We start from the raw sequence: 72,089 nt of genomic DNA, 5'->3' as shown, positions 1-72,089 counted from the left end.
TTTTTGTATTATTGTGTAGCCCTATGGATGAAGCACCATCACAATGTACCGAAGACAAAATTCCAAAGGTTGGGATGTCGTTAGTGTCGAAAATTATGTCGTCATTTGTCCAATACTATGTTGTCCCGTGTCTTATACCATGTTGTACTTTATTTTGTAATATGTTGTCATGTGTTTATTATTATGTTGTCCTGAGTACATAAATATTGTATTTCTACAACAAGTAATTGTTAAGTACGATTTGTTGTTTCACATTAAAGCGTTAAGTACAAATTGTTGCTTCACAACAAGTAAATGTTTTAATTCTACTAACATGAAACCATTACATTAATGTTTCGGATAATTTGGTTTCATACAACTTTATGATCTTGTATGTTAAGTTCATCCGATAATTCTTAGGCTCAGGTTGTATTGTTTTTGATGGAGTTGTGGTATTGGATTTAGAAGCAGCCTTCGCAAGCACTAGTAGGGGGTCAGAGGGAGCAACATTCTTCTTGATAATCTTCCTGTTATATACCACCCCACTAAATTTTCTGCAAAATAAAAAAGAAGACACTATTATTGTAATCGACAGGACAACATAACTAAAAACACAGGACAACATAACTAAAAACACATGACAACATAGTCTAACACACAATACAACAAAATATTAACAGTTTAAGCTTAATATTTACCAACAATGGACAACATAGTATATGAAAACAGTACAACAACGATAAGTTCATATTACCTTTCATCTCTATCTGAAGATTTCCTTTTACCTAAAGTCTTACTGTTCTTCTCTGTCATTGTTGACATACTTACTGTAACAATAACCAAATGCTAATTAGTAACAAAACATTTTATAGATAGGAGAAGAAGAAGTTGAATAACGTTTTAAGAAGAAGAAGTTGATTAACGTTTGAAAAAGAAGTTGAATAAAAGAAGCAGATAAGCGGATACCGGTTGAAGAGCAGCAGATATTTAGGATTAGTGTTTGAGTAAATTTCGTTTGAAGATCAACAGATACTTAGGATTAGGGTTTGAGTGGATTTTGTTTGAATAGCAGTAGATACTTAGAGTTAGGGTTTGAGCGGAGATAGATTGAAGAGAGGGAGAGTTTTAGAGGAGATGAAAGACAGTTTGAGCTTTGAGCGGAGATGAGAGGTCGTTGCCGTTTGAACTTTGAGAGGAGATAGATTGAAGAGAGATAAAGTTTAAGAGGAAATGAGAGGGTTTAAAATGAGGGGGAATTATCCTACGTGGAAAAAAAACAAAAAAAAAATTATTTTTTAACCTACGTGTCCTACCACTGGGATTCGCTGAGGGATTCGTTCCTCCAGTTTAGTTTCCCGTATCATAAAATTCAATATAAATTCAACTTAACCCACTGTATTATCTAATATAATATTTAAATTTTAAATAATTTAAATAAATAAATAATTATACTAAAAAATAAAATTAATATATTTAACTAACAAATATTAATTAATTTATAAATATACCTTATCTCTTATATTTATTTGATTACAATCTAAAATTTATTTTCATTTAAATAAATTATTTAATTTAAAAAAATTATATTAAATAAAAATAAAATTATAACCTAATATATTATCTAATATAAATTTAAATTTTAAATAAATAATTATACTAGAAAATAAAGTTAAATATATTTAAATAAAAATATTAATTAATTTATAAATATATCTCATTTAAATAAAATATTTATAAAAAAAATTATTTAATTTTATTTTGGAATAAACTAACTTTAAACAATTATTCTAAATATATTTTCTTATCTTTTTTTGTTATTATCTTATCAAATTTATTTGATGTAAAATTTTATATTAATTATATTAAATAAAAATATATACACAATATAAATAAAATTATAATATATTATATTATCTTATATAATATTTAAATTATAATAGTAGTGATTTATAAAATTAGTATTTATTTAATTTTTTATTTATGTATTAATAAAAATTAATATTAATATATTTGTAATTTTTTTTATTATATTTTAAAATTTAATTTAATTTAATATAAATTAAATTATTTAATTTATAAAAATATTATTAATTATAAGAGAGAGAGAGAGGAGAGAGAGGGGTATAATTGAAAAAAAAAATAAAAATCTAATTTTTTACTAATTCCATCCAACAAAGTTTTTTTTTATAAAAACCCATCTTTATTTAAAAAAAAAAAAAAAACAAAAGATCAAACAAGCTCTTGAACGATCTTAATAGGGTTTATGGGACAAAACATGTTTTCTATTTTGTGTTTGTAAATAGAGGAAATAGTGAATTTAATCGAAACAATTAAGAATGACATGGTTGTGTGACTTTAAGTAGATTTGAAAAGTTTCTTTTATCCATATGAGATAATTTTATATTTTATTTATCGTATTCATCTATTAAATTCCTTATTCAGGTAGATTCATATTACACACAAAGTTTATATGAATATTCTATCAATTGGGTCAAAACTGCACGTGTAGTGAGTCAGACCTATTTTCAACGTATTTTTTATTTTTTTTCTTAGACACAAGACAGATAACTTTTTGAAAAATATTGTAGGCTACATTTTTGTTTAACAAATGTATTTTTTGTTGATTTTTTTTTTGTCATGACAAACAAAATTCAAAAGAATCACAAACAATTATAATCATTATAAACAAAAACAATTCACAACCACAATAGTATTGTAAGACACTCAGAAAAACGGCCTTAAAATACTCAATCAATCGTTTGTAATGACTTCCCTATTTATTTGTTTGTCTAGTCTTTTCTTATAAGAGTTAACACTGTTACAGAATACAGTGCCTAATGAATATATTGACCTGGGACATTAGAGGTCTCAATCATCCTCTTAGGTGCTCTTTAATTATATTAAGAAGATTATTCATAAGCAGAAAGTTTCAGCTATTGTTATTTTGGAAATGAAAGTCAAGCTTAATAATGTTGATAGGATTTGTTCACTTTGTTTTTATGATGATTGAGAGTTTATGCGCAACACTAATGCAAGAATTAAGCGGATTGGGTGGGTTGGAATTCTAAGTTAGTTGAAGTCAAGAAGATCCATGCTGATGAAGAAGTTATTATGGTGGAAATTAGGGTTAAGCCCAGCAAGTCCCCGGGCTAGGTCAGCCTACTCCACATAGCAGCCTACTAAATAAAATAAAAAATAAATTTTTATAATTTTTTAAACATAAATAAGTCTTGTCTAGTAGTTTGGAAAGAAAACATAAAATTAACATTTTGTTATGAGTTTAAACCTCACAAAAAAATATTTTTTATCATTTTTTTTAGCAATCAAAAATCACGTTTTTTTAGGTTGGGGCATCCTAAACATCGGGTCGGTTCTGGTGGAAATTAAATGCAAGCGTTCCATAGTCCATGGTGACAATTCAGACCGTAACAGAAGCATCTTTGGAGGTGCCTGAAAGATTGGGTTGATGATAGTCAGTTAGGGGTGATTATGGAGGATTTTAATGTATTAGATATGGTGATGAGAGGAGTCCGGTTTATGATGTTACACAAGGGTTGATAGAGGGTTGATTATTAAGAAATGGGTCGTAAAATTCCCAAAAAAATCGCATTCATATTCTTAGTCTTGAGATTTTTGATCATTGTTCAATCAAATTGTCTTGGGATAAGGAAGAAGGAGTGAAACGACTTTTCAAGTTTTTTAACTTCTGAATGAAAAATGTAAGTTTTAAGGTCAATTTTAACCAGATGTGATCTGAACGGATTAATTGTTCAAAGATGTATCAAGTGTGTATGAGAAATTGAGACTTCTCAAAGTTCAACTTCAAAAATTGGACAGGATAAAGTTTAGTAACATTTTTCAAAGGGTTTTTGAAGTTAAATCCAAACTTGAAGCCATTCAAAATCAGCAACTATGTGATCGGGATATGAGTTATGATCAGATTGATGATAAAGGAAGGAAGCTTTGGTGAATTTTAGAAAACTTTTCAAGTCAGAAATCATTGCAGAATTGGTTGTTCCTTGGTGATAAGAATACAACGTTCTTATTACATCGTCCTTGGTTGTTCCTTATGGGAGTGTTTGGCTAAAAATTTCCGAAATTGTGTGGTTCATGTTAACAGAGATGATGGAGGTGTTGCTCAAGGGTAAAACAAGCTCATCAAGAAGTCATTAGTTATTATTAGGGTCTTATTGGTACGAGGAAGGAGCCTTCATGTCATCTTAACTTCCTCTATCAGATTGTCATCAAGAGAATAACCAGGATGAGAGTCGAAAGTTAATTAAGGTCGTTTCCATTGATGAGATCAGATATGCTTGGTTCAGTATGAAAGGGGATAAAAGTTCGGGTCCAAATGGTTATAATGCTACATTTTTTAAGGATAATTGGGAGATTGTTAATTAAGCAGAATGTTATTGATGAAGTCATGGAATTCTTTTTAAATAGGAGGATGCTCAAACAATGGAATGCTACAGTGTTGAATCTTATCCCGAAGAATTTTACACATGAAAAGATTTAACTTTTTAGACCGATTTCATGTTGCAATATAATTTATAAATTATATCCAAATTATTTTTAAATTCATTAAAACTTTTATTTCAAAACTTATTAGTCTTGGGCAATCGACTTTCGACTTTTATTCCTGGTAGATCGATATCACATAACATCATGCTTATGCATGGATTGTTAAAACGTTATGAAAAAAAATCAATTTCACCTCTTGTAACTTTTAAGGTAGATATTCAAAAGGCTTTTGATTCCATTAAGTGGAATGTTATCCATGATTTTTTAATTGTATCTAGCTTTCCTTGCATCCTTATTGAGTGGATTATTCAGTGTATTTCGACTCCTAGTTTATTGTTAGCGTCAATGACATTCATGATGAATTTTTCAAATGTGAAAATGGGGTAGACAATGGAATCTAGACTCTCTTCCTATCTTTTTGTTCTCATAATGGAGATCTTTCATTGCATTATAAAAATGATTTTAAGGAATCGACCATTTACTCACCATCCATATTGTAGAGAAAGGACATCACTCTTATTTGTTTTGCGAACGATTTATTCATAGTAGCTCATTTGGATGTTGAATTCACTCAAACTATTAAGGAAGCATAAACAATTTTTTCTAGTGTTACAGGTCTCAATATCAATCAGAGTAAGAGTTTGACTTTTTATGGTGGTATAAATGAGGAAATAAAGGCAAGCATTTTCGGCATTATGGGAATCAAAGAAGGCATTTTACCGATTTGTTATATGGGCATTCCGTTATCAGCTAAGCGGCTAAATATTTCACATTGTAGGCCACTTATTAACAAAGTTAAGAATACAATTGGAGGATGAGAGACAAAAAGACTTTCGTATGCGGGCATGATTGAGCTTGTTCAAAGGGTAGTCATGGGCATAATTGGTTACTAGGTGCAACGCATCGTACTCTCAAAGAAGGTAATGAATGACCTTGATCAACTCATGTGTGATTTTATTTGGGATAGTCAAGGAAGAGGTGGGAAGAAAGTCAAATGGGAGTATGTGTGCAAGCAAAAGGAGGAAGGGGTCTTGGAATTAGAAATCGTATTGAATGAAATGTTGCTCTTACATATAGACACTTTTGGGCGATTCAAAAGAAACAATAATTAATCTCTTTGGGTTAACTGAGCTCATTCAAGGTTAATGAAAATATAAACTAGCATTTGGACTTGCAAGATAAAAAATGACATGGCTTGGTCGTTGAAAAAGATTTTCAAACTAAAACAAAGCGCGGAGAAAATGATGGAATTTCAGATTGGTGAGGGTAAGGCCCGTAAGGGTACTCTATTTTGGCATGAGCCTTGGCTTGATGGTAGTCATATTGTTTCTAAAGCTGGTTTTGAAAGGGTTTGAATTAGAAGAGACTGTTAAAGGGCTAAGGTGCGAGACATCATTGATGGCGATTGGAACACACTTCTGAGGCAAATTCCAGAAGGGGTTAGAATACTTGAAGTGGTGAATCAAATGAGTCTTCGTGATCGTGTTGTTTCACACTTGTGGAAAATTGAGAATAATGGTAAATTCAATTCTAGCTTGGTTTGGTACACTATTCGTGAGAAGGGGAATGTGGTAGATTGAGATCATTTGGTTTGGTCTTTCAAGATCATCCCTCATCATCAAGTTGTTCTTTGTCTTGCATTTAGTGGGAGGCTTATGACAATAGATAGAATAAGTACATAAAAATTCCTTGTTGAGTTATGGAGCCTACACTTATAATAAATTCTACATTGTTAATTAGAGTTTATTGAGTTTTCTTTTTTTGGTTTTGGGCTTGGGCCTGACCAAAGTTATTTAGGTTTATTACCTGAATGTTTACCCTATAAATATGTGATTATTAAGGGTTTACATTAGGGAGATAGAATTCTAGAGAGATAAAGTGTGAGGCAAAAACTCTGTATTCCTTCTTCTTCTTCATAGTAAATCTGGTGGTGGCTGAAGTGGATGTAGCTCAATTTGAGTGAACCACTATAAATTTGTGTGTTCTTATGTTCTTCTTTCTTGTGTTTTTACAGATTGTTTTCAAACAGGTCGGATTTGGGAGATACAAATCCTAACAACTGGTATTAGAGCAGCTGATCTAGATCTGAGCATTGTAAACAATGGCAAGTGAGAACAGTATAGGACATGGAATTGGAAGATTTGATGGGACAGATTATGCTTTCTAGAGAATGCAGATTGAAGATTATCTCTATGGAAAGAAGTTTCATGTTCCTTTGAGTGAGAAACCAGAGAAGATGGATGAAGCTGAATGGAAACTCCTTGATAGACAGGTTTTGGGAGTTGTCCGATTAACGCTAGCCAAGACAGTTGCTCACAATGTAGCAAAGGAGAAGACCACCATGGGTCTGATGAAAGCTCTTTCTGATATGTATGAGAAACCATCTGCTAACAACAAGGTACACTTAATGAAAAGACTCTTTTACTTAAGAATGGTTGATGGTACTTCTGTCACTACTCATTTGAATGAATTCAATACAATTGTGAATCAATTGCTATCTGTTGAGATTGATTTTGGGGATGAAGTTAGTGCCCTGATTTTGTTAGCATCTCTACCAAATAGTTGGGAACCTATGAGGGCAGCAATTAGTAATTCAGTTGGAAATGCTAAACTGAAATTTGTTGAAGTTAGAGATCGTATTCTTGCTGAAGAGGTTCGTAAAATTGATTCTAGTGAAACATTCAAAAGTTCTACTCTGAATGTGGAAAACAGGGGCAGAGGTAATGATAGAAATTTCAACTAAGGTAAGAGCAGATCTATGTCAAGGAGCAGGAGGAGTCAGTCCAAGTCTGGGAGGACACTTGAGTGTTGGAATTGTGGTAAACAGGGTCATTTAAAGAGGAACTACAAAGCACCGAAGAAAAATGGTGATGATAAAAATGATGCAGTCAACGTTGTTACAGAATCTGTCACTGATGCGTTACTTCTGTCTGTTGATAGCCCGATAGATTCATGGGTTTTGGACTCGGGAGCGTCTTTCCACCCCACTGCCCACAAAGAATTAATGGAGAATTATGTGGCTGGAAACTGTGGGAAAGTATATCTTGCAGATGGTGAGCCACTGAATATTGTTGGCATGGGGGACATCAAATTGAAGATGGAAAATGGTTCTGTTTGGAAGATTAATAAGGTGAGACACATTCCAGGTTTAATGCGCAATTTGATCTCTATTACACAACTTGATGAAGAAGGTCACAATTTCAGTTGTGGAAATGGTGCATGGAAGGTGACTAAAGGAGCAATTGTTGTTGCTCGAGGTCACAAAACTGGAACGTTATACACGACTTCAACTTGCAGAGAAACAGTTGCTGCTGTAGTTGATGACTCGAAGAACAGTGAATTGTGGCATTGCAGATTAGGCCATATGAGCGAAAAAGGGATGAAAATTCTTTTGAAGAACGGACAGATTCCAGAACTGAAGTCTGTTGAACATCAGTTATGTGAAAATTGCATTCTTGGAAAACAGAAACGAGTGAGTTTCTTAAAAACTTGGAAGGAGCCCAAGAAAGAAAGATTAGAGTTGGTACACACTGATATGTGGGGACCTGCACCTGTTTCTTCTATTGGCGGATCATACTACTATGTGACTTTTATAGATGATTCAACAAGAAAAGTATGGATTTACTTTATGAAGCACAAGTCTGAAGTATTTGCTATTTTCAATAAGTGGAAGGCTTTGGTTAAAAATGAAACAAATCAAAAAGTTAAGTGCTTGAGATCCGACAACGGAGGTGAATATATCAATTCAGATTTTAAAGAGTATTGTGCTGAGAATGGGATCAGTATGGTGAAGACTGTTCCCCGAACGCCTCAAGAGAATGGAGTAGCTGAAAGAATGAATCGAACATTGAACGAGCGTGCTAGAAACATGAGATTGTATGCAGGGCTGCCTAAAACCTTCTGGGCAGAAGCTATTAATACTGCTGCCTATTTGATAAACAGGGGACCCTCTGTTCCTCTTGAATTCAGAATCCTGAAGAAACTTGGAGCAATAAAAAGGTAAACCTTTCTTATTTGAAAGTGTTTGGATGTTTATCATATGTTCATATTAATGAATGTGATAGGAGCAAGCTTGATCCAAAGTCTAATAAATGTTTTTTCATTGGTTATGGTGATATCGAGTTTGGTTATCGTTTCTGGGATAATCAAAATCGGAAGATCACTCGTAGCAGAAATGTTATCTTTAATGAACAGGTTCTCTACAAAGATTGTGTTGGGAAGACATCAGGTGGTGATTCCAAGTTGGAAGAGACTGGTACAGTCGATTTGAGAGAATTTTCAGCTGAATATATACCGGTTGTCGAAGAAGAACAATGTGTTGTTGAAGATGAAATCGTTGAGAACGTGGCCCCAGAGGTAAATCAGCAAACACCGGTTATACAGTTGAGAAGATCATCAAGGAATCGAAAACCAGTTGAGAGGTGGTCTCCATCTCTAAACTATATCTTGTTGACAGATAGAGGTGAACCTGAATGCTATGAGGAAGCAATACAATCTGATGAATCGGTTAAGTGGGAGTCTGCGATGAAAGATGAGATGGACTCTTTGATGTTGAATCAGACTTGGGAGCTCACTAAGCTACCAAAGGGAAAGAAAGCACTTCACAACAAATGGATCTTCAGGATTAAAGAAGAATGATAAAACCATGAGGTACAAGGCAAGGTTGGTTGTGAAAGGATTTCAACAGAAAGAAGGTATTGACTACAATGAAATCTTCTCTCCAGTAGTTAAATTGATGACAATTAGAACTATTTTGAGTTTAGTTGTGAAAGAAGACCTTCATCTTCAACAAATGGATGTCAAAACTGCTTTTCTTCATGATGATCTAGATGAAGAAATTTATATGCGACAACTAGAAGGATTTGAAATCAAAGGAAAAGATGAGCTTGTGTGTAAGCTTCAGAAGAGTCTGTATGGTTTGAAACAGGCTCCAAGACAATGGTACAAGAAGTTTGATAGCTTAATGAAAAGTAACAATTTTTTGAGGTGTGAAGCTGATCATTGCTGCTATATCAAGAGGTTTGATAAATCGTACATTCTTCTTCTTCTCTACGTTGATGACATGTTGATTGCTGGAGCAAGCTTGTATGAGATTAACAAGCTTAAGAAAGAGTTGTCTGAAAAGTTTGCAATAAAAGATTTGGGTGCTGCAAAACAAATCATTGGGATGAGAATTTTCAGGGATGAAGAAGTTCTCAAGCTTTCACAAGAAGAATATGTGAAGAAAGTTTTAGCAGGTTCAACTTGTATGATGCAAAACCAGTTACTATCCCCTTAGCTAGTCACTTCAGACTATCTAAAGATCAGTCGCCTTCAAAAGAGGAGGAGAAAAATTACATGGCAACTGTTCCGTATGCCTCTGCCATTGGTTGTATTATGTATGCGATGGTTTGCACAAGACCAGACATAGCACATGCAGTGGGAGTTGTTAGCAGATTCATGAGCAATCCGGGTAGACAACATTGGGAAGCAGTAAAGTGGATACTACGATACTTAAGAGGAAGTACGGGTCTTGCTTTGTGTTTTCGAAAGTCTAATATGGGTTTGGAATGATATGTTGATGTTGACAATGGTGGTGATGTTGATAGTAGGAATAGCACAACAGGGTACATTTATACTCTGGGAGGTACTGTAATCAGTTGGGTTTCAAAATTGCAGAAGATTATTGCTCTTTCTAGTTGTGAGGAAGAGTATGTTGCTGTGACAGAAGCTGCTAAGGAGATGATGTGGTTACAACCTTTTTGCGAGAATTGGGTCAAAACTACGAGGGAAGTGTGTTACGATGCGACAGTCAGAGTGCCATTCATTTGGTAAAGAATCATGTTTATCATGGCAGGACGAAGCATATACAGGTTCGTTATCATTTCATCCGGTCAGCTTTAGAAGATGGAGTATTAGCTCTTGAGAAGATTCCCGGGAGTGAGAATCCAGCTGATATGTTGATAAAAGTTGTGACAAATGAGAAACTGAAGTTGTGTGCAACTTCAGTTGGTCTTCTTCGTTAAGACACCGAATGGAAAGCCACTACCGATCGAGAGATGATGAAGTTAGTCTCCAAGTGGAAGATTGTTGAGTTATGGAGCCTACACTTATAATAAATTTTACATTGTTAATTAGAGTTTATTGGGTTTTCTTTTTTTGGTTTTGGGCTTGGGCCTGACCAAAGTTATTTAGGTTTATTACCTGAATGTTTACCCTATAAATATGTGATTATTAAGGGTTTACATTGGGGAGATAGAATTCTAGAGAGATAAAGTGTGAGGCAAAAACTCTGTATTCCTTCTTCTTTTTCATAGTAAATCTGGTGGTGGCTGAAGTGGATGTAGCTCAATTTGAGTGAACCACTATAAATCTGTGTGTTCTTGTGTTCTTGTGTTCTTCTTTCTTGTGTTTTTACAGATTGTTTTCAAACTGGTAGGATTTGGGAGATACAAATCCTAACATTCATAGTACTTGTTGTATTCTATGTTTGGATGAGGAGGAGACTATTGCTCATATTCTTGGAGAATTCGTTTTACTAGTGCATTGTGGGTGAATTTTGCTAAGAACTTGAGATTGCAGAATTTTTCTATGGATTGGATTCACATCAAAGAAGTGGTGTTTGAAAAGGCCAAAAACAACTTGTTCCATGCTAATGTTATGAAATGTTACTTTGGTGTGATTGTGTATCAAGTGTGGACGAAAAGAAATGCAAGAATATTTTCAAAAACAAGAAGAAATAAAGATCAAATATGGAGGGAAATCGTCATTGTTGGACATGCTATTATTCACACATGCAGGAGAATACCCACGAATCTGGAAAATTAGAAGCTATATCAATGGTCAATTAACTTTGAAAAAGTCACACAAATTTCAATGTTTAAGACGCGATAGTTTACTTAAAGTTTTCTTATTTGTTTGTTTGTAAGTCTGTTTTGTGGTTTATTCATTATGTTTGTATGTTATTTTTCTTTAAAATTATAGTAAACGTTTGTCTTAACAAAATTCATGAACTCATGTGGGTTTTTTTTCTTTTGGAGATTTTAATAAAACGACGCTAAGTCGTATTTTATAAAAAAAAACTTACAAAATTGCGTGATTTGTTAATCTATTTTTTTATTGACATTTTTCATGCATTTGACTTGTTTATGACAATTTTGTTATAATTTTTTTTTAGAAAGTTAACACAACTACCATCAAGTTGGCTCTGAGATAACCCTAGCAAGCCCAAACATGACCACCCATTTAATAAAAAAATAAGATAATTAAATTTACTAGTACAGGTTTATGATGAAAATTGAAAAATAATATTAAAGATATTAAATAATAGTTATTATATTCCTTATAATTAGGATATAGTTAATATATTTCTTATAATTAGGAGATAGTTATTATATTCCTTATAATTAGGATTATCTTTCTTTTTCTAACCTATATAAGAGTCTGATATTGAATACAATGAATAAAGATTCTTCTTGTTCTTGAATACTCTCTCACTTTTTTATTAAATTCTTCATGGTATCAGAGCAAATAAAAAGGGAAAACTCTCTAAATCAATTCTATGGAGAATCCTCCAACCATTATCAACTTTCCGCAGATTGCATCATTAAAGTTGAATCAACAAAACTACATGATATGGCGATCTCAAATCATGCCAATAATCAAGGGTTATAAATTCAGCAAATTTATTCAAGAATCAAAGATTTCGATGAAGAAAATCTTTGACAGCAATGGTGAACAAATTGAGAATCCTGAATTTGAAGTTTGAGAAGAACATGATCAGAGAATACTCTCTTGGCTTCAATCAACACTATCAGATTCAATTCACACACAAATCGTCGGCCCCAATATAGACACAACGCACAAATTGTGGGTAATGTTAAAGAAAAGGTATGTTTCTCAATCTCAAGCGAGACTTGTGCAATTAAGAAAGCAATTATAGACAGGAAAGAAAGGAAACAGTGGGATGAACGATTATCTACAGATGAAGATGAATACTGCAAATTCTCTTGCACTAGCTGGTGAAACGATTCCAGATCATCATCTTGTAGCCCATATTCTCGGAGGATTAGGACCTGAATATGAAAACCTGATTGTCTCCCTAACCACTCGAATTGAACCAATATTGGTTGATGAACTCACTGGCCACCTATTGACTCACGAACAAAGATACATTGAGTCCTCATCGTTTGGTGCTCTAGTGGCTAACGTAGCACATGGTCGTCAAAATCACAGTAATAGGAATTGGAACAATAATCGAACACCTACTAGTTTCCATGCTCCACATCTTTCATCCACAACATCTTCTTTTGGAGGTAAGATTCATAATATCTCTTCCTCTTTTGAGACAGCTAAACCTAATGGCAGTGGGTCAAATATTGGTAATGGGTCATATGGTAACAGTTGGCCAAAGAATAATCAGAACTCATTTGGGTCACAGAATTTAACCCAAATAAATAACAAACAAAAAGCTGGTGAAAATTTTCGAAGAAACCGAAATGGTGGAAATCGATCAAAGTGTACGAATTGTGAAAAAAAAGGTCATGTAGCTGAAAATTGCAGATATCATCTTATTTGTCAAATTTGCAATCGCCATGGCTATCAAGCAAATGATTGTTATCATCGGTATGAACCAAAGCAATCTACTCCATCAGCAATGATGCCGTCGTCTGTCTCTGTATTAGACCCCTCATGGTATCCAGACTCTGGTGCATCGGAGCATTTTACAGCTGACTTAAACAATCTTCATACTCATTCTCCTTATCAAGATACGGAAAATATTACTTTTGGAAATGGTATGACCTTATATATTTCTAATATTGGAGAATCTTTCATTCCTAGTAATGTGAGAACACTAAAACTTCAGAATATTCTTCATGTACCTGGAACCACTAAGAACCTATTAAGTGTTTCTCGTTTTTGGCTGATAATAATGTATTTTTTGAGTTTCACCCAACTTATTGTGTTGTTAAGGACCGGGATACGAAGAATGAGTTAATTCGTGGAACACTAAGAGGAGGTCTATATTGTCTTGTACCACCATCATATTCTCATCATCAAATTCAAGCAACTTTCACAAGTGTTCGTTCACCGGCTACTATTTGGCACCAACGCTTGGGACATCCATCATCTATGACATCTTCTTACGTTATTTCTCGTTTTCATTTACCTTTAATTGGTAGTAGTACATTTACGTTTTGTGAAGCTTTTCATGTTGGAAAAGCTCACAAATTACCATTTTCTACATCAGTTTTCAAAACTACGTCTCCTCTTGAATTGATATATTCTGATGTTTGGGGACCTGCCCCGGTAACTACTTCATTGGGTTATCGATTTTTTGTTGATTTTGTGGATGATTATAGCAGATATACGTGGATTTATCCAATAGCTAGAAAATCTGATGTACTAAATATTTTTACTAAATTTAAAAATTTAGTTGAAAATCAGTTTAATCGGAAAATTAAAATTTTACAAACGGATGGAGGTGGTGAGTATCAGAGTCTCACTAATTTGACAGAACTTCACGGAATTCAAGTCCACACACAAGTGAACAAAATAGTATTGCTGGACGCAAAATTCGTCATATAACTAAAACAAGTCTTACCCTTTTAGCTCATGCGAGCGTACCTTGCACTTATTGAGATGATACATTTTTGACAGCAACTTTTCTTATTAATAGGATTCACACTCCTGTTTTAAATAAACAATCACCTTTTGAGGTTTTATTTAAAAAGCTATCGGATTATGCATCTCTTAAGACGTTTGGATGTGCGTGTTATTCACTCACACGTCCTTATAATCAACACAAGTTGAATTTCATATCTACATTATGCGTTTTCTTGGGTTATAGCCTTGTTCACAAAGGATACAACTGCTTACATATTCCTTCAGGTCGCGTATATATTTCTTGTCATGTTACATTCAATGAATTTGTATACCCATTCGCTTCATCAACTAGATCAACACCACCATCCACATTATTTACTCCAGTATTTGCTTCATCATTCTCTAATATAAAGGATCATTCACAAATACCACTTGAGGTGAATCATCCGGTAGTACCAAATCCTACTCCAATAATAATACTCTCTTCTCAAGTTATGACACCTCCTATTCCAATGGTACCACCCCCTACATCATCACCGGATAACACAACACACGCACCTTTATCGACAGGGATAGACATTGTATCGAATTCTCTACAAAGTGCTCCGACATGCTCAACACACCCTATGTTAACACGTTCTCGAGCACGATCTGAGGCACCAGTGGCCAACTCTATTATTGCTTTCGTTATTGAACCAACATGTTTTTCCTTAGCCCATAAACATTATAATTGGCGTCAGGCTATGTCTTCAGAATTTAATGCTCTCATACATAATCATACATGGTCACTTGTCCCGAGATCCTCTCAACGCAATATTGTTGGATGCAAATGGGTGTTTAAGATCAAACGAAAAATAGACGGTTCAGTTGAAATATATAAAGCTCGCCTTATTGCTAAAGGTTTTCATCAACAATCCGGCATTAATTATAGTGATACTTTTAGTCCAGTAGTCAAACCAACTACAATCTGCATCATTCTATCACTACTTATTACTTATAAATGGTCTATACATCAACTCGATGTTAACAATGCTTTCCTTCATGGACATCTTAATGAAGAAGTATACATGGAACAACCTCTTGGGTTCGTGCATTCTGAATTTCCAAATCATGTATGTCATCTTCATAAAGCAATTTATGGTCTTAAACAAGTCCCACGTGCATGGCATTCTACACTTCAAACATCACTCTACTCTCTAGGTTTTTTAAAATCTAAGTCTGATACTTCTCTATTATTATATCACTTGGAAAACGCCTATATTTTGGTCTATGTTGATGATATTATTTTTACTAGCAATTCTTCATCTTTTATATCTGAAACAATCACACGCCTCAAGGATATCTTTCCAGTCAAAGACTTGGGTCCACTACACTATTTTCTCGGCTTGGAAGCCACTCGTACATCAAGTGGTCTCTTTATTTCTCAAAACAAATATATAGAAGAAATACTCACACATGCTGACATGCATTAATCCAAACCCTTACACACTCCAGTAGCTTCAGGCTCTTCTTTATCTTGCCATGATGGTGACCCTCTAAGTGATCCCACTATTTATCGTAGTATTGTTGGTGCTCTCCAATTTCTTACACTCACATGTCCAGAACTAGCTTTTGCTGTCAATTGAGCCTGTCAATTTATGCAAACACCAACTACCACACATTGGGCAGTTGTCAAACGTATCTTACGCTATCTTCGTCACACTCCTCGTCATAGTCTACAAATATGTCCAATCACAAACTTTACATTAACTGCTTACTCTGATGTTGATTGAGCCGGATGTCCAGACGATCGTCGTTCCACTACCGGTTATTGTGTGTTCTTAGGCAACAACCTCATATCATGGAATTCTAAAAAACAGCACGTTGTTGCAAGATCAAACACCGAATCAGAATATAGAGCACTTTCTCATGCTACTACTGAACTAGGTTGGCTTCAATCACTTCTTGGTGAATTTTGGATTCCTCTTTCTACTCCACTTATCTTATGGTGCGATAACATTGGTGCAACATTTCTTGCTGCCAACTCAGTCTTTCATGCTCGTACAAAACATATTGAAATTGACTTTCATTTTGTTCAGGAACGAGTAGCTGAGAAATCTCTTGTCATACAGTACGTCGCAACTGAAGATCAAATTGCAGATATTCTTACTAAGGGTTTATCGTCATCAAGGTTTGCTTCCTTCGTGACAAGCTCACAGTGTGTGCCACCCCGTTTCGCTTGCAAGAAGATATTAAAGATATTAAATAATATCTACATCAATAATTAAAATAAATAAGATATAGTTATTATATTCCTTATAATTAGGATATAGTTAATATATTTCTTATAATTAGGAGATAGTTATTATATTCCTTATAATTAGGTCTTTTTTAACCATATGAGCCAAAATTGAAAACGATTCTTGTTCTTGAATACTCTCTCACTTCTTTATTAAATTCTTCAAATAAAACTCCTAACAAACAAATTTTTTTTTTTATAAATTTCTTAAACTAAAACTAGATAAGCCAAAATTAATTAACCTTTTATTACTTGGAATGTGGGACAATGGCGAGTTCTAAGAGCATATGCAGTGCATGACCTGACAGCGTGGGCATGTCTGCATGACCTGACAACGTGGGCATGTCAATGTTTTTTTTAATTTTATGCGTTGTATGTAAAAGCAAAAGGAGACAACACCCTCTGTGCCTATGTCGGATATGCTCTGACTTTTTAATTATTATATAATATAATATACTCTATAATATAGAAATATAAGTTATATATTTATTTATATTTTAAATAAATTAATATATTCCCTTATTTTTCTTATTTGTAAGTACCTCAATTACTCAAATTTTTCTATAATATAGAATATTAGTTATATATTTAATTATAAAAATATTTTTAATATTATAATATATTTTAAATTATAAAAATATTTTATATTTTATTATAATATAGAAATATAAGAAAATTAGTTATATATTCTCAACTTTATTCTTATAATGTTTTTAATATTAGCTATATATATATATATTTAATTAATAAATATATATTTTAAATAAATTAATTTTCTATTAATTATATTAACACGTTTTAAAGGTTTAAATTCTCAAATTTATTATTGTAATGTTTTTAATATTATAATATATTTTAAATTATAAAATATTTTATATTTTAATTTATTTAATATTAGTTATATATATATTTAATTAATAAATATATATTTTAAATAAATTAATATATTTTTCTATTAATTATATTAATTTAAATTCTCACATTTTCTTATAATATAGGAATATTAGTTATATATTTAATTAATAAATATATATTTTAAATAAATTAATATCTTTTTCTATTAATTATATTAACATGTTTTATTATTTTTAAAAATATAATTTTATAATAATTTAAAAAATGTAATTTTATAATACTTAAAATATTAAAATAATATAAAATAAAAATAATATTTTAATTATTTAGAAAACGGCAGGCATTGGAGTGTTTTGATCAAGTACAACATGTGCCCGCTTTTCAGCTGAGGTGGAAAATTGATTTGACAAAAAAAAATAGGCAGAGGTCTTGTGCGTTAGATATGCTCTGAGTCTCATCCTAACCTTCTTAAGGTACATCCGAAATAAAATATTTATGTATTAAAAAATGGTTGTATAAACCTAACTAAAATAATTAAAAAAAGAAAAGTTAGATAAAAAACAACATATTAAAATAAGATAAATAATCATTCAAATTAAATAAATTAAAACCAAACAAATTATAATCATCAAATACTAACAAGATCATTAATCCATTTATTAAAAATAGTAAGATTTTAATTAAATATATTGTAATTTTGAACATAAGATGTTGTAGTTTAGTGTTTCTAGATAAAAAAAAATTAAAATTTTTGTTTTAGTTATTGGTTCAAACCTCACAAAAATCCATTTTTTTATTAATTTTTTTAACTCGACCTAGGACAACAAAAAATATCGAGCTTTTTTCTAACGGGGGTTGGGGCAGCCCAAAACTCGGAACCGACTCTTTATATAATTCATACCAAAAATGAAAGAAACCATACACATATACAATTAAAGTGCTTAGAAAATTAAATGAGATGATAGAGAAGTCCTATAAAAAGATCCGTTCACCTACGTACATGTTTAATATATATGTTTGGTTGCAGCAAAATTAAATTAATGAAACAACCCTTAATTTGATATAAACTTTCTTTTATTAATATATAATTATGTGCTACCGACAGATCTCACATATTGCAGTGTTTTACGTGTGCATCCTAAAATTTTGGAACTTTTTCTTCTAACATAAGAAAATGTAGTAACCACATATCCTTTTAAAATAAAAATTATGAGATAAACTCAACTTATAAAAAGTCGGTATAACCAATAAATATTTTAGATGGACATTCTAGATTTAAAAAATAAAATCAATATTACTAAAGTCAGCTGTATATATTTTAAAATTTCATTGAATATATTAAAAAGTATTCCATATTTGTGCACCTCCAAAACCACGTAATACTACAAACCAATTCAAAAATTTTACTATGTCAAAATAATAATCAACTTTAAACTAAATGGGGACAACAAGGCAGACACGTAGCTTATAATTAGGTTAGAAAATAACAACTAATTTATGACAAATGTAATAACCATATTAATTGTGAATTATGTTTTTGTCCAATTTATAACAAAACTTGTTTCCAAAAGCAATTACCACTCAAAACGTGTAACACCATATATAATCTTACTTAAGTTACATTGACCACTTTCTAATTTCTTAAGTCATGTATTTAATTTCAATTATTCTTCTTTTTTTAAGTTTAAAATTATTTTATTTGTTCCACTTCTTTTACGAAAGATAGTAAAATTGTGGGAAAAAATATTAGAAATAAAATCCCGACATAAATTGTAACGAGTTCTCTAATACATCAAATTAAATATTAAAAAATGTTTGAAAAGAATTATAAAACATGTATATATGGTAGAATTGTGTATAAGTTTGTAATTGTATGGTACACCATAATAATTTATTAAATTATATTTATAAATCTCATATCTATATATAATGATATTTAATGAAAGGTTGGTCCATTCTCATATATTTGAACATTTTTGTATGATCACCAGATAGATTCATTAAAAAATATATATTTATGTTGTAATCAAACATTCACATGTACTTCTCACATGTGAAGATGAAAATCATGTGTATTCTATTAAAAAATTATTAATTATTTGGATTTTTTTTAAAATAGTGTAAAAGTAAATGTATCATGCTCATTTAGTATATAATATCAAAAAATGTGTTTACCATATACACAAGTATAGTTATTAATATGAATAAAGTGTAATTTAATAATAATAATAATAATAATAATAATATCGATCAACTAATACAGTAATTTTAAATAAAAATAAATAAATAATTAAAATAGAGAATCCTGTACCAAATTAGTGGTTAATAATATCTTTGACAGCTATATTCTCTGAAATGATCATATTAAATTATTAATCACGGTTGTAAAGAACAATTGAAATAAAAGAAATGACTTGTCAGGTGGTCTTAATCATAATATATTGGAATAGTTGTCTTTTACTTATTATATTTTTTAAATGAAAGTTTTGTTTTACTTTTATTCTTAAAAATATATAATTATTTACTTTTACTAAATATTTTATGCAGCAGCATAGTGACAAAATTATTTTTAAAATAAAATAAAAACATATTTATTAAAGCCAAAATGATCATCATTATTTTCACTATAAACATTTTGTTTTGATATGTGTGATTCAGTCGGTGTGATTTATTTTCATAACTCCAGTTTATTTAGTTGGAGAAAGGAAATAGAGAAAAAAATTATTTAAACGCAAAATATGTTATTTTATAAATTAGTTTAGTTTATAAGTTGAATCAAAGATAATTAAAATATTATATATATATATATATATAAGGTAATGTATTAAATTTGATTCTTAATAAAATATGTTAATTCGGGCAATAAATTATTATTAGATAAAAAAAAAATCATTTTATTAGTCTAAGCAATAATTAAACCGGGCCGAAAATAAGTTAATTTTACGGAGGAATGAACCGGGGAGAAAAATAACCGTGGTAACACGTCTTGAAAGGGGGAAGCCTCCATGTGCCCGTATTAGGCGCTGTCGAACTTTAATCAGTGGTCCCCACACTGCCCGTCTGCCCGTTTCTCTCTCTATAAAATGACAATATTCTCTTTTCTCTCTCTCCACTCAAAACCGTTTTGCATATTTCACGCGCAGATCAGATCGATAGGAGGAGAAGGAAAGAGGGGAGGGCTAATGGCTACAGGGGCTGCCGGAGACGGCCTGATTCGTGGCTTCTTCGACGCATGCATCTCCGGTGCCGATGCCGGAATCCAACGCCGTCCTTATCACAAGAATTGCAGTTGTGCACTTCACAAATCTCGCGGACAATGTTCTCATTCCACCTCGGGAAATAACGTTTCCTATCCGATTCGTCGTACTTGGAGCGAAGGTTCCTTCACGCTTATGGCTGCTTCTTCTTCTGCTGCTGCTGCCTACGTATCGCCTGGATCTTCGCCTGCGACGAATTCCGTCGCCGATATTGCCGGAAAGACGTATCTATTTCCTTATAACGAAGAATAATAGTATAACTAGTTGAGATCAGATCTGATTGCAGTTGCTTAGTCGTCGACTATTCTTTTTTGTTTTTGTTCGTTGGTTGAGTTTTGAATTGCGATCGGAATGTTGAAAGATCAGTCAGGCGATGATGATGATGATTGATTGATTAAGATGAAATCTGGTTGGTGAAGAGATTTAGTAGTTGTGGATCTGATTGTTCTAGCTTACTACTTCTTTCTTTATCTGTGTGTTCTAATTGCTACGAATTCTTTGTAGAGTGAAAATGTAAATGTACTACCAATTGATTTGAGACCTGACAGTTGTTCATCAATCTTTTCATTTCGTTTATACATATATATATATTTACTTCTTGTAAGAGGATTTCATGGAGATTTAGTCTTTTAGATCGATCGATGAATTTGATAGAAATACACACAAGGCTTATGCAATCGATCACTTTGGGTTTCTATTTTAGTTTTACTATCATTTTTGAATATCCATCAATTTTGCACAGATATTTTAAAAATTAATAGCCTCTCTCTTCCACTTAAGAGCATTCTAGAATCATGACCAAATAAAAACATAAATTAATTATATATTTCTACTAAGGCTATGTTCAATTTGTTTTTATTTTTAAATCTATTTTTAATTAAATATCATTTCATCCCCTCTAATTAATAATTGTCAATTAATTGTTTAACCAAAATAGTATATTTCTGATTAATGATATCAATTAATTGTTGATGTTAAGAGATTAGATATTTTTTCTTTATAAATTATTTTTAAAAATATTAATATATAATGATCAAATATTTCTTTTTCTTTCTATAAAAATAGTAAAAGATATCCTATTATTTGTCAAAATTTTAATTTTAAACGTAGTTAACTTATTATCATCTTATATTTAAAAATAAATAAAATATTAATGTCACTAATTTAACTATCAAATATCAGCGAATTAAGAGTTTTCACCACCGAATTTCAAAGAATAAATAGTTAAAATCCATAATTAGCTAAAATTCGATAATTAAATTAGTGATATTGATGTTTTATTTATAAATGTCACGTGAATAATAAGTTACCGACATTTAAAATCGTTAAGACAAAATTTCATTTTCTATACCTTTAACCATAGTTTTTAAGCATGTCCTACCGTTCGGACCAGCAAACCCGGTGAACCGGTCGTCAAACCAATTGGGTGATGAAAAAAGCAGAAATGCAATCAACCCAGTTAAACCCGGTTTGCCGGTTGGTCCGAAAATCCAGCAGCCAGGTTAACCCGTCGGGTTTATTCTCTTTAACAAAAACTATTTTTTCTCACTTATCACTCTCTCGGTTCTCATTTCCTTGTTTTTTAGTTTCCAATAAGTTTACCTATTTCTAGTTCCATGTGGGTAAATTACCGATTTTAGTTTAGACACTAAGAACAAATTCTTTCATTCACCTCAAACTCCACATCCTACCTGAACTAGTTGATTCTGCTTTTACCATACTAATTCATTTACTCTATTTTATTTTAACTTATTTTAAGTTTTTATCATCATTTCTCGTCAAATTTTAACTTATTTTGAGGTTATACTCATATATAGTTGATGACAATAGTTTGATATTATTTTGAGGTTCATAGTGATTATTATGTCCGATGCTGCAACACTAATTTTGATTATTACTTTGACTATTATTATAAATAATTTGATTAAATTTTACTATTTTTATATTATTTTATTATTATATGAAACTCACTAATTGAACCGGTTGACCATTTTTACTCGGTTAATTACCGAGCCAAGTTATGTCTTTAACCATAAGAACCCTTTGACTTACACAAAATATATATATATATATATATATATATATATATATATATATATATATATATATATATATATTTGATTTATTGGAACAATAATATAACAACCTTGTTACCTAATATCAATTTTCAAATGAATTCTCTGGCCTCAATCAATCTCATGTTAGAAGTTATAAGTATAAATAGTAAAACCTCATAAATAATTTCCTACACAACTTTTAATCTAATTATTTAAGATAAAATTAGTTATAATGGGATGATTTTCGGTTTATTTATATGTAATAAATATAAATATTAAAATTCTTTAAGTTTCTTTTTATGGGATGTTTCCTGGAAAATGGTATGAATTTGAGCAGCCATTTGAAAAGGAAGTTAATATAACTCTCAACTGCCAACTCACACACACATCTCCTTAATTAGCCGTCATATGACAGATAGAAATCCACCCATTAATTAATTAATTAATTAATTCGCTGGCCAACTGCAATCCTATTTCCTAATAAATAAATTAACAAATTTATTATCTATGTGTTATTTGAAATAAAAGTATATAAAATAAGGTCAAATTTAGGAGAGTGGGACATTAATACGGGTTGGAATCGGGTAAACTCTTCTTCATTATTATGGCCGACCATTTCTTACCAGCATTACTCACGTGACCGTCCTATTGGTTCGGCAAAATTAATTCTAATTTACATTTGTTATTTCTAAATTTAGAAAAAACATTATTTGCAGGGGATCTTAGATTAGATATGATATTAAATGGAAATTAATCATCAAAATTAGGTGAAAATAACGTGGTTGGCCGATAAAGTGAATTATTAGATTTATAATACTTTAATACTATACATATTTATTTTGATGATCCAACAATACAAAATTATACATTCTTCATTCTACTTTTATATAATGATATAATTTTTGTAAATCTAGGTTAAATTAAAAATAATTATTTCAAACTATTATTTATTTGATTTGGTAGTCAGTTTCTTACCTTTCTTTCCACGATTTTGATAAAATTATAGTTGTTTTAGCCTTAAAGTGTATTAATCATTCATGAGATGGACTCCAAAATAGTAGTAATTTCATATTGTGGAATCTACAAAGCTAACAATTTTGTTGTCTACCATCAATCCAAAACAAACAAACGTATGAATCCAAAACATTTATCACTACTTTGTCTCACATAGCCAAGAAAACAAAATTCCTAGGTTGCCTCGCCCAAACACCATTTACAAGAATTTTTTTAAAAAAAAAACTTGTAATTCAATGAAGAATGTTTCCCAATTAGCTATATAAACAAACTATTCTATATCGAGAAACAAACTTATCCACTCACCTTCTCGCGATCGCTCAAAGGAAGGGGAGTGGAGAAAATTAATGGCTGAAACGATGCTTCGATTCCTGTCTAGTAACGGGAGTTGCTTATCCATCTTTGATATTGAGATCGAAAGAAGACCTTATCATAGGAATTGTTGTTGCGCACTTCACAACTTAAAAGTTGCATCTTCATTCACATCCTCGCGCTTCTTATGTTTCAACCGTAATACCATTTCTTTCCCTAAGAAACAAATGTGTCGTCAACGGTGTTGTTGTAAGCTTGCTGTGGAAATTATATCCTCGGATTCTTTTCATCGATCTTCTATTTCGTGCAATGATTCTATCTTAATTAGGCAATCATGAACAGGGAGGAAAGGACTTCTTGTATAGATTACAAATGTTTAGCTATTTAGTTGGTATATTGCCTTGTTTGAAAAACTTGGAATACAAAAATGATGTATTTTAGAAATATATATGGATGAGATTATGATTGGAATTAAAACTTAGATTCAAATACTTTATGTTATTTCTCTTCTAAATCTATAATATCCAAATATAAAACAAAAATTAAAAATCAATTCAAATGCACATATATATATTTGTACATGTGCCGATTAGGACTAGACTGGTACCGAACAATGCGACCACCTAGGGTCACCCAACCTCATTTGAAATATGTAAAATAAAACAAAATAAATAATTATAGATTTGAACCTAAAATATGTTATAGTAAGTCTAGTACTCATGGTCACTTTTTGGAGCATTTTGTATTTAGTGGTTCTGGTTTATTTTGATTAATTATTACTACAAATCACATGAATTGTAATATTTTGATTTGGGTTCTAATAATCAAATGTGACTGTACACCATGATATTCTCTATTTTAAAAGATTATTGTTGGCTAAATTGATGTTTGAGATTCAAATTTTAGTTGTTTTCATAAAATGAGAATTAAACTATCAAATGTGTTATAAGGTTCAAATTATTTTAGTTGTTTGAGAATTTTCTTAAATGAATAAAAACGTCTATTATCTTATTTTAATATATCATTTTTGTTATTTAAAGGCGTTTTTGTTTTGTTTTAAATTGAAAAATATTTTTAAGGATTACTTGAGTGTCTAAAGAAATGTGTAATATTCGAGGGAAAATTTGAATAAATATAGATTTTGTATTTATTTTTCAAAAACTTTTTAAACGACGTAACTTTGTGAAAGGTTTATTAATTTGGACGTATTTATATTTTAAATTGAGTAATTTTATAGTTGTACACGTTCAAAATTATCGAATACGATTTGAATACCTTAAACGATGTGATCCCCTCTTCTAACCTAGTGACACAAAAATATGGATCAAGGAACCCTAGATGCTGTCGGAGGGAAGGATATATCCCTAACCTCCTTATGTCCTAGGTTTGAGCCCGTGAGGCGACAAATTTCGTTCGCCCAATTAAATTAATTTAGTATGTTTATGGACTTTTGTTTAATTCGTGAGAATTAACCAATTTTAAAAGAGAAATGAAACCCAAAATTAAAAAATGTAATAATGTGTGAAATAATTGAAAATGTAGAGAATTGTTATATGTTTTTACAAATATGATAAATTAAGAAAAATGATAAAGTGAAAAGATAAATAATTTGATTGTAAGAAAATCTTAAATTATTAAAATTGTGAATTAAATCCTATATAACATAATTCAAAATTCTAGTTTTATTTAATAAAAACAACACGATTAGAATTCCAAATAACAATTTGGCTAATTAATATTTATAATATGTTTTAAAAGTAATAAAATTCAAAACTTTCAACATTAATAAATTTAATTTAATTTAATTTAAAATAATTCATTAAAATCATAAAAGGGAGAGAGTCAAATATAAATGGGTGTCATGTGTATGTGAGGAGAGAGATCCTCAACGGCTAGTTTCAAGTGACCGTTTGTAGAAATTCAAAATCCGAAACTAAGCATATGATATCTTCCAATCAATAGAGTTTTGTCTCACATTTATTTGATAATTCCATTTCAACTCCAACAATTTATCAGCAACATCAGATCTTTCTTTCTCTCTCGATCTGATATCAAAATAATTGATTAGCCTGAAACAATCAGAGAAAGAAATATGTATTCATCATCGTACACTCCGACGTATTACAACTCTCTACACGAATCCATCGCCTCTATCTGCAAATCCATCCTTCCTTTCTCCTTCAAGAAGAAACGTCTTCCCGCGATCATGGCTGCCGAACAACTTCTGGAGAAACAGCAATCTGACAACCTAAAATGGCAGCAGGATTCATTCCATCAGATCCTCAAGCTAATGGGTCTCGCCAAAGAAGGAATCGTCCCTGAATCAGACGTATCCGCCTTCCGGACCCATCTCCTTGAGACCCTTATCGCATCTCCGACCGATTATGAAATTCCGGCCATCTTGAAAGACAAGCTTCTGTTCTTGCAGGTGGGTAATTAGCTCAAAATCAGTTTATTGTTTTAGAAACAAAAAAAAATCAAATCTTTGAACGGTTTTTCTTCTTTTGTTTCACTGCTTGCTTACAGGAGCTTCTTTACGCGAAATCCATAACTGAGGATGAGTATCATTCTTCAAAGACGCCATTGTTGCAGAGGCTTGCAGCACAGGGAGCAGAGATTGATTCAAGAAGCGTAATCATGGCTGCACCAAAAGAAATTAAGGATGAGAATTGTCTTCTGAATCGACAGAAATCGAACTCAAAGGCTAAGTTTTTCGGTTTCAAATCGCCACAGAAGAAGAATTCGAAAGATAAGGATGGTGCAGAAGTTGTTGTTGACCCATCAAATTCTACTTCCAAGAACGAATTGGGTCTTTCTAAAGAAAACCCTTTTTGGAATATAACTTTAAATGAGACTCCATCTATTCTTATGGAGCCTGTGAAGGAAGAAGACATGGTGATTGAAGAACAGAAGGGAAAACAGCTGAAATCAGGAACTGAGAAAAGGAGATGGGGAATTAATGGATTCAAGAAATGGAAGAACCAAGAAGATGACAATGGCAGCGGGGAAAACAGTAATCCTAATATTTTTCCTTCTGGAGATCATCAAATGAAGTTTGCTCCTCCTCCTCCTCCACCAAGTTTGAAGTCGAAGAAGAATAAGAACACCAACCCTTTCTTACTGGATTTTGATGATGAAGGTAATCTACATGGAAATCCTAAGAAGAAGCTTGAGGAGGAAGAGGTTGATTATAATAACCCCTTCTGGTCTCCATCTAATGGTTCTTCAATTACAGGCTAATTTAATTTACTGCTTTTGTTTATTAATGGGTTGGGGAAAGTTTACATTACAACCAGCTCTAAACTATTTAAATTTTCTATTAAATAAGACAAGAGACATATTTAATTTTCATTGTGTTTTTTCCCTTAGATTAAAAGAATCACTATTATAATTAAGAAGTGATAAAACTCAAGAAACCAGACAATATATTGATTTATATGTTCTTACTCAAAAATCAATGTTGATCCCACAAAATTAAACTATAAGATGAAAAAAAGAACATTATAAATTTATGATTTTGACAAAAAAAAAAAATGTCAAATAGGTTAATTATTTAAGTTTAATCATAAAATGGGGGATTCAAAAAACTAGTGTTAAAGATACATACAATGGAGTAATGAAACAATGGGCTTAATAGTAAATAACCTTTTTTTATTAAATGGATTTGTAATTATGATTGTATCCAATGATCATTATCTTGATTAATGAAGCATTTAGATCTATAACATACAAATTTAAAGTAAATATGTAAGCATTTCAAATTTTGAATCTTCATCAATATAAAAATAGACACCAGCGCACAAATTTTCATAGTCAAAGATTGTCATTGTTCAACTCAAAACACTAATGGATCTTGAAATACAATGAAAGTACTCAGAACAAAAAACAAAACAAATAAAACATAACAATGAATCCACTGAAATGTTGAAAACTAAACAAACAAAGGGATAAAAAATAACTTAAATGGCAGCAAATGCTTTCTTTCCACCAACTCCAGAAGATCCAGCTGGTATCACTTTCAACACATTAAACCTAACTGTCTTTGAAATAGGCCTGAAAATTTACACACCCACCATTCATTCAATCAATCCTAAGCATTCAATGCAAACATAAAACGAAAACAAATCAAGGAATTTCAGTTAAAACACAAACCTGCACTGGCCAATGGTAACATGATCCCCTTCCTTAACACGGAAACATGGGGAAATATGAGCAGGGATATTCGAGTGTCTTTTTTCATACCTAACAATATCAATTCATCAAGCTTATCAATAATTAAGGATCATATCAACCAACACAAGGATAAAAACCTTACAACTGTGAACAATCAATCAATCAATCATACCTTTGGTATTTCTTGACATAGTGAAGATAATTACGACGAACAATAATCGTCCTGTTCATCTTAGCACTGTGACATGTTCCAGCAAGAATACGTCCCCTGATAGAGACAGTTCCAGTGAACGGGCATTTCTTGTCAATGTATGTCCCTGAATACAATTCAGAATAAAGATCTCACTTTTAAAAACAGACTTAGCATTTGATGTTGCCTACAAGTAAATGCAATGTCCTATTGTACAAATTTGAAGCTATCCAAAAAATTCATCAAAGATTTGGAATTTAAGACAACCATAACAAGATATATGCAATTACTATATAGAAATCTTCATTATGTACCTTCAATGGCTTCTCTTGGAGTCTTGAATCCAAGACCAACGCTCTTAAAGTAGCGATTCCCACCCTTTCCAGGCCTGTTTCCTTTCCCTGTTTTCTTCGAGCTAAAGGGCAAATGAACAACATAGAGAAATCAACAATTGCGGAAAAATAAAAAACAAGAAAACCCAGAAGAATGGAATTCATCATAATTCATATAAGTACCATAGAAAGACCTTGGGTTGCTTCAGAAAAGCCTTCTCCGTCTATAACAGAATAGAAAAGGAAAAGTAAGATCGAAGCAGAGAAGATCCACGTAGATATCTAGAAATAAAATATAAAGATATCAAACCTGTTCTGCCATTGTTGGAAGATGCTGAATGAATCTTCAAGGATTGAGAGAATGACTGAGGAACCGCCGGAGTCGATCAAATAGCAGAAACCCTAGTGGAAATTAACGCTTCTCTCATATAAATATGGTCAAATAGATTTGCGCCATTAGGCCCACTACGTTTCTTTAATTGTTAAGATAGGCCCAATTTGTTTTGTTCACAAGGCCCAATCAATTTAATTAATCGCGCATGATGAGGAAGATAACTCAAAGCCTGTATTGTATATGTTTATAGCAAAAGCCTAAACAACCTATAAATATATTTTATAAAATAATATTGAAAACTAAATTATATTTTTATAACTACACATTCAAAATCTAGAGTTTATTTAGAATTCTTATAGACAGTTTATAAATAATAAAATATTAATTTAAAAAATATTAGTTATATATTATTATTATTTATATATATAATTAAACATTTTATACATTAACCATTTTCAAAAACATATATATTAAATATAAAATTAATTAAAAATAACAGTAAGTTAATGACCCTATAAAAAAATTAAATTTATAAAATTAATTATATTAATTTATTTATTTGAATAAATAAAAAAAAAATTATAAATATAAATTTATTATTTTTAATGTAAAATCGTAAAATCTTACTATCCTAAATATAAGATCGTAAGAGTTTAATTATTTAAAAATTTATTTAAAATCAAATTTGTTAACCTTCGATTTTAAAAGTTAAATATATTTTCCAAGACTTGTTCTAAAACCTAATGGACAAATAATTATTTTGTATTGATGATATTAATATTTTGATCTTGAAATGAGAGCTAAATATGGTGGTATTTGTTTTTTAGTTTAAAAAGTTAATATAAACTATTACATAATTTCATCTCAATTTTTAAAAGTGCGGAATCAACTGGTTTTACACACCGCCATAACAACAATCGGAATAATAATTCGAGAGTTTTTAATATAACTTGAGAAAAAATTTGAACACATTTATCTCTATTGTACATCATTACACCTAAACTATCGTAGTTAATTAAAAAATACTTCGTTAAAGTGGATGAAAAAAAATATAATTATCATAGGAAGATATTTATATTGTATTTATCATTTTTTTATAATTATATCCCACAAATATTTATATATTTTTAATTCAGTAGTAATATTTTTCTTAAATAGTCATTTTCATGGTTGCCAAAATGACTAATAAATTCTAAATGCATGAATGAGTGGACTACTCATATTCCCTCTCCATTAATTAATAAGGGAGAAATACGAATTAGGTGGGTCCAGCCCCATCTTGTGGGCCAGAGTCCACTTGCAACAACAATGAAATGGGCTCTATTTCAAAAAAAATATGAAATCACAACGTGAAAGCATGTGCCCAGAATTTAAGAAGCCAGTTTTACAATAAAAAGATTGAATATGGGGAGAAAAGTAAAGATTTCTTGCTTTTCTTTTATCCGATATTGAATTAAGTTTCGGATTGAGTTTATTGGAATAAACTTATTTCGTATAGAAAATTGAAAATTGAGTTTTTTTTTTAAAAGGGTACATATAATATAAAATTATTTTTAATAAAAAAATAAAGGGTATATTAATATATATATATATATATATATATATATATATATATATATATATATATATATATATATTTGTTAGAAAATATCATAAAAAAAAAAAACCGAACTAGACATATATACATACAATAAGGAAGTACAATAATAGAAAAGTAATAATAAATTTTAGGTTTTACTAATGAGTAGTCACTTTAGTGTGGTTATGATCATCAAATCAAATCAAACATTTAATTAGTAATGAATATCATTACATCATCATCATGCATGATCATTGGCTAGCTTAATTAATTATAACAATATATGAACAAAATGTTTGTAAAACAACCCTAAAAGCTTGCTGCTTTCCCGTAATGGTGCAGGCCCAACTTTTGAGGAACCCTAAAAATATCATCAATTGTGAATTGGAGTCTTCCTCCTAGCAGATGTATAATCCATCCCAGCTATGTCCAATACATCCGGATAGTGCTCCGGCAATGACTTCACTGAAAACTTCTCTCTCCTACCTTCCATATGTTGTTACACTTGATCAATTAAAGATTTGATTTTTTTGAAAAATATACTCAATTATTAATATATTACATGAATTAATGATAAACTTAATATTTGTTGTACCTGAAGAAGAAGAGAGATCATGATGATAATTGCTTGATATTCTTCTGTTCAATGTCACCTGTTCCTTCATTAATAGTTTCACGAGTTAATTAGTTCCCCTTAATGAATTGTAAATATACCAACAACAATAAATGCTCATTTGAAGAGAGAGAAATAGTTGCTTTTAATGAAAAAAATATTGTTTTCTGGACCTTCTCATAGCCTTGTGATGGTGTAAATTCCTCGGGCAATAGTCGCGCACCTGAATGTCATGACCAAATAATTAGTAATAAGAAGATTCATTGATTTATTTTTGTTGGGTTTTCATCGTTTTTTCATTATTGAAATGTTTTGTATGTTCAAAAAAAAAAAAAATCAAGAACTTGAGAGAGAGATGTTTAATTTACATACCTTGAGCCTCAAACACGAGAATGGTGGAGAGAAGCAGAAAAGAGATGAAGAAAGAATTAGGGTTCATATCTGAGATTTAATTAATAATCGGAGACAAGAATTTGAGGACTAGGGTTTAGTGTTATGTTTCAATATTTCTCTCTCTTTTAGAAAACTATCAAGATTTACTCTCAAGAAGGGAAAAGGGGATTGTCTTCTTATATATGCTTTTACATTGACGTGTAGCTATGGCATGTACCTAGCCGTAGGCCCATATCTAAGTGTTTGAAGATGGGCACTTTCACCCTTATAAAACATTATTTTGTAACTACTCAATTTTAGATAACATTTTCTCCACTTAAAAACACTCATTTTTATGTATTTGGATACATTTATAGGTATAAATGTTGTTTAAAAACTAAGGGTCGATCGATCGGTAGTGGTTTTGTAAATAGCATGTAGATTATTTAAAAGATTAAGATTTTTTTTGTGATTTTGAGGAAGTGATGTTTTCTTATTTTTGGTAAAATGACTTAGCTATTAATATAGAATGATAAAATAAATTTGATTTTAAAAAATGGGAAGTATTTTAGTTAATGAATTGAAGGTTAGATGAGAGATGAACTAATGTTTAATTAAGTTTAAATTATTTAAAAAAATCTCAAAAGATTGTGCATATGTATTTGAAAACGAATCCAGATATTGAATCAAAAAATTCAGAGATTAAATAAGATATTAAATTTAAAAGCAAAACTAAATTATTTCTAGATCGAGACTTAAATATAATATTTGAATATATTGAGTTTTAAAATTTCCATGGGCAACCCTTTGCGTTGTGTCGCGTCGCGTCTCTATTGCAGAACATGATCATGGTTTGCGAATTTCTTTGAAGTTTGGATTACAATAGTATCACAATTAAATTTGACCTATTATTTTCTGGTGGGACTTGGGAGTATCTTAGTTTCTAAATACATTTATCAATGACACTGTGGAAAGTAGTGGAATATATAGGAGTATATGAAAAAGACAATATTTTGGAAATGACATTTGAAAATGAATAACTACACCTAATTTCTTATAAATTGCCCCACCCCCAAAGGACACGGTGTCCCCTTCGGAGGGTACCCGGGCTAATTAATGGCCACAAACCCTTAATTATTATTTATTATCATCAAGTTTTTCAAATGGGATGTACAGTGTTACTGTTGGTTGGTTGGTTGCCCACCTTCTGTTTGAGTCGTGTTGTATGGTGGTCATTTATCCCTCCACTATTGGTTTGTTCAAAAGTCCAATCCATTGGAGTTACAATTCAAAAGAAACTCGTGCATATCAAAAACTACGATATATCAATCTCGTCTTGCATGGTCTAACCAACAATTTCATATAATCCGATAGTAGTTAGACAAAATCAACATGTGCGGTATTCATTCAACAAATAAAATCAATCTCAAAATTACTAGCATATATATTAATAAATGAAATTACTTCAATAATTCAATTCATTAAGAAAGGCAATCTTCAATCTCAAATATGCTTGCTAATATTTTTTATTTTTTTAGTTATTTTTTTCAGCATACAAATCAAGCAAAAGTAATTTTTAATTTTGACCTACTAGGACATTTTTTCATTTATACAAAGTTCGTGATACAATGGTGAAATATTTAAACCAAAGTTGTTACTAATGGGTTAATTAAATAGTTAAATATGAAAATAATTGTCATTAAGAACAATCTAAGTTCTATTAATTTGCTAAAAGACAGTATATAGATAAATACCCATCTCCTAGCAAACAAAAGAAAATTCAATTGTGTGTGGTAAAAATAATTTTATTTTATTTTTTTAGAAAAGAAAATATTTGGTTATCTAGCTATATGCTAGTTAGGATGTCTTTTTGTTAGGCCTGTAAATAGGAGGGATTTGGCCCATCTTGTTTCAATGATTTCACATCTTGTCAAGTGATTGATCATAGGCAGCCAAATATTGTTTGTTTCCTTTCAAAATTATTTGTTCAATTCTCAAGTTTGTGAATAGTAAAGTTGAAATAATAACATTTTCAATAATATTTAAAAACAGAATGAAACTAACATATATATGAGACTCGAAAACAAGGAAATAGAAATTCTATTGCAGAATTCTTTTATTAAAAAGAAAAGTTTTTCAAATAACTCATCTTTTTTTAGTTGTCAATTGTATAATAAAATTATTTATTAAAATATCAAAAATACACTTTTTTATTATGTATTAATATATTTTAATAATTTGTTTGATCTATTTTTTTTTTTTAACTTACATATCACAATTGAAATATATTTATTAAAATTATTATGTATTAATATATATTTTTAAATGATCTTAGAGCTTTTTTATGTTGATTTTTTTTTGGGATTTTGTTTGAACAAAATCTTAAAAAACTCACGCCTGGTTCGATTTTGGGTTATTTAATTAAACAAAAAAAATTAAACATCACTTCACTTCACTCCCCTTCAATTCATTAAATAAATCGTTTCATTTACTAAAATACTAAAATATCTTTAATTTTAAATTATTATTATTATTTATTTTATTTATATATCAATACCTTTAAATCTTTTTATAAAAAAATATCATAATCTTCTCAAAATCATCATCGATCATCGGGTTTTTTTTTCCTGTCACAAAGGCTCAATTAACCAATATGAACTAACTTTTTTATTTAATAAAGGGAGCTAGCATGACCAAGACTATTAAAATCTCGAGTTGTCTCTTAAAATCTTACGATTTTACAATTTCATCGAAGATTAGCAAATCTGATTTTAAGTAAAGTCTTAAATAGGTAAATTTTTACGATTTTAAATTTACGTTAATAAGATTTTACGATTTTATGATTTTATAAATAATTTTGATTTTACGATTTTATACGAATTTACGTTTAAAAAAATTATATTTAAAAATAAATAAAGTTATTTTTTATTTAAATAAATTAATTAATATAATTAATTTTGTAAATATAATTTTTTTATAGTATTATTTTTTTATTATTATTTTTAATTAATTTTATATTTAAATATATATTTTTTAAATTAGTTAGGTATAAAATACTTAATTATACATATAAATAATAATAATATATAACTGTTATTTTATAAAATTAAATTTTTGCGATTTAAGTAAACTCTAGATTTTACGAGTTTAGAATTGGTAAACGATTTTACGTAAACTCTTAATTTTGACCGCCTTAAATATGACACTCTCACAACCATGCATGATCCCTTTTAAACTCAAAACACTCCCCCACCAATATAAACAACTCAAAAAATGGGATATAAAGTTTTGCAAGTGGAGGATAGATCCCATACATCCTCCCCAAAATGGAAAGAAATAGTATTTGCCACGTTCATCAAGGATGGGAGGACCCACAACCGCGCGACTTGTCTGATCCGAACATGATCAAATTAAATGCTGACGGCGACGGACGAACGACGGACCGTTTCGCCGCCATATATGGCGACGTTTAGTTGCCTTAGATCTTAGGTTCAAAGTTTTTGATCAACTTGCCACAAGTAATAATTAATGAGGGCAACAAGAAAAGACATATATGTCGATTGATCATTAATGGTCCAGGATACTTGTCTCCTTCAATTCATTGGATTCCGACGCCAATTTCCTAGCCATTGGCCCGAAGTAAGTCAATTACGTACTTATAATTACTCTCTATTGGAACTTGTTTGATTTTGGAGCTTGTTCATTAAGAATTTGTTTAAAAAGTATTGTCGGGAGCTGATTATTCGTAGAAGATATATGTTTTTTTAAATAAAGAGTATTTTAATATTTTTAATTAATGAATTGTGTTATGTGAACGATGATAGTGAATGAAGTGATGTTTGAATTAAAGAAAGAATAAGGTGATTTTTTTTAATTATTATTTTTATCACATTAATATGATTTTAAATTGTTAATTAAAATTAAAAATCACTTAAATTATTAATTAAAATAACATACTCATATTTTATTTTTATTTGATTTAATTTTAAATACTAAAAAATGATTTTTTTTCCGATAAAACACATAAATCCTGAAAACTCCAAGATCAAACAAGCTCTTGATGTCGCTTTCATTTATAAAAAATTGTAAAAAGCAATAAATATTGACAGTATCAATTCACATTTATGAATTTTAATACTTGATCATATTATTTCTCTCCTCTAAGGTCTGAGGGCTTAGTTCTATATTATTTTTTAGAATTTTTTGGAAAAATAGGTTATTTGAGTATTTATATATATATTTTTTTAAGATAAAGTAAGTGATTTGATGATTATAATGATAATAATGTAATAGAGATAGAATTTATAAAAACTAGATAAAATCTCGAAAAAATCTACATAAAAGGAGCTCTATGAAGTTTTTTTTTTTTGCTATTGTGACAACAATTTGCTAAGCATGTGGTTGATGTATAGTATTTGGGACCCTTGTGTTTTGCATAATGTTGAAATAAATAATATTGGTGATGATGTGAAAAGGCTATTGTTGTGTTCATACTCAACTCTGATGCGAAAAAGTTGCAGATAACTAACTAGCTAGCTAGGCCATTATTTGTTGTCACACACACCATACACATAAGTTAAACAAAAAAAGATCATTTGCTCACCGACTGTCTTTCGTGATACTAACTGAAACACAATAAAATAACGACTCTGACCTGAAATTTAATCTGAATATAGAGGCACACAAGAATATGGCCAACACAATTCGATTGAACTTTAGGTGAATAACAAAAATAACATTACGACATCTAAAAACGGCATATTAGACTGGCTGAATTTGGCTGAAATCTGAAGGGGAACATTTTCTTGGTTGTTACCTCCGATCAAGTTTTCAAGGGATATCGAATGACTAAATCGACGATAAACATATATGATCATGATATGTCACCAATATTTGATAAGTTTTACAAATTGGATTTAATATTTTGGATCCATCTATGGATTTGTTTTGGACCCGTCCGAAATCTCACGAGAAACAATTAAGTTAATTGATTGATTTAATATTATTTTTTTCAATGATGTTAGTCAAATAGATAAAAGAGTGTATTATTGAATCAAGTTTACAAGTTCATGGGTAAATTGATGCAAGACAAAACATTGGGTTAAAAATTACTATTGTGTAAGAATTCAAAATAATATTTTCCGTTATAATATAATAGTATTTTACTTAATAAAAAAAATAATTGAGTTTAATTAAAAACATGTATTAGGTTTATAAGCTCGATTTACCTCGATTACTTAATAAATTATTACAATAATTTTAGAAAATAAATTATCATATATAAATAAAACTAAGCATACCCGAGCGTTTAGTAAATAAACTGGCTAATAACTAAGTTAAAACGATTACGCATATAAAATTCATTACACGTTAGAGGTTTGAATAAATTGAATACTATTAATTGTATCCAAGCATTTATCAAATAAGTAAGTTCAAGTAGACATTTTTTTGAAATATTATCCATATAACAAATAATTGAAATTTGTTGAAGCAAAATAAACTAAACATGACATGATATATGATATGACATGACATTATAAAATATAAAAATTATAAATCCATTAAAAACTAGAAATTAACTAGCACAAGTAGTTTTCCAAAATAATCTTATCTTAATACAAGTCATATTATTGTGCAGGACATAAACGTGTGTGTGGACTGACTTTATTGTACTTAATTTTATAATAAATAAAGAGCTTGTAAATGATAAGATTTGACCTTATACATTTAGAATGATATTTGTAGTATTTTATCACAAATTTTGTTAAGAATTAAGATGTTATAATTATAAAACTGATTGATTTTTTCACGTTTAACATAAAGTTGTTTTCTAGGTCATTATACAGATTAATTTCTAGGTGAATTTTTAACTATATATTATCAAGACTATTTTTTATGTTTTTTTTTTTGCTTCATTTGATATAAATTATTTTTTTGGGTTATTATTATTATTTAATTGTGTTAAAAACGTGTGGCAATATATGTCCTCATCCTGATTAGTATTTGACCAAAGGCTTTTCCAGGCGTTAAGCGCAGCTAAATATTTACAAACCACAGAATAAGCGTCGGTAAAGTAAAAGCAGTTAAATTAGCGTTGCGACGTGTATACATCAAGCGCCGCCAAATTTAGGAACGCTTGCTCTTGACTATTTTAGTAACTTTTAACTATATTTGACTAAATATGATGTTTGTTATTTAACTATGCTTTATAATACAAATTTTAAATACTGATAATATTAAATTTTAGTTATATTTTAATTTATTTGATTTGATCAAATGTTGACAAACGAACTGAAATTGAGAGAAATTAATATAATATTACGACTAAAATTCTCTGTACATTATATTTTATCATATATTTAATTTTTAAAACTAAATAAGAAATAATTGAATTAAGCAAATGTAAAGAGCTTATATATATATATATAAACTATTGAAACTACAACTAATAAACAACATAATCATATAACTATATTAGGACCTACAATTTATTATCCTGCACGAAATACGATCCAAATCGAACACGAAAAAAATCAGATTTGGATAATGTAGTTTTGGGTTCGGGTCTAAAATATGTCGACTTAACCTGATTAATAAAAATGTCAAATCGGGTCGACATTAGATGACCCAATATAGAAACTTAAATTCTATTATAATTTTTTTTAAAGTGATTTTGTGTTGCCTTTTCTATTTACTCATTCTCACTCACAAATTTGAAATCTTCTTTGCGTTTCAACTAGATTCCTTATTTCTGCTCCAACTTTCAGTCCGTTGTCTCGTGGCTTCCTCTCTCTCACTCATTTTCAGTTCTTGCAGCGTCGTTACTCACTGTGCAACAGTCAGCCCATCCTAAGCCATCAAAGTTGCTTGTAGCAGTTAGCGTTATTATCAAAGTCGTATTTATTTTTTCAGTTCAACTTGTCAGCGAATTTGTGATTTAGTTTTATTGATCTTTTGTACTGATATCATTTTAATCTAAAATAAAGATGTGATATTAATTATATCAGATTGAGTTCTAGTTGAGTTCGATTAATCATGTCAAATTCAAATCATTTATAAATAAACATATTAGATTCAAGTTAGAGATTTTTACACAAATTACTAAGAATATCAGGTTTAGTATCGCTCAACCTTTCAACCCGACTTAAATTGTCATCCCTATTAAAAAGAAAGATAAAAAGATAAAAAGGTTAATATCTCATTCTCGATTTTTTAAAAAAATGGTATAGTCCTCTAAATAATTAATAATTTTTCATTCAAAAAGAAAATGAAAAAAAAGTGATTAGAAATAATAGAAAAGAATGAAAACTATTCATATTAATTAATTACTTAGAAAATATGCATGGTTTATGAGACCAAAAAACATGGGAATGAATGGAGCTATATAGTTAATGAGTTGTATGTTATTAGTGCCCAAATAATTAAGGGTAATCATGAATTAATTAGTAATTAATAAGCAATAAATCTAGATGAGCTAAATGAATTAATATATATAATTAGTGGAGTTGGTTGAGCCAGTTGTGCTGCCATGTTTGCTAGCTTATCTTAGAGCTGATTTTCCTCTTGACTGTCTTTCCTTTTTCTCACCAGTTCATTTATTCGATACAAGTAACAAGCAATTTGTTTCTTAATAAATAATTAAAAAAAACTCTCAAACTACATAAAAGGTAAACTAGTAATGAAACATTTTCGTAAAAGAAAGACATAGAGAATCAATCTAGACAATGTCCTAGAATTTTGCGACTTTATTAGGTAAGCAAAATTCAGATAAATATGTTAAACCTATCAATAGTAAAATGAATGTATCATTTAAAAATTAAATTAGTGTATTATAAAAATCACAAGCACTGAAGTTTGTTTTTCTTTCGATTAGAAAATTTTATTTAGCACTACAATGTTTGTTAGATTGTCCCCAAAAAAATATGGAGATGTCTAGTCTAAGTGTTATGTTTTATGTGTCCTTTTTAAACATAAAAAAATATCAATAATCATGAAAAGATGAATTTATTTATTTAGACTTTAGAGTTCTTAAGCCAATGAGATTAAATAAATATTTAATTGTGACAATAATATGACTAATTTGGAGGCATGGGAACAGCGCCCACGTTTTCCCAAAACAAACAATATATATATTATCAGTATTGTACATAAATATATTGGTCCTATTTATTATTATTTTTGGTCATACCCTAATATGTTCTACCTATTTATTTAATTTTATTTTTAAATTTAAAAAGTTAGTATGATTTTCAAATAATTCTGAGTCGGTTTGATTCGAATGTCCATGATAAAGTTCAAATAATTTTTAGCCATGTCTTATAACCATTTGATATGATAATTTGTCGTATTTCAACTATTGTATCTAATTACATCTTTAATTGTATTAATTGCAATGATTGCACTTGAAAATTTTGTTATAATGCAGATTTGTGCAAATTTTCACTAAATGTGGTGTTTAAAAATAAAAACGAAAATGAAGTTATATATATTTATAATTAATTGACCAGATGTGAATACTCAAACCCATATACTTGAAAATACTTTTTGTTTTTTTTGTTTTATCACTAATTACAAGTCTCCACTAATGAAAATTAGCATATTAGTTGAGTATATATATATATATCCTCTTATGTTACTTTGCTTGTATTTGAATGTAATCTTGTAATTTCTTTGATTTTGCTTCATTTTTTCCAGGAAAATTCATATATATGGGGTGAGTTAGAAAAAATAAATGTTGAGAATCCATGGCCAAGGAACAAAACATATTGGAAAGAACGATCTCTTCTATCTAGGGGATTCTCACGACATCCGAGGAAGAGACAGTAGTGAAATATATATGAACGATTCGATCTATAATAACAATATATATCTTGCCTTGATCAGAGAACTCCAAGTTGTAGCCTGAGGTTGATCTCAACAATACCTTGAGAATATAAAAAAATGAAAAGTGAAGTTCACATCTAATATAAGGTCATAATTAAGATCTTAATTTGAGTACAAGTGTTTTAAGAAATCTTGAGATAGATTATTAAAGATGTCACGCTTCTATTTATGCTCAATGATTTTGTATTTGTCGCTTACTTTTTCTATGTTATTCCTTTGTTTCTCTTTTTGAGATTTTATTTCTTAAACTATTTTGATAGAAAAATGAATAAATATTAATTATATATATACCCTTTACTCACTTGTGACCCTCCATAAATACTACTCCTATCTTCAACACTAAATCCTCCCTTCTTTTTTCTCAACTCCATCTCTCAAACTTGGTTAATTTACTCATTGTCTATCATCATGCAGGTAACTCCACTCTCTATTTCCTTATTGACTTTTGTTCTAACTATTACTATAGTCATAACTTGTATTGAACAACTTTTGTTGGTTTTTCAAAGTAATTTTTGATTGACAATTCCAATTTCAATTATGGTTTAGGGAATTGAGAAGCCAGCATGGTTAGAAGGCCTATACACGCACCAATTCTTCGTGCCATGCTCAATTCACGATAGGTCAAAGAAGAACGAAAAGAATGTATTTTGCTTAGATTGTTGCACCACAATTTGCCCTCATTGCGTCCCTTTCCATCGCTTTCATCGGCTCCTTCAAGTACGCAGATACGTATACCACGATGTGGTAAGACTAGAAGATCTCGAGAAGCTCATAGATTGTTCAAACGTTCAAGCCTACACAATCAACAGTTCCAAAGTGGTGTTCATCAAGAAAAGACCTCAAAATAGACAATTTAAAGGGTCTAACAATTTCTGTACCTCTTGTGATAGAACTCTTCAAGAGCCTTTTATTCATTGCTCACTTGGATGCAAGATTGATTTTCTTCTAAAACATTATGAAGATCTCACGCCGTATCTAAGACCATGCCAGACGCTTCGACTCGGCCCTGATTTCTTTGTGCCTCAAGAAACGGGAGAATATTATTACATAAGTGGTAGAAGGAAAGGAATCCCACATAGGTCACCCTTGTGTTAGTTCCAAAAGACAAGTTGGATATTTGATATTAGTTATTGATGATCAATATCATCTCTTTGACTGATGATTCATCATTCAACTTCTACTCTGAGATTTTGGTGTTAGTTTAATAAGTTGGTCGGGGGCTTTCTCTTAATGGTATCACGTGATTTCTAATTCCAAGATATGGCTATATGTACTATATGTAGTTTCTTTTTGTCTCTTCTTATCTTATATGCCCATTTTTTAAGTTCATTCTTCTTTAAAAAATAATAAAAATGGTACGGAGAGTATCTTTTTCCTTTTTTCAACAAAAGTGTCGTTTTTTTCATTACATGACTTAGCTATGTGAAAAACAGAAATTAAAACCTATAAATTAACCAGCCATAACATGTTATGTTTGAATGTGCGTGTGAATGATTTTGGATGTATTTGTGTTGGATGTTTGTTTGGATTTAATGACTTAAACTTTGTTTAATATGTAGAAATGCGAGTTATTTGAATTTTGGAGATATATAATTATAAGGGTTCCAAAGAACAAATTATTATCGTTGTACTTAAACGACAAGTTATTAATAAATAAATATAATATTTATGTTTTTTGAAAAACAAATTTGTGACTAATAGTCATATTTTAATCTTTTTGAGTTTTAGTAGATCGGACTACATGAGATATTTCTTTATTGTTTCGATTGCGAATAGAATGTTAGGCAAAGATAAGAGTTTTTTTGAGACGACGAGAAAAACTTTTGAACTTCAAATGTGTATAATTAAGGTTGTTATATATGCTCAAAATTTAATGAGTATTTTGGATGAGGTCCATGTTTTTTTTTGTTTAACGTGGATTTGTAAAGAAGAAGATCCTAATTTTTAAGTTGAAATCTCATTGTTTAGGTTATATTCAAAGAAAATATCTCTCATTAGTCTATTTAATTAGAATATATATATAAAATCTATGAGGCCAATTAATTAATGTTCATTATAGATGTGACTTGAGGATTTTTTTTTTTTAGAAAACCAAAAAATAGAATATATCGGAGCTAGTGCCTGTCCTAAAATTTAAAGTGTCCTAAACAAAAAAATAAATGTACTTTTATTTTATTTTATAAGCATCAATTAAAATATAATAATTTTGTATTATAATTAGAAAATATATCACTGTATTTAATTAAATGTTAGGTTAATATATATTGTTATTCAAATTTCAAAGTCTTAGGCGCAGTCTAGCTGACCTTGATTAGAGCCAAAGAAAGCTTTTACCGGCACTCATAAGCGCCACTAGTAACACTTAAATTGTTTTTACGTTTTTTGGGCCTTGGGCAAATGATATTCATACCGGCGCTTATACATGAACCGTCGGTATTTAATATTTAAACAGCCAATTTAAAATTTAGCAGCACTTTTAATTGGTTTAAAACATTGTAATATTAAAATATATAAATAAAATAAAAACTGGTTATAATCAAGATAAAAATTTAACACCAAACATACATTATTTTTTAATCATTATCAACTTACATATACTTGTTTTATATAATTTAATATTAACAATTAAATTTTATATTATAAAAAAATAAAAACACATTTCATTATAACTGATTTTTTAATTATGTTTGTTAGATAAATTCAGACCGGTTCAAATAAACCTAACTTAAACAAATTTCTCATGCAGGAACAAGGAACCGGACCGGATGAACAAAAGAAAACCAACTGAAGAAACCGAACCGGTCAAGCTACCAAACCGATCAAGTGTATTCGGAACGTGACCGCACAAAGGAAGGATCGGCCAAAGCTCAAAACCGGAACCATCAAACAGCCGATCATCCACAAGACAAGAACAACCGGAAGAAGTCCGATTACTTCACTATCAAAAGACATTCGGCCAAGTCAAATGACCGACCAGTACAAGAAGACATTTCGGGTATCTGTTGAGAACGATACCAAAGGAACAGTCTGAATACTTCCATATTCATGCAAGTTTGAGGAAAGACTGTAGGCTGCAGAAGACAGTACTACCGGATCTTTCCACTTCGGGATAAGACAGAAAGGAAATCTTCCAAGTACAGACAACTGTTCAACAGACAGTGCCTACATCAAGTAAAAGACAAACCCGGCAGGTCTGTCTTACACACCGGAAGAACAGACTGCAAAGTCTGCAGAGTTGACCGCCAGGTCTGTAAAGATGACCGCCAGGTCTGTAAAGATGACTGCCAGGTCTGTATCACTGAACCTCTGCTCAGCCAATCAGATTCAAGGAAGTGAAATATGACCGTTGACATATTTCACCTATAAAAGGAGCAGCTGAAGAGGAGTAAATGTGGACACAAGATAAGATAAATTAAGTGTGTTTTTCTCTATACAAGATTGAGAGCTTAAGTGTGATTACAATTTCGGTGTAAATTGTACGGGTGTTATCGAGCAGGAAATAAGTCTCGATCGGATTGTATTTGTATTCCTTAGTGAATATCCTTCTCGCGGTTTCGAGAGGAAGGGGTGACGTAGGAGTTTTATCTCCGAACATCCATAAAATCTGTTGTGTTATTTACTTTCTGCAGGCTTCATAATATAACCGAATAACTTAACAATACCGCTCCAAACCGAATCCATATCAACCATACCGAATATCCAGATTGCCGAAACCGACCCTCCATCTCCAAATCCTCATCATCCGAAGCCGACCTTACCTATCATACAAGCATACCGCTTCAACCTGAAAGCAAACCTCTTCCGCACTTGAACCTAGTTCAAGGGTTTGTGACATGTTGTGTAGTATTGAAACCCCGGTGTTAATCTCTAACCGGATTAACCACCACCCTACGAGTAAGAACCGCTAACCGGTCCAACCCCCGATCCACCAGCGGCGACCTAGATCCTAACAATGTTAATGAGGTATTGCTTTTGAAAATAACTAAAATTGAAGTTTGAAAGAAAATAATGTTATTAAATACATAAATATATATATATATATATAATTAAGTTATTTCAAAATATTATTTCATTTAAATCAATTTTAAAATAATTAAGATACTTAAACCAGAAAAAAAATTTAAAACAAAATTTTTAGTGTTTTTTTGTTTAAAACTGATTCCAGCTTGGATCAAGTTTATTATGCATATATCATTGAAAATTGATTATTTTTCACAATTTCTTGAATTAGACTAATATGATCCTTTCTCCATCTTCACACAAACAAAGTCATTTTACTAGCATGTTGTTTAAAATATATATTATTATATTAACTTTCTTGGAAAATGTCTAGATTGCAGTTTCTCAACATATTCCTAGAAGATTACAACCAAATATTAAACACAGCATCCTTGACACATAGCTACAATCAAGTCATATTAGCTTATTCAAAATATTTAAAGCAAAGTTTAGTTGATTATAAGGACTTAGTTTCATTCGGTTTAAGTCGCGACTGTGAATAATATTAGCTAATAAATTATCGCGTATAAATAAAACAACCATATACATGAATGTTTAACAAATAAGATGGATAATCTGAAACAAATAAAATATATGATTGAATGAATGATTCATAGACGATTTTTGTTCTTTTCTTTTTTCAATGTCTCCTAAAAATGATTTATGGAAGTTGAAAATTCCTAAATATCAACTTGTAATATCATATAATGTATATATGTGTGTGAAGTTTTGGGGGCAAGTGCACAAACTAGCGTCGGGATGCTTTTGTTTTATGTATTTGGCGACGCTAAATTGCGACGGTATAAATTAAAACTTGTGTCTTTATATTAAACCTCAATAACCTTCTCAAAATAAAGAGTGTGGCATACATTATTGAAAATCTAGATTAATTATAAATCTTTGTATAGAAAAGAAGAGGAATTAACATCCCTCATATAACAAATTAAAGAATATGGAAAGAATGAGATTATCAATAAATAATATCTCCTCAATCCTCAGATATTGTATTGAAAACACGAGGGCAATTATAGATGGAGCAAAACGATTGCAAAATCATCATCAAGATCAGCAATATGATCGCCACAACCGTTAACAATCTCCAAGATCGATAGATAAATCTTTTGAATCGCTTATGAATCTGAACTCGCATCTTATTATTCACATACTTGTTCACATCTTCAATGACCTTATCAATATGCGAAACATTCGTTAACCTAACCGACTTTGTCACCCCATTGAACATCTCTGCTGCCACCACATCGCTCTTTAGATTGTTCACGATGATTCCACTCTCCCTCAATATCTTTGCATCTTCGGCGGTATCGATAATCCCGTGCATTAATTCGATGTATCTCGATAAAACAAGTGGTCCCGCCTCGACTGAAGCTTCGTACGCTACCAAGTTTCTAATGACCACGTCGGTGTTATTATTCAAGGTGATCACCGGGAGGTAAAAGTTTCGCGTTTTCTCATCGAATTTAATGGACTCGATCCCGCCGGAAGTCATAGGGCAAAATTGAATTCCCGTTTTGACAAGACGTGACACGGAAGGAATCATGATTTCATCGACCATGGGATGTTGTTGTTCTTGGTCGGACCTTGAAGCTAATTCTGAGAACATTGGCATCACGGCCTGGATTGGGGCTGCGATTTTGTTTACTCGTTTAACGTCCGATGCTACGTCTAACATTTCGTCGAAAAGCTCACGAAAACTATCGTGATCATTTGTTGAGTCCGATGATGTTGACTTTGGTCGATCGTAACTTGTGGAACCAGACCGACCGTTCAAGTTGTCGGAGCTTATCATGTCGGGTTGCTCCATAGTTTTGGGCACAATGAAATGGTACAAAAGGTCCAATAGATGTGAACGCTTCAAAACGTCGCATTCCTGTAGATTGAGAATTTAATTAGTATTATTCAAATATCTCTTGATCATATATATATTCATTTTAGTTTGTTGATTTTTTGTTGTTTGATTTGGGATGTTAGTTTTATTATGTTAAACTTGTCATAACTCATATAATAATTTAGTTTGTAAAAACAAATTGTGTTGATACACTATGTTGATGATCTTTTTACAAAATAACAATTTTTTTCAAAATATGCACAAGTTAATTATTGGAATTAATATATTTAAAGGTTTAGTTAACTATATGGGTTTGTTGAATTTTTGTGAAGAATTTTAAGGGCATGTTTTTGTCATGTTTAAAATCGTTGTATTAACAAGTGATCAGATTATTCCAAATGAATAACTCAAAAGTAATTCTGACTTTTCAAAAAAAAACTTGGAATTGTTTGAATACATATATCATAAGAAATGCCGAGAGACCTTCATAAACTCTCGCGTCATTTAATATTGATAATTTTTTAAAGAAAATTTAAATCGATAAAGATAAAGATTTCTTACATTGAGAACTCGATCTTCAAACTTGACAGGTGAAACCAATTTACAAAAGTCCAAAAGCATGGAAGCCAACATCTCATCGCTAACCTTTCTATTCGAACTAAGAGCAAACAAAGTTTCTCGCATGAAAAATATAGGAATTTGATTCTCGAGCATCATGACATCGCCGAGAATCGCGTCAAACGTAAGTTCTAATCTACCGGCAGCGTACTTGACCAATTGAGATTGACCGGCATCTGCATGCGTGTGAAAGTAAAGAAACTCTAGCAAGAACATTGAATCAATCGTCATGACCCAAGTTAGAGTCTCCACATCAAAATCTAAATACTTGTGATAAGAAGCTCGAACTTTATATTCAAATTGTGATAGACTTTGTATTAGATCCTTGAAATCAGTTACGTTGTGAAAGACTTGTTTTTGCAGCCTTCCCGCAGCTAGGAGTTTATATCTATCAATAATAAAATGAACTTTGTTAAAATAAAAATAAAAAATAACGAAATATATACTATATGATTAAAAATTTATCCAAGTTAATTAATTACCTTTCCATCTCATAAAGTTCGAGATTAAAATGATGATAAGGACCTAATCCGACAACACGAGGCTCGTAAGCGTCGGGCTTGTGAATTGTTATGCTTTTGGGGACACGAAAAATGGAAACCGCGACATCTATGTCGATCCAAATCTCTTTTTCGAGAATTTTGCTTATTTGATTAATCCAACGACCGTGGTTAAACCGTAAATCATTTGTTGGAGATAACACCATCTTCTTGAACGAAATTAGAAAGCAATTGGGCATGCTTGTTCTTCTATCCATCACATATATATATAAGAAGCCATCAACTAATTTGCGCACGTGCGAAATTATCTTGCACCAAACGGATGTGTTGTCGCGCGTGTGTATGCAATCCCTTACGTCATCTTCAGACATTGTGTATTACACGTAAACACGTAAGATATGATTAACACGTGGCACTTGATTTAATAAAATTAATTAAGTTAACTATAGAGAATTAGACCCATTTAATCTTTAATTCTAAGGTTATTAATTAGTTTTTTAATATAAAAAACATTTCATTTTCCTTTGTCTCATCAATCTGTATTTTTTTAATTTAATAAATTCATTTTTTATGAGAATTAATTATGTCTTTAAGTTGAAGTAGTTATAGATATTGCTAACTTCTTTATAAAAAAAGTGGGTAATATGGATATAAACTATAAGGTATGTATTTAAATTTGGGAAGAATGTCAATTTTATTTATAAAGTTGGAACGAGGTGTCAAATTTATTTACAAAGTTGTAAAATTCTATTTATGTATATAAACTTGTCAAAATGTGTCAAAATTATTTAACATAACGGAATGTCTCAAACTGCGTTAAGTTTTTATCCACGTGGATATTTATTTTTTTATATTTTTTTAACCTATTTTTTAGGTTTCAAACAGACCTTCTTTTTCTATTTAATATATAAAATTAAATAAATAAAATTTTCCTTCTTCTACCTACCATCATTTTCATCCCCTCTTCACTAGCAGGCCATCATCTTCATCCCCTCTCTTTCACAGCCGCCGCAATCAATCTATTCACATTCAAGAACTCAACAAATCGAATCTCAATCTCCAGAGGATGTCGCAAGCTGTTTTTGCTATTCTTTTTTTAACTAGATCATTCATAGACTTTGATATTACTGTTAGGCCTGATAATACAGACTTGTTTCGTGATCTGATCATCGAATGAACCATTTTCGATCAAACAATATAATATCTGTAATAAACCTTGTTTATCTGCGATTGAACTATGTGATTGAGGATCTAACTAAATGAGTTTAAAAACCCTAGCTGAAGCGATCTTGGAACTAGTTTTTCCTTCACGAAGAACAATCAGAAACAATGACAAACAAGTGACATATCACATTTAACTTATCAAAATCTCAATTTTATTTTTCAAAATTCTAACTATCCGCTAAAAACTTATTGTTCTAATTCTCTAGTTGCAGGCAAATTATTCAAATGAAATCTAGAATTTCTAGTTTGATGTTTCGCATTGAATATATAACCTATTACTTTAACATCAATTGAGAAGAACATAGGGTGAAATTCAGAGAGAGAAGACAAAGTGGGTCTTAGAAATGGTGGATGAGATTTTGGAGATTAAGATTTAAATTAGAAGAATATGAATCGGGGGAAAGAGGAGAGAGAATGAAATTATTATTTATTTATTTATTAAATGTAAAGAAAAAGTCTGTTTGAAATGAAAAAAAAAAGTTAAAACAAAATATAAAATAAATATCCACGTGGATAAAAAATTAACTCCGTTTGAAACATTCCGTTATGTCAAATAATTTTGACACATTTTGACAAGTTTGTATACATAAATAGAATTTTACAACTTTGTAAATAAATTTGACACATCCCTCCAACTTTATAAATAAAATTGACATTCTTCCCATTTAAATTTCTAATTATTGGTACTATTTTTTTTTTTAACTAATTAAGATAAATTAGAGGAGACTTTATTAAATTGAATTATTCAGATTATAAGAACTAAGAAGTAGTCAAATAATTTTAATTTGTCACATTCAAATTAGAGGAATGTATGTTGTTTGACCAAAAATAGGAAAGCCGGTTTCGTACCGGTTTCTCTATGTGGAGTCTATTTTATTTTGTAAATCTGTTTAATAAGTTAAATGATTTACTCTTTTTTATTATCAAACTAATTTAATACACATGTTTATTTATCTATATTAAATTCTGAGTATAGCTATCACATATATAATCATACGGATTAATTAATTAACAAATATACTTTCTTTTGTTTTTATATAATAACTTACAGTTTGTTCATACTATTTCCAGTATTTCGTAGGCCACGTATGGGTTATTTGAATAATTAAAAAATAACATATTTCACTATTTTATAATTTATTATATTCTTTATTTTAATTTTTTTTTATTTTCTAAATAATCAAACAATTTCTTACTTTTTTTAGAGGTGAATCCCGCATCAATTAATGTTATAGTTTTATTTTGTAAATTAAGTGTTAATAATCTTATTTAATATGTGGATTAAAATTTTGAAACCATTTTAAGTAAAGATGGAGATTTATGACTTTGAGAATTTAATTTCTTAAATAAAAAAAAAATGGATATAAATAAATAAAAATAATTTGTTTTATAATATAACTATTTGTTTGTTGGAAGTCAAATTGTATTTATAGATATTTTGTAAAACTATTTTATTAGAAAAATAAAAAATAAGAAGAGTAACCTAGTAAAGTTGGAAATTTAGAAGTATCATCAGTTCTCTTTTCTATCACTTGTTGGCCTCAATAATTGGTGTTTTGTCGTTGCTAGGGATTGTTTTGGTCTACATTCTTTTAGATAATACCCTTATTAAATAATTTTTTATGAGAATAATAATACAAAAATGAAAAATAATGAGAATTTTTAAACATAATTTTGAAATTAAGAATTCAGACCTAGTTAGGTATTAAATTTTTTTATAAAAAAATTGTTGATGGGCAGTGATTTTATGGAAGTAAGTTTTTATTGGTAACGTATTTAAAATGTATTAATATGATGAATATTTTAATTAATAAAAATATATTGACTTGTTTGGTAGAAGGAAAAGTCCCCCAACAATTCATTTCTAACTCCCAAGTCCGGCCTAATGGTAGGTAATACAATTCTATTTTGGGCCCCAATGAGACTATGTTTCCTTGATTGGGCTTATAAAAAGAAAAACTAATTTATATGGGCCGCCTATAGACAAAGCCAAGTTATGATATGGACCTAGTTGCCTCATTTAAATAATTATTTTTAAAAATATTTTAGTTAAATAATTGATGGGATACTTAAAATATCACAAAGTTTTTTTAATCAGATTTAGATATAAATGATACTCGTTATTAAAAATAAATATTTAAAGCCTCATCTTGAAACACAACATGATTAACTATTTGAAAATTAATAATGAAAATATAAACCAAATTATTCACCAATGAAAAAATAAAAAAAATAGCGTTAATAAGCTCGAAGATATTCAAGAAAATAAATAATTTTACCGATCGTTTTCGTCGGTATTAACAGTGTTGTGGAGTAAACGAATTGGCCGGTCAACGATTGAACATCATTTGATTTCTTTCGAATCTAATGGTTCACCAGAAAATAACCAGGATAGGGATTCATCAACTCAATATCTAACTAAACTCACGATTTTTATCCAAACTTTTCAACAACCAACGATTGACTCTCGCATCATTACTCAATATCAATCATATTCCAAAGTAGACTCCAAATCGCAACCACTATTTAGAATGCAAAAACAAGTGAGGAGTTGTTTTCACCTCCTCGCAAAATATTCTGCAGCAGCTAATACAGTTTTTTCCATGCATTTATCATCCGTCAAAATCCCTCCGTGCATGATGCTTCATCCAAAAAAATAAGATATTTGAAAAGAAATTTAAATCTCCCACTCCAATAAAAAGTTATACGGGACAATATTTATAAATAAAGTGTAGCAATTACCTACCTTAAAATAATTCATATCTTTTGAATGTAAAATATCATGTTAAAGTAACCATCACCTTGCACCCGATAGAAACAATATTGTTTCATTTAAGATTAGCTCTTTAACATTAATTTTTTTTATATCTCATTTTACTTGTAAAATTATTCAATCGAAGCATTTTTACATATTGCAATCGAAACAAGGATTAAGAATGACAAGACAAGACTTATGACACTGCATTAAACATAGTACTCAAATCATCTATCAAAAATCTGCACTACCTATTATAAGGTCTTGTTTAAATTGATAGAAAATAATGATTTGTGATAATTTTAAAGATGTGATGTATTTTTTTATTTTTATTTTTTTGATAAAAGAGTATTGATATATAATAATAAAATAAAAAATAATAATTTAAAATAAAAAATATTTTAATATTTTGAGTAATAAATTAGTAAATCAGAGATTGAATAATATAATGTTTTTGAGTTATGAAAATAATCTATACCAACAATGCCTACAACTTTCACTTAGCATAATAGATACATCTCCCAAAACGCTACAATCATCCTTCTATCCTCCTTCCAAAAAAACAATAGGAAAATAGAAGGCTCCTTAATCTATCAAATGAGTTTGAAATTTCATGAAAATTTAAAAGAAAAATATAAATAATATGTGGTTTTAGATGTAATTAATTTCATAGTATATTTAAAACCTTCATCAATAACTACATATAATTTAACTATATATATATATATATATATATATGTGTGTGATTTAGTTTAATAAAAAGATGGTTCCTAAAAAGAAAGTTGTCTAAACAACACAAATAAATAATTTATCAATTAAAAAGAAGTCAAAACATAATTAATTAGCTTTAAGATTTTCAAATAAGTCTATAATATTTTTAGCTTTTAAAATTAAAATAAAATAAGAATAAAATAAGAATAAAATAGGATATTCTATTATCAAATCTCACAACTTTCAAAATCTTGTAAAATGAAAATGTCTAATCTTTTATATGTGATATACATGCAACCACACTAAAGTCAACTATTTAAAAATGTTTGAGTTTTTTTTAATTGATTAGAAAATTATAAGTCAAAAAACTTTTAATTTGCCTGTTAGAATTAACTAATAGATAAAAATGGCTCCTCAAAAGAAATAGTCACTTTCCAATATTATAATATTTTATTTTATTTTAAAATATAAATAAACTCTTCGATCTACAAGTTTTACTCCCATGCCATGCCATGTAGATTGAATTATTCGTGAGTGATTGTATGTGGATAACATTGAGCTACTATTTCAAATTTATTTCATTTTGAATGTGTCATAATTTAATTACTATTTTATTTTCCTATGAATTAACTAATAGTTATGCTTAACATGAAGTCAAATTAATCTATATATGGTGCCATTCAAAACTAATAAAAAAAATAAGTCAAATTAATTATGAAAGAGAAAAACTTTCATTTAGAAAGTGATTATCACGAATCACATTTTTATTTTTTTAATATAAATTTTATTGAATTTTTCATAAGTATGTATTTCTTAAATTTACTTTTTTCTTATTATAAAAGAAAATATTTATTTAATTAACTAAATATTTAGTAAGTAATTAACCTTAAGGATAGTTAAATGAAAATAAAATAGGCAAATAAGTTTCAATTGCAGTTAAAAATATCCTTATTAAAGTAGGGTCATACTAATTATTTTTAGAATAAATTATAATTAAAAAACTAATAATTAAGTAATTTTTTATTAGATTTTTTTTAATTAAGATCAATTTTCTTTTAAGTTTGACAAATAAAATAATGTAAGTTAAATTCTTTCTTATTAAAACAAGAGACATCAGTCAAAGTGTTAGCTTTATTTAAAGAATAAATTATATTTTAAAAAATAAAGTATTTAATAGTTTTTTAAAATACAAATTGTTTTATTTTATATATACACAAAGATGACATATTTAAGTAAAAAGTAATTCAACACAAACCATTTTTTGAGTTCTCAAATAAATGAGAACACAATTAAGTATACAATAATGTAAAAAATAGAAATACATCCAAATATTGAGAAAGAAATAAAACATTAAGGTGAAAAATGATAGTCGAATTAACTCCGATAAAAACGTTACTTAAAATGAAGATTAGTAGAGAAATTTAACAACATTTCTAATAGTTTTTTTTAACATCTCAATTCTAGTCATATTTGAGCTTCAAAGATAAATCGAAAAATGAGTACAATCGTGTGCAATAGTAAAGGACAAAATATTTTTTTTTAAACAAACAATTATCTAAAAATAATTCATTTATTAAACTATTCAAATAATCTTAATTTATTCTTTAAAGTATTTTATTACACTGTTGATACTTTAGTGCCAAGATTAAACAACTTTATAATAAATACAAATTATATTTACATACGTACGATCCTCACTGATTATTAAAAAGGATTTTGGGGGTGGGATAATCTTAATAAATATTTATAAAAATTATTTGAAAAAAACACAACATAATAATGATAATCTTCAACAACTTTAGCCCCACTATTAATTATTAAGTATTAATTATATGTAGAAAAGATCTAATATGTCAAAACAATGCACGCATGATATACGGCCAGCTGCAATCTTGACTGGTTGGACAGAAAAACAATTATAAATTCTCTCTTTTTTCTTCCTTTTAGCTGATAAAAGAAGCAAGTCTGTTCTTCAAAAAGAGAGTAAAATCTTGAATCTTGATCAATACCCATTATCCATCTTCCATCAATGGTGATTCCCTTAAAAGGTGGAACCAGGCCTCCATGGGTGGCTCTTGGAGCCGGCGTTTGGTTACAAGTAGCGTCAGGAAATGCTACAAATTTCCCTCTTTACTCACACTCGTTGAAATCCGTTCTGGGTTTCAATCAACAACAACTCACCCTCCTCGGAGTAGCCAACGACATCGGAGAAAACGTTGGAATCCTGCCGGGGATCGCCTGTAACAAATTCCCACCATGGGTTATCCTCTCAATTGGAGCCATCACTTGTTTCTTCGGCTATGGCATCATCTGGCTAGCTGTTTCTGGTACCGTTCAGTCCATTCCTTACTGGCTGGTAAGCAAGTTTCTTAGATCTCAATTATGTGTGGATCAGATCCTTTCAGTTTCAGCCCTATCCATTTATGGGTTTGAAAGAAAATGATGAATTATATGTTTAAACAGTTATGGATCGCACTTTGCATCGCAACAAACAGCTGTGCTTGGTTTGGAACAGCAGTTCTCGTAACCAATTTGAAAAACTTCCCTCTCAGCCGAGGAACCGTGGCCGGAATCATTAAAGGTTATGGAGGAATAAGCGCCGCAATTTTCACTGAGATTTTCGGAATTTTACTTAAAAATTCCGCCACAAAGTTATTAATGTTCCTCACAATTGGGATTCCTGTCATATGCATAGCATTAATGTACTTCGTGAGACCTTGTACACCCGCAACAGGGGAAGATTCGGAAGAACATGGTCAATTCTTGTTTGTTCAAGTTACTAGTGTTGTCTTGGGTTTATACCTTCTTTCGACAACAATATTGGATCATATGTTTTCTCTAAGTGCTGATGTTTCTTATGTTCTCATAATTGTAATGGTGTTGTTGTTGTTGGCACCCCTTTGTGTTCCTTTGAAGATGACGTTTTACCCTTCTAGTAGGAGTAAGTCTTATTCTTCCCTGACGAAGCTGGTTGTTGAAGAAGGTAACGGGGATAAAACTGAAACAGAGGCGTTGTTGGTTTCTTCGAATGTTGTTGAAGAAGAGGATATGAAGATCCTTCTTGCTGAAGGCGAGGGCGCGGTGGTGGTGAAGAAGAGACGGCCTAGAAGAGGAGAGGATTTCACAATACTGGAAGCCATGATTAAGGCAGATTTCTGGCTTCTATTCTTTGTTTTCTTCGCAGGAGTTGGTACCGGAGTGACAGTACTAAACAACCTAGCCCAAATAGGAATCGCAATGGGTACCCATGACGCAACCGTTCTCCTATCCCTATTCGGATTCTGCAACTTCGTTGGAAGATTAAGTGGCGGGGCAATTTCAGAACATTTTGTGAGAACAAGAGTGATTCCTCGTACAATATGGATGACTATAAGCCAAGTGATAATGGCGGTTACTTATCTGATATTTGCTTCGGGTTTGAAAGGAACACTTTATCCTGCAACTGGTGTACTAGGAGTGTGTTACGGTTTCCAATTCTCCATATTGGTTCCGACTGCTTCTGAGTTGTTTGGGTTGGAGAATTTCGGGTTGATTTTCAATATAATGTCGCTTGTGAATCCGCTTGGGGCGTTTTTGTTTTCGGCTCTTCTTGCAGGACATGTTTATGATAAAGAGGCGGCGAAACAGCAATCTTTGACTTGTATTGGTCGGGATTGTTTTGGGCTAACGTTTATGGTTATGGCTGGAGTTTGTTGTGTTGGAAGTTTGCTTAGTGTTGTTTTGACAAGACGAATTAAGCCAGTTTATCAGAGTCTTTATGCTGGAGGTTCTTTCCGTTTGCCATCTTCATCGGCAAGCCATTAATGATTCTACTTGTTTTGTTTCTTGTGGGTTGTTTCATTTTTTTTGAATTCTTTTCTTGCTACACTGTTTTTGAGCTACTAATCAATTAATTAATTTATTAATTGATACGCGTGTCAAAATAATATAATAATGGTTTGTCATATATATATTATTGTTTTTCTTTACAACATATTTTATCTTTATAATCTATTTTCAATTTCTTTTTTTCTAAAATGTTAAATATCTCAAATTTAATTTCAAACGTCATTACTTTAGGAAGGATTGTGTTAGTTTTTTTTAATTAAAAAAATTAAAAGTTCAAACTAATTTTTATCTCGCTCAATTTATTATACACTTAATTATGGTCTCAATTTATTTAAAGTTTTTTTTAGCTTATGTATCAAAATTGCATATATTTGTTCGATTCAATTTGTTCGCAGTAACATATTTATCTCAATTGCTACCGTTCACCTTATTCACCAAGCATTCACTAATTGTTTGTTTGATTAGATTTAAATTTACATTATAGTGGACTTAGAAAAAAAAAATTGGAATAGAATTGAAGAAAAAAAAAAAAAAAGTAAATATTGTATAGATATTGAATTAGATTGAAATAATTAAGAAATATGAGTGAACTTTTACTTTATTTTATTAAAAAAAAATATTTTATTAGGGTAGGATTGAGCTCACTTTAGTCCTAGTGTAGATCTATCTTTAATTATGGTTTAAGCGAATTATTAAAAATTATATTAATCAAACTAACTTAGCAACTTTAGTTTTATATCAAAATAAGTTTTTCTTTCTTTCAAGAAAAGTGATATATTTTGTTTCATTACAAGTAGTCTCGTGACATGAATCACGTCTTTTTGAGTAAACAAGCATTTGTTCAAAACTTAAAATAAAAAATTAAAGTAAAGAAAATAATTGGAAAGTGCACAAGTAGACGACTTAATGTAATGTCATTGTACTTAACAACACTAAACTCGTATGCTTAGATTATGGCAGTCTCCTAATTCTGTCGTGAAATTGATACCATCTCTATGTGATATCTATTTCTAGTAAAGAAACTTATGTTTATTAAAAACATTCAAGGCCTAAGGTCGGCTGACCACTTTATTCTCATTTGCCTTGCTTCGTATGCAAAGAATAAACATGTTTGGTTAGGTTTTTCTCTTCTTTTTTTTGTTTTTTTGTAAGTATATCATTTTGACATCATATTTGATAATTACAAAAATCTTACAACACCAAATATTTAACTATTTTTTTAATTTTAATATAATCTCATCCATACAATATTTTCAAAATATCTCAAGCATCCATAAAATATTTTCCAAATATCTCAAAGTTCTAAAAAAAATCCAAAAAAACAACAAAACATGTATGGGCCTAGAAATAGTCAAATCAAAATGGCCGTTTGCTGGAAGCTTCGTTAAATCTTATAACGGTACTAACAGACTGGGAATATAGAGGGGCCCGCGGACCCATGCTATTCTAGCTTTAACATTACGTTTGGTCCAACACCGTTTACAAAGATTCGACCGATGCTTTTGTTGATATTATTCGTTGCAAATAAAATGAAACCAAACAGGCTTAATTTTTTGTATTTCATCCTCTATAAGTTTAAATGTTATTAAACAAACATATTTAAACTATTAGTGCTAATAAGTTTCCAATTAAATGTTTCATCTTGAGTTATTAACGAGACTCTTGTGAACATGTTTTTCTTTTATTTTCTTAAAATATTCATATTTTCATTTGATTTCTCAAAATATTCAACTTTTTTTAGATTTTTTTTTACATAAACAAAAATATAAATACTTTGAGAAAACAAATGACAAAGTAGATGAATATATATATAAAAAATTGAGTATTTTACAAAGTTAAACGAAAAGAAAAAAATGAGTACTTTAAAATAATAAACGATAAAAATGAACGGAAAAGAAAAAAATTTCAAACTCGAAAACATAACCCGCAAACAACTTAATCACACAGACATGTCGGTCTCAAATTCAAGACCTCAGGAGATTGGAGATATCCAGCTCTTGTTGTCGCTAGACTAGAATGAGATAAAAACTCGTAATACCTAACCTAAAGATTTAACAAACAAGATTAAAAACTCATAAAAAAAATTATAAGTTCGAGTATTCACACCCCTTGTAATAATAAAAAATAAAAAAAAATGAAACTAGGTCATTGATATGTTGAATTTTGGTATTAGTTTGATCTGTTTGTTTTGAAAGCATAAATTTTGGTATTAGTGAAAGCTGTTAACTTTGTTGTTATTTATTGCAAGCAACGAGAGAGAGAAAGGCAACTTCTTCAGTTGACGTTCCTTTCCATATAATTCTGAGGATCTGGCAAACTTGATCTTCAATTCTCCTATACAATCTTTCTTCCCTTTCAATTCTCCCCCAAATATCTTCAAAGAGACTCCAACTCTGATCTCTGATTCTGTGCTAAATTGAGCCTCTACCCCCGTCATTTCGTATCAAATTGCATCATTTTCGGAGCTTCAAGCCGGCAAAACAGGGAACCTCTTTTTCTCAACCTCAATCAATAACACAGTCAGTTTCTCTCTCTCTCTCTCTCTATCTATCTATCTCAATAAGCTCGGCGTTTGTTATTTTTGGCTTGATTAAGGGGCAACAAATCCTGATTTAGTGGAGAAGACGGTTCCTAGTTTATTGCATTTTGAAATGCGAATTTCTGTTGGATGAATTTGATTGCGAATCCCCATTAGGGTTTCTGAGCTTTTTCATTTTCCTTTGCATTTCATGCATGGTTGGTTGGTAATCGTGGACTGTTGCACAACTGTTTTGTTTTGATTTGGGTTTGAATAATCACAACTTCTTTTGGGTGTTTCCTTCCGCATTGAAATTCGATTTGATTTCAAATAATTTGTGATCGAGATATGAGGAAACAAAGTTGGAAGAAAAAGGAACAAACAGGGGGAAAACCAGGGGAATCTAATGGCAAGCAAAATTACGACAGCGATACTGCTGCTTTCATTGCTATGTCCCATGAAATTAAGGATGAAGGAAACAAACTCTTTCAAAACAAGGACTATGAAGGCGCAACGTTGAAGTATGAGAAAGCTATCAAGTTGCTTCCAGGAAACCACATAGATGTTTCTTATCTCAGGAGTAAAATGGCGGAATGTTATATTCAGATGGGTGTTAACGATTATCCTCAAGCTATCCATGAATGCAATTTGGCTCTCGAAGTTACGCCCAAGTATAGCAAAGCTCTCCTAAAAAGGGCTAGATGCTACGAGGCTCTAGAACGGTTTGAACTAGCAAAAAGAGATGTTACTACAGTTTTGAAAATGGAGCCAAAGAATCTCACTGCCTTGGAGATTTTCGAAAGGGTGAAAAAAACAGACAAAAGTGGAATCGAATCGCCTCAACCTTCAGAGAAGAAGCTGGGAAAGAAGAAGGGAAACCGATCTTATGATGCAGAAGAGAAGAAGGCTGAAGATAAATTGGTTGTAGAAGAAGAACAAGAAGGGCCTATAAGGAATATTAAATTGGTGTTTGGAGAAGATATAAGATGGGCACCTGTACCGATCAATTGCAGTATTTTGAAACTAAGAGAGATTATATCCGAAAGGTTTCCAAGCTCAAAGGCAATTCTAGTAAAATATAAAGATCAAGAAGGCGATTTAGTCACTATTACCACCAACGAAGAACTCAGATGGGCTGAAGCTTGCGGAGACCACGGTTCTCTCAAGCTTTACATAGTTGAAGTTAGTCCAGAGCGAGATCCTTTGTACTCCCACGTTAAAACGGAAGAATCCATCTGTAAATCTTGTGTGAATGAAAAAAATGCAAGTGTGATGAACAATGTTATGGAGCCAACTTGTATTGATGACTGGATAATTCAGTTTGCTCAAATCTTTAAAAACTACGTTGGATTAGATTCAGATGGGTATTTGGGTATTCACGAGCTTGGTTTCAAGGTCTATTCTGAAGCTATGGAGGAAGCTGTCACAAGTGAAGAAGCTCAAGATCTTTTCAATTCATCAGCAGAGAAATTCCAGGAAATGGCAGCTCTCGCCCTTTTCAATTGGGGAAACGTTCACATGTCCCAAGCAAAGAAGAGATTATACTTCATTGAAAATGACCACAGTTCTGTAAAAGCGCAAGTTTTCTCCTTGTACGATTGGGCGAAATCAGAATATGTAAAAGCAGGAAAACGGTATGAAGAAGCGCTGAAAATCAAACCAGATTTCTATGAGGCTGTTTTAGCTTTAGGACAACAGCAGTTTGAACAAGCAAAATTATATTGGTATTATGCACTGGCTACTGATGCTGATTTGCAGAAATGGCCTTTTTCTGATGTTATCCAGCTTTATAACTATGCCGAAGATAACATGGATAAGGGGATGCAGATGTGGGAAACGACTGAGGAGAAGCGTATAAACGAGCTGTCGAACCCATGTAAGGTTAAACTTGCGATACAAGAAATGGGCTTGGGGGAATTATTTAAGGACTGGTTGGAGGATGAAACTGTGGAGAAATCTTCGAATATGAGATCCCAGATTAATCTTTTGTGGGGTAAGATGTTGTATGAAAGATCAAGTATGGAATTTAAGTTGAAGCTTCCGGTCTGGCAAGAAGGTTTTGAAATAGGGATTGAGAAGTTTCAACTTGCTGGAGCTTCTGAAACTGACATAGCACTTATTGTGAAGAATCATTGTTCTAATGACTCTACAGTTGAAGGTGGTAATATAACTTGCTTAAAAGTATGTAAATTTTGCGTATTCCATAATATTAACTGACATGTCTTCCCCTGTTTCTAGGTATTGGCTTCAACATTGATGAGATTGTACAGGCTTGGAATGAGATGTATGAAGCGAAAAGATGGGAAACCGGGGTTCGTTCTTCTCGTTTAGAACCACTGTTGAGAAGACGAGTTTCTAAACTTTGTCATGATCTTGAGCATGTCTGATATCTTTAAGTGAAAGTGTGGAAACTTTGTAACAATTGTAGCTGCAATGATTCCTTCTGAGTAAGTAAATATTTCCAAGAATTAAGCTTTTTTGTATTGCCATTATTTGGTTCATTTGAAAGTTTATCTTGTTGATTTATTACCATTTAGGACCTTTATTCTGAATGAGCTAGATTAGATTGGATAATTGGCAATTGGCTGAAGAATCTTTACAATTGAGTTAGTTTTGTTGATTGCTAACCATGTCTTTGTAATATCATGTTTAATCTGTTTACTTACTATAGTTTACTTAAGATATGTCTTTGTAATATCCTTTGAGTTCCTTAATTTGACATATCTTAGCTTAATAGACATGGTTAAGTACATTCTAAGAAAAAAAAGATTCAGGCTTGTATAAAACTTGTTGGCTTGGGATGATTTTATTCTTAAGCAGCTACAAAGTCTTATATTTTATTTCAAAACCAGATTCGAACTTGGAATCATTCGCTAATATGATTCTGTATGCAGATTTTTTCGAGGAGCTTTCACTTGCATTTGCAGGAATGGGGGCAGGATTCTCCAATTCAATTTTCATATGTAATCATACATGGTAAAGATAGAAACATGTCACTCTTTTTTTTTAGAATTCTAAGGACAATTCGGAGTAGTAGAAATCTCTTAATTTTTTTTATGGGTTTTGGTCAGTCTCATCGATTGTCCAACCATCGTGTTTGTCTACTTGCTATAGTTTAAGAAGTATGTGTTGGTACAAGAATGATCTTAGGTAGTTTGTTTGTCAATGTTGTTATTCATGCACCATTTGTCTTTAGAAATTGATTCATGTAAACTTGGGAAAATGGTTACATTAGAATTCTCTATTTGGATTAAATTGTTTGAAATACAGCTGACCCACTTGGAAACAATAAAGTTTTACTACTTCAAACTGTTTTCTTTTTGACAAACATGTTTGAAAATTTAAAGGAATCCAAAAAAAGACCTATTCAACATGGTTTCAATCGGATAAAGATATCATATACTAAAGATCTAAATTTACTTTAAGATAATACCATTTGGAGAGCTATTTGAATAAAGAACTTCCTTATTTCGATTTCCTTTAGTTTTCGACTTTTACCATACAAAACTTCAGTTCCAAGTTTCCTACATTTACTATGTTTCAGTCGACTCAAACCTTAAATTTATATTTTGTACTCACTATTCAATGTTTGAGTCTACTATCCAATACTTCATACAGTATATGGATCTGTTAATTATCAGAAAATGAATTGTTATTAAGAACATAAGTCTTATTTGAATATTTTCTTTATTGATGTCTGTCTAAAAAAAATGGAGAAATAAGAGCTAGCAATCTAAGACTTACTGTGGCCATAGATCTATAGATGTCTCAATTTTTTATTTATTTGAAACATATAAATCTTTATTGATGGCAGGTATTTTTTATTTTTTTGTTAATTTCAAATCATTCTCAGTGATATTATTCATTTCATCAAAATTGAGTCAAATGTATTAACATATTATCACATATGAAAAGAATAATTATTTTTAAAATACCTATATAATTATATTATGAAATTGATATTCCCACCATAACAACTGCATCACACTTTTGTATGGAAAATTAATTAAATATATTAAGTATTAATGTACTTTTGTATGGAAAATTAATTAAATATATTAAGTATTAATGTGTACGAGATCTCAAACCAAATTTGTAAAGTTATCCGAATGAATCTCATATAATGTCAAGATGATAGTATTATAAAAGATCCGCAACGGTCGTTTGGGATTGTTGAAGAATTTGCGATTCCACTCTAACAAAATTATCCAAAAAAAATAATTATTTTGTTATCCAAAAAAAAATAATTATTTTGTTATCCAAAAAAAAATTATTATTTTCATATAACCCATATATATAAAAAAAAAAATAAGGAGCGACTGAGAAGAGAAATTGGAAGAAAGAATTAGAGAGGGACGTGACATTATTGGTAAAAAAATGTGATAAATTTTTTATTTTATTTTTTGAGGCAATCATGTATTCCTCTTTGAAATTCCATCTCCATCATTTCTAGTGTATATATATATAACTGACTCATTTTATCTATATTTAAATGCATAAAACAAAATTATTGTGATGAAATTGCACTTAAAATTTATAGTATCATTCAATTGTTTACATCTAATTATTTGGATCAAAAGTTTCATCTGTACTATTTTTTTTTTTTTTAAATTTAAGACAAGTTTCTTTATAAACTATTTGACTAGTTTGGGTTGGATTTTTTTTTAAAATATGAGAGATAAAGAAAGTGATGATTTTGAAGATATAGATATTTTTTTTAAAAAAAATTAAAAATATTAATATAAATTATAAAATAATAATTTAAATAGAAGTTATATTAATGGTTAATAATTTAGTGAGGTAATGAATGAAAAATAAAATGAAATGATATTAATTAGTTTGAATTATTTAAATAATTTAAACTAAATAAACTCTAAAAGAAATATATCTGCAATTACTAGGTAAACTCAATAAACTCATCTACTCAGGCTCACCAATTTTAAGAGAAAATGATCTAAATAGTAATTAGTAAGCTAATAGGTTAAAGTTAATCAAAATAATAAAAATAATTTGTTTTCTAATTTTATTATCTATAAGAATGCAATCTTTACAAATAAAAAAAATATTTTATATTTACTAAGTAAAATATAGATAAAATAGGATATATTAGGATATTTGTGAAATTAGATTTTTTTTTTTTTTAATATGTCACTTCACCGCATTGTTACTTCACCCCTAACAACAACCTTGCTAATCTTCTCTCCTCACACACTGCTCTTGGTCCCAAACTTCTGTTAATTTTCTAGGGAATTAAGTAAGAAAAATTGTAGGATTTCAAAATATATATATATATATATATATATATATATATATATTTCATTGGTCATCTGTCTGTCGGTCTCTCTCTCATTTAGGTTTCTCTGTTAATTCTTTTAATTTATTTTCTGTAAATATTCATTATTTCAATATACAAGTATTACCTTTTGTTTTGGTCCATATACAGAGGCAATACATTTCAATAGAGCTGGGTAAATCATGAATGAACCTACTTCATGTTATGTTTAACCGCGACATAATCCTAGTATGTTGTGTCTAATTGATAGTGTATACTCAAGCATGACATAGCTTTTGTCATTTCTAATCATGCTAGTGTTGTTGTGCCATGGTTAGGTCTACATTTGTTTAACTATGTTTTTTTAAAAACAATTATTTAAGCACCAACCAATTACATTGTTGTGCCATGTTTTATTGGAGTTCCATTTTTGGTGGTCTAATATAGAGGTTTGTCGTCCGTTATATCATAATTTCTTTTATCTATATTCCATACTGAAAGTTTCAATATTATAGAAAAAATCATACCATTATTTCGGTTTATCAAAATTTCAGTAAGTTACAAGGAAACTATTTATCATACTAAGTATATAACAATTTTGATACGGTATTTATATTATACCGTTCATATAGAATAATATTAAAGTAATTATATTTTTATATGATTTTCAAAAATAAAATTTTTATAATAAAATTAATATAAATATGTTTAATAGAATACAATAGATTAATAAGGTGGGAGAGAAAAATATATATTTTAGAGTTAGAATCTCAAATTTGATAGATAAAGAAAATAAATTTACTATGATTGATTTTGTTAATCACTATTTGATTTTGCTGAAAATCATAATAACTTCGTAAATTTAAATTTTAAAATAAAAATAAAATTTTAATTATTTATAAGTATTATTTATATACCTTCGATATACCGAAATTTTGAAAATCTTATTTATTTACCGTATTGATAATTTTGGTAACGATACCCTACCTTATTATTTCTTTAAATATACCCTAAAATTAATATTTTCAGTATTTTGCGGTATAATATTTTGTTATATCAAAAATATTGATAATTTTCCAGCTCATTACAATAAAAATATAACAAGTTAACAAATTTTTATATTAATAATTATTTTTAATTTTAACTTTCACTAATTTCAATGAGATCATGATTTTCTAAAAACAAAATTAGGATTCTCAAAAGAAGGGTATCATGAATTGAGTTTGGAGTGATTAGAGAATTAAATTGTTTTTTTAGAAAAATAATAATGATTGTTGTGGGCACCCAAAGTTTTTTTTATACACTCATTTAAATTTTAGCCATTATTAAAATTTTATTTGGTGACTATAAGAGTTTAGGTGAGTTTAATTCATATTATATTATTATGACATTCAAGTAAACTTTATACTCGTTAAAATTTGTTTTTTTTTTAATTTTTTTTGTCATTGATAAAAGTTTTGAGTTATTTTTTTCTTTCAATTATTTTGTAATGATTTTGTTGTTAAACTCAAACGACTCTCATTTATATCATTTTACATTAATATTTAAAAGAAATAAAAGTTTCAAATCTGACTATTGAGCGTGATAGTTATATCAATTATTATTATTTTTATATAGTTTAATAAATATCGATAAGTTATTTTCACTTAATAAATTATTGTTTTTATTTGTAAATGATTGATTCTTATATAACAATGCTAAAAATCAATATTCTATGGCTAATTGGGTTGACCTTTAGGCCTATGTATACATTGATGGACTGCTCTGTATGTTGGCCCATGGGCTTTCTGTACATAAATAGTTCCAGCCCAGTTATACAAATTTTTGTCATGTTTTCGAAATATGGAAACAAAAATTCATTCCAAACTTAAAATTGAAAAATTATTAATTTAAAATAAGATTTAAACATATACATTCACTTAATCGGTAACAAAGTTGCTAAATGCATTCAAAAAAATTTATATTAAATTAAACTATGTAAGGTTGCAAATAGCTCGTTTTAATTAGTAAGATGCATTTTTAAACCATTATTAAATTTCAAATTATTGATTCGATCGTTTAAAGTTTGATCGGTTAGAAAATCATATTAAACGTTTGATATGTTTTGATCCATTGAACAAAATATATCAAATTATCAAAATCAATTATAATTCATCAACTAATCTTAGGAATACATTAAAATTGGAGTTTCAAATAAGTCCATAAATTATTTTTAAATTTTGATATGCATCCTCAAGTTTTAGTTATTTCAAAGTGTAAAATTTTGGAACATTTCTTTATGAATCGGGCAAATTTTAATCGGTTGAAATTTGATGCACTAGTTTGTATTTATTTTTATCATGTGTAGTAAGAAAAAAGTTATTTACACAAATAAAATAAAATAAAATAAAATAATGAAGTTTAATTATAGAGAAAATGAGATTAAAATAAAAAACTTATTGAAGGATAACTTTTCACTTGAATTTTCATAATCTTGAATATTTAATTAATAACTAGAATTCACTCACATACCAAAAAATTTATTTTCATTTAATTTTCACAATCTTGACTAATTAAAAGATAATCATAAGTAATCTCTTAGATTGATTCACTGTTTTTCCACGGTAAAAAACCCCCTCTAGTTCTAATAATCTCCACACTAAACATAAAAAAGCTAATTCTTATTCTCTATTCATCCCTCATTTTCTATCAATGGCTTCAAAATCTTTTTCAGCTATCCTAATAACTTTCATAGTGTTTTCATTCTCAGCCGATCTCGGTCGAGCTAATTTGCCATTCCCGTTTGCACCACCCAAGCCTAGCATGCCCCCGACGGGCATGCCAACTAAATGTCTCGAAGCATTCACCCACTTAAATCTTTGCGGATTGGATATCTTCTTCGCCATATTGAACAAAAAGCCCCTAAATGCCAAATGTTGTAAAGCTATTGCGGATTTCAATCCTGCATGCCCCGCCCTAAAGAATCCCTTCCCCTTTCTTCCAAAGTTTCTATGTGACACCGTCGCACCTTCTCCGGCTTAGTCTCATTTCTAAACCAACTATTTGTCAAAATGAAGAATAATAAATTGTGCTTTTTCTTTTCTTCATGTTGTAGTTTAATTATTTAGCATTTATTAGATGATGCCAATGGGTACATTGTCTCTTGTTGCTTCATTTGAGATCATTGATAAAAGCAAAATAGCTAATTAAATATCTTACTTTTTTTTTTCTTTTTTTTTTTTTTTTCTAGATTTGAAGTTTCAAAGTTCTAATAAATTGGATTGGCAAATATATTATTTGATTGAAATAATATTAATACATAAATAACTAACTTAAACATAGATAAACAAATATTTCTTGAAGTTGTACAGAAAAAATGACCCATCACTAAAAAAAAAAAAAACGGGGATTCTCTATATTAGGATGAATTCTATATAAATTCTAATTAAAGTACATTTTCTAATAAATCATTTTCCTTTCAGGCTCATTACATATATTTATATATATTTTCATTCTTTTGTTGACATCAAATTCATGTTATATATATATATATATATATATATATATATATATATATATATATATATATATATATATATATATATATATATATATACATTATTTATAAATTAGTACATCACTATATTATTTCCTTTAAAAAAATCATTATATTATTAATTGTAATTTTATAATATCATATATTATTTCCAAATAATAATAACATTATATTTTATTCCAAAACTAATAACATTAATAACGTTATATTTTATTCCAAAATTATTAATATTACAGTAATATTTTCAAATAAATAATATTTTTAAATAATAATATTTTAGTATGATCCATTTACTTACAATATTTGATATAATAAATAACTGTTCTTTTAGTTGACAAATTTAATCACATATACTTACATTATTTTAAATTAATTATTTGTGACATCATTACTGAATTCATAAAAAAATTATATTATTGATTAAATTTACACTTTTGAAATTTTGACACAATAATTTGTAATTTGTTTTTATCAAGTGCACTACAAAAATAGTTATTTATAGAAATAGAAGTTTAAGAGATTAAATAAAAAAATAGTTTAAAATTAAATTTTAAATTAGTGTAAGGAAATATAAGTTTTTACAATAGTTTTTTAGAAGTTACTATATGTATATTAACTTTGAACAATAAATACCAACTATATATATATATTATATTTGATATAACTGTATGTTATAGCTAAATTAAATACATACACTAATTAAATCAAAAAATGGAACCGTTAAATTTGATTTAGTCACATTTCATAGAGTTGACTGTTCAATTTGGTTGACTTTCTATTTAACTTATATTGTTTAGTCAATTTTGTTTACACATTTATAACAAATTTATGGATTTTTGGATCATATGTGTTTGTTCAATTATAATTTGTTTGTTTTTTGTTTGAGTTTGGAGTGGCATATATATTATAAAGAATTGTGTAGTGAATGAGTTGATATTATATAACTCAATTTAAAAAATTAGATTAATTCTAACATTTTCTCCTTTCAACTTTTTTTTATATTAAATACTAATTAAAAAATAAAATTATAATATTTTTCTCTATTTTTTTTTGTCATTAATTATTCTCACATCCTTCTACTAGTTTTAATATATATATATATATATATATATATATATATATATATATATATATATATTAATTAATTTATGTATTTTTGAAATAAGTAATAATAGTAAGAGAAAATAAATCAAATTAATTATCATCTAATTACAAAATATAGAAATATATATTAAATTATAATGAGTTAAATATCAAATTTATGCACAACCTTTAGGTAGAGTTCCAAATTTATTAACCATCTAAATATGTTGTATATTTATAAACTTATATATTTGTGTTATATTTATTTAAATTGAACCCTAAAACCAACTTGAGGATAGAGGCAACTTCATGAACCTATATATGTCATAATAATACATAATAAAATTAATTATTAACAATCATAATTATATTATTTAAAACTGTTTTGATAAAGAAATTTTAAAATTTTTTATATTTATATAAAATCATAAAAATAATAATAACTAATGTTTAATTTTTTTATAGAACGTTTTCTACAACTTCTTCGTAGTGCGATTAATTCTTACAAGTTAAATATATTTCCTGCAGACATACTCAACCAGTTTAACCGGATGTGCTTCAACAATTTAACGTTATATATTATAAGTTATAATAAATAACAAAGTATAAAAAAAATGTAAGAAAATTATCGATGTCACTTCAAACAAACCGAAAACCTTTACTCTATTGCAGGACTCTTATCTTTTGAAATAGAAATTGAAAAAAATAATTATAATTTATTCTCTTACAAATATATTTTATTTTGTTATATATATATATATATATATATTATTTTTATAATTTTAATAAGATATACATTTTTTATTTAATTATATATATTTATTTTAAATGTATATTATAATAATAAATTGATAAAAGATAATAACTTTTAAAGTTGATGTTTTTTAATTAAAATATTAAATAATTTAATAAGAAAATAAAAGGAGATAATCTAATACAAATAATTTTAGGATTAATTTAAGTAAACTTAATTACTTGTTTCACTCTCTTAAAATATCTATCTGCGTGGTATCATTTTAGAATTGGATTTTTTTTTTATAAAATATGATAAGATATTTATATCACTTTTTTCCAAATTAATAACAGCATTATTCCAAAACTAATAATATCACAATATTATTTTCCAAATAAATATGATTTATATTTTATCTATTTATTTACATTATTAAATCAAGTTTAGCTGACAAATATTATTAACAAACTTTACTTTTTTTTTGTGACATTCATAAGAATTCATAATAAAATTTCTTTTACAAAGCAATAACAATCTCTAATAAGACAATATAATTATGTTTTTCTAGATTTCTGTTAGCCTAATTGTTTTTAATTATAGAAAAAAATCTGATTGTGTTTGATTTTTATCGAAAAAAGAATGATTAAACTTACCATTCATAATAAAGTTGTAAACTGTATAGCAAATACTAATTACTGAATTTGTATGGGCAGTTTAGCCAAGGTTGGGATATGATCTTGAAACCTTAAAACTATTATAATATTATTGTATGCAGTACATTATTAATATTATTATATTTTTACTGATTCATATTAGAATTTTTTATTTTATTTTGTTTTATTTTCTTACAAAAATAGTGTTACCTAATCTTATTATTTAAATGTTGTTTTTGTAAAATAATTAAATTTAATATTTTTTATATAATAATATGATATTTAGTTTATAACCTAAATATTATATAAATAATTTTGAAATATTATTAAATTTATAAAATAATATAGTTATGTAACTATTTATTAAGATTTAAAGCCTCGTAGTGATTGATCGAGGAGCAATAAAAAAAACTAAAAAACTCAAAAGGTAAGAGATCTTCACACAAAGGGCGGAGGAACTAGATTACAACCTCATTCTTTTGTTAATTGTACTCAATTTTTTAAAATTTATTTAGAAGTTAATACGAACTATTACACTAATAATGGCATACTTCAACTTAAAAATATTTATTATTAATAATAGACCTGAACTAGAACTTATTTGTACTTTTTATATATATATATATATATATATAAGTTCTTAATTTAAAATGATTTGTTGAGATAATAATCTATTCACCAGATTTTAAATTATCATAGTAATTTAATATAACCAATCCTAAACAAAGAATAATTAGAAACAATATTTGAAAGAATGGTATTTCTTTTATTGTTGTTAGCTATGAAATCATGGTAATTAATTAATATCCAGTATTTCTCTATATAAAAAAACAATTTAAATTAATATATGTATGGTTAAAATATAAATTCATATTTAAGAATATCATGTAGTCCCTATACATCAGATCTGTCTATACATGGTATAAAATTTTAAAATCAATCCAATTAAAATCAATTTTAATAATAACTTTATAGTTTATTACTAAGTTGATTGACTTGTTGATATAAATAGTTAAATGTGCCAGTAAATATATTATTTTATAGATATGTCTCAATTCCCTAATTAAATTAAATTTAATGAATAAAGACATATTTAGATTTCATGTCATCTAAAGTTGATTTGTTAGCATTTTAGCAATTAAATTAGATAAGTAATACATATTAGTTACTCCACTATGAGATCATCACATAAATTTTCTACTACTATATAAATACAACTTCTACCATCATATAATCTCACCAACAAAAATCAATAAAATAACAATGGCTTCTAAAGTTTTCTCTACTATAATCCTTATATCATTCGTTTTGATTTCACTTTCGGCCAGACCCGGGCAAGCCCAATTGCCATATCCACTACCACCTTCGCCACCGATTGTAGCCAGCCCAGGGTCGCCTGCCATATCAAACAAATGCGTCAACGCAATCATTAATCTAGGAACTATTTGCTTTCCGGAGATTTTCAATGCTCGATCTCCTCTTAGTGCTAATTGTTGCCAAAATGTTGATAATGTCTACAAGAGTTGTTTACCTTCCAGTGTACCACCTAAGGATCCTTTCTTCTCCTTTATATGTAAATCGTCCCCTCCAACTCCTACACCGCCACCACCATCACCGGCCGCACCAGCTCCGACCTATGGTAAAATGGAGGATGATTTGTTCAATTGAGTTTGAATATAATGTTTCTAGTTTTACTTTTAGCATTCATTGGAGGCTAATGGGTACATGATAAGCTCAATTTGGCTTTAATGTTATTGTTGCATTTTTTTTATTAAAAAAAAATTAATTAATTGTCTCTAAAATGTACTTTTCTCATGTCTCCACAGCACACGGGTTTATTAAAAAAATATGTGTATTAAAAATTATAATTTTCTAAAATATATTTTGAATAATATTGATTCATAAAATGTTTTTTTTATATCAATTAAATAATAAATGAGAATGTAATGATTTTATCTTTTTTTAAGGATAAAAGAAAAGATTATAATATAATATGGATAAGGATTCAGAAAATAATTTAAATAAGATAAAAAATTACATTATAAATTATATTATTATCTTTAACATTATATAATCCATGATCTAAAATTAAAAAATTAAAACTTTCTTGTAACTTTCATAATTTTGTAATATTGTATAGCAGTAATTTTTACACAGATTATACAAAATATTATTATATAAAGTATATATTAATTATTTTTCTTTTAAAACAACCAAATAATTATAATCATTTTCTATTTTACTTTTTTTTTCTTCAAAAGGACAAAAACCCAACTCAAAAGAAAAAGCCAATAACTTTCAAGTTTTCAAATAAACTGAACATAAAAATTTCAAAATTATTAATTAAAAAAAATTATACTAACCAATAACTTTCAAGTTTTCAAATAAACTAAACATATGAAATAATATAATTTTATCATGTTTTAAAGCATTAATCTTCATTTCTCTTTTTTATTGAGATTTCTCTTTATTTGAATTCA

At 29.3% G+C, this 72,089-nt stretch overlaps 7 protein-coding genes across 7 annotated transcripts; 5 read left to right on the top strand and 2 right to left on the bottom strand.

Annotated features, from left to right (window-relative positions):
* The first annotated feature begins 20,400 nt into the window (after positions 1-20,400).
* Positions 20,401-20,727, top strand: LOC124929858. The gene has a single exon (XM_047470244.1). The coding sequence runs from the start codon at positions 20,401-20,403 to the stop codon at positions 20,725-20,727; it is 327 nt and encodes a 108-aa protein (XP_047326200.1).
* Positions 20,728-25,756: 5,029 nt separating this feature from the next.
* Positions 25,757-27,209, top strand: LOC124932323. Its single transcript, XM_047472944.1, has 2 exons — positions 25,757-26,286; positions 26,385-27,209. Exons 1-2 carry the CDS (start codon positions 25,951-25,953, stop codon positions 27,096-27,098), a joined length of 1,050 nt encoding a protein of 349 aa, XP_047328900.1. The 5' UTR covers positions 25,757-25,950; the 3' UTR covers positions 27,099-27,209.
* A 394-nt stretch (positions 27,210-27,603) lies between these two features.
* LOC124931089 (40S ribosomal protein S11-like) lies at positions 27,604-28,990 on the bottom strand. Its single transcript, XM_047471478.1, has 6 exons — positions 28,864-28,990; positions 28,737-28,777; positions 28,536-28,636; positions 28,204-28,348; positions 28,011-28,100; positions 27,604-27,911 (listed from the first exon to the last, which is right to left on the bottom strand). The coding sequence occupies exons 1-6, from the start codon at positions 28,873-28,875 to the stop codon at positions 27,818-27,820; spliced, it is 483 nt and encodes a 160-aa protein (XP_047327434.1). The 5' UTR covers positions 28,876-28,990; the 3' UTR covers positions 27,604-27,817.
* Positions 28,991-40,742: 11,752 nt separating this feature from the next.
* On the top strand, positions 40,743-41,429 carry LOC124929857 (protein RGF1 INDUCIBLE TRANSCRIPTION FACTOR 1-like). Its single transcript, XM_047470243.1, has 2 exons — positions 40,743-40,748; positions 40,881-41,429. Exons 1-2 carry the CDS (start codon positions 40,743-40,745, stop codon positions 41,427-41,429), a joined length of 555 nt encoding a protein of 184 aa, XP_047326199.1.
* A 3,892-nt stretch (positions 41,430-45,321) lies between these two features.
* Positions 45,322-47,503, bottom strand: LOC124929856 (putative UPF0481 protein At3g02645). Its single transcript, XM_047470242.1, has 3 exons — positions 47,280-47,503; positions 46,741-47,185; positions 45,322-46,221 (listed from the first exon to the last, which is right to left on the bottom strand). The coding sequence occupies exons 1-3, from the start codon at positions 47,501-47,503 to the stop codon at positions 45,322-45,324; spliced, it is 1,569 nt and encodes a 522-aa protein (XP_047326198.1).
* Positions 47,504-53,893: 6,390 nt separating this feature from the next.
* LOC124931689 (protein NUCLEAR FUSION DEFECTIVE 4-like) lies at positions 53,894-55,932 on the top strand. Its single transcript, XM_047472214.1, has 2 exons — positions 53,894-54,343; positions 54,451-55,932. Exons 1-2 carry the CDS (start codon positions 54,017-54,019, stop codon positions 55,789-55,791), a joined length of 1,668 nt encoding a protein of 555 aa, XP_047328170.1. The 5' UTR covers positions 53,894-54,016; the 3' UTR covers positions 55,792-55,932.
* A 2,115-nt stretch (positions 55,933-58,047) lies between these two features.
* On the top strand, positions 58,048-61,598 carry LOC124931144 (protein PHOX1-like). The gene is made up of 3 exons (XM_047471541.1): positions 58,048-60,491; positions 60,572-60,780; positions 61,228-61,598. Exons 1-2 carry the CDS (start codon positions 58,682-58,684, stop codon positions 60,718-60,720), a joined length of 1,959 nt encoding a protein of 652 aa, XP_047327497.1. The 5' UTR covers positions 58,048-58,681; the 3' UTR covers positions 60,721-60,780; positions 61,228-61,598.
* The last annotated feature ends 10,491 nt before the right edge of the window (positions 61,599-72,089 follow it).

The sequence above is a fragment of the Impatiens glandulifera genome, chromosome 3 (assembly GCF_907164915.1).
Source record: "Impatiens glandulifera chromosome 3, dImpGla2.1, whole genome shotgun sequence".
In the NCBI taxonomy this organism is placed as follows: Eukaryota; Viridiplantae; Streptophyta; class Magnoliopsida; order Ericales; family Balsaminaceae; genus Impatiens; species Impatiens glandulifera.
The sequence above is the reverse complement of the archived record's forward strand: the minus strand, read 5'-3'. Positions and strand labels throughout refer to the sequence as shown.

Bases quoted from the DNA above. Each gene is read 5' to 3' on its own strand.
- LOC124929858 (XM_047470244.1), top strand. From the start codon at position 20,401: ATGGCTACAGGGGCTGCCGGAGACGGCCTGATTCGTGGCTTCTTCGAC.
- LOC124932323 (XM_047472944.1), top strand. From the start codon at position 25,951: ATGTATTCATCATCGTACACTCCGACGTATTACAACTCTCTACACGAA. The intron at 26,287-26,384 runs GTGGGTAATTAG...GCTTGCTTACAG, and splicing joins ACAAGCTTCTGTTCTTGCAG to GAGCTTCTTTACGCGAAATC.
- LOC124931089 (XM_047471478.1), bottom strand. The intron at 28,349-28,535 runs GTACATAATGAA...AATTGTATTCAG, and splicing joins TCCAAGAGAAGCCATTGAAG to GGACATACATTGACAAGAAA. The intron at 28,101-28,203 runs GTATGATTGATT...TGATATTGTTAG, and splicing joins TATGTCAAGAAATACCAAAG to GTATGAAAAAAGACACTCGA.
- LOC124929856 (XM_047470242.1), bottom strand. From the start codon at position 47,503: ATGGTGTTATCTCCAACAAATGATTTACGGTTTAACCACGGTCGTTGG. The intron at 47,186-47,279 runs GTAATTAATTAA...TATTATTGATAG, and splicing joins GAACTTTATGAGATGGAAAG to ATATAAACTCCTAGCTGCGG. The intron at 46,222-46,740 runs GTAAGAAATCTT...CTCAATCTACAG, and splicing joins TTGAAGATCGAGTTCTCAAT to GAATGCGACGTTTTGAAGCG.
- LOC124931689 (XM_047472214.1), top strand. From the start codon at position 54,017: ATGGTGATTCCCTTAAAAGGTGGAACCAGGCCTCCATGGGTGGCTCTT. The intron at 54,344-54,450 runs GTAAGCAAGTTT...ATGTTTAAACAG, and splicing joins AGTCCATTCCTTACTGGCTG to TTATGGATCGCACTTTGCAT.
- LOC124931144 (XM_047471541.1), top strand. From the start codon at position 58,682: ATGAGGAAACAAAGTTGGAAGAAAAAGGAACAAACAGGGGGAAAACCA. The intron at 60,492-60,571 runs GTGGTAATATAA...CCCTGTTTCTAG, and splicing joins TAATGACTCTACAGTTGAAG to GTATTGGCTTCAACATTGAT.